This window comes from Takifugu flavidus, chromosome 8 (genome assembly GCF_003711565.1).
Source record: "Takifugu flavidus isolate HTHZ2018 chromosome 8, ASM371156v2, whole genome shotgun sequence".
In the NCBI taxonomy this organism is placed as follows: Eukaryota; Metazoa; Chordata; class Actinopteri; order Tetraodontiformes; family Tetraodontidae; genus Takifugu; species Takifugu flavidus.
In genome coordinates this window covers 1,888,573-1,960,074 of record NC_079527.1, presented here as the reverse complement: position 1 = coordinate 1,960,074, position 71,502 = coordinate 1,888,573, and the positions used below count along the sequence as shown (strand labels likewise).

The window sequence follows — 71,502 nt, the reverse complement described above, 5'->3', positions numbered from 1 at the left end:
ACCACATCATCCGCAAAAAGCAGAGACCCGATCCTGAGGTCACCAAACCGGATCCCCTCAACACCATGACTGCACCTAGAAATTTTGTCCAGAAAAATTATGAACAGAATCGGTGACAAAGGGCAGCCCTGGCGGAGACCAACCCTCACCGGAAACGAGTTCGACTTACTGCCAGCAATTCGGACCAAACTCTGGCACCGATTGTACAGGGAGCGGACGGCCCGTATCAGCGGGCCCGACACCCCATACTCTTGGAGAACCCCCCCAGGACCCCCCGAGGGACACGGTCGAATGCCTTCTCCAAGTCCACAAAAGACATGTGGACTGGTTGGGCAAACTCCGATGCACCCTCGAAGACCCTGCTGAGGGTGTAGAGCTGGTCCACTGTTCCAGGACGCCCAGGACGAAAACCACATTGCTCCTCCTGAATCCGAGGTTCGACTATCCGACGGACCCTCCTCTCCAGTACCTTGCCAAGTTACTAGAAATGAGAGAGGCACCATCCCGTGTGGGATGGACACCGTCTCTCCTAATCAGACCAACTTTTACCCAAAAACTGTTCCAATTGTTTACAAAGGACACCTGGTTTTCAGGGCACCCCCGTGACAGCCAGCGACGAAGCGACGACATGTGACTAAACAGATTGGGGAGGGGACCAGAGAATGCTACGGAGTCCGACATCGTTTTTGCATAATTGCACGACTCTGTTAATTTTGGTGACCTCGGACTGACGAAGCCGGGTGTTGTTTGCTCCGACGTGAATAATAACTTTACCGAATTTATGTTTTCTTCTAGCCAGAAGCTTTAGATTGGCTTCTATGTCGCCTGCTCTGGCCACAGGAATGCACTTAACTATGGTCACTAGAACCGCCTTCACATAGCGCAAAACAGAGTCGTCAATTACCAGAGTTGGATTCTCAGCAGGTGTCTTGCTGAGTGGGGAAAAATGGTTAACCACGGGAAGCAGTTGATGGTGCACTGTGGGCCTCTGGTTTGGGCTCTGCTTCCTGCGAACCGTCATCCAGCCGCCCTGGCTAGCCGGCTGCTGCTGGGATACAGCTAGCTGTAGTTACCCTAGGCAGCTACCTTCTCCTGGCTACCTGATGCAACTCCAGACAACTCCAAGCTGCGGAAAAATGTCTCAAGCTCGCTGTCTCACCTCCAGAGCCATTAATAAACTACACTTTCTGCACCTATTCCCTTTACTAAAGGAGGCAGAAGAGTAACTAAACATTTCACACACTGAACAGACACAGGGTGAAACAGATGGTGAGGCCATGCTAGTGCTAGTGATCGGTCAAATCGGCGGAGTCCTCTATTTATTTTAATATGAATTATTTATCCTTGTTGTTATCGAGTAACTAGAATTTCCAGAGTTTTAAATTTTATTTAATTAAATTTTAAATAAAGTGAATCTAACACACCCCTTGCACAGTGCACAAACAAACTCTGTTGAGAGGACAGGAAGTGATGCAATATGTTGCCCAACGGAAAAGCAAAGGACATTCCATTGATATGTACTCACTCACTCACTCACTTTCTACCGCTTGTTCCTCCACTGAGGGTCGCGGGGGGACTGGACCCTATCCCAGCACAATGGGCGGAGGCAGGGTACACCCTGGACTGGACGCCAGTCAATCGCAGGGCTAACACATATAGACAAACAACCATTCTCTCTCACACTCACACCTACGGGCAATTTAGAGTTTCCAATTAGCCTAATCCCCAATCATGCATATCTTTGGACTGTGGGAGGAAGCCGGAGAGAACCCACCCAGGCACAGGGAGAACATGCAAACTCCACACAGAAAGTCCCCAGCCTCAGTCCCAACCGGGGATCGAACCACCACACCACCGTGCCGCCCACCGATATGTAGATTTATCAAATCTCTGGGAAATACATCGGAACTCATATAGGTAGTCTAGTGATGGTGAATGTTACAAAAGTGTTTTTTTTTTAATGGAATCCTGGCTACTTAGTAAACCATGTTATAAAACTGACTCATTCTTCACACAGGTGGAACATTGTTGATGTCTATCCGGTTTCCTCTCCATGTCAGGTGGACGGACTCCTGATGTACTATATGTCTGCAAGAGCTGTTTCAAAACCAGGATGAAACATTGTCCTGTGCTTTACTTATCTTTATTTTTCCAAGACTGCTTTTTGGATTGCAATTTTGTTAATCTGGGGTGCCATTACCGTATTTTCACGACCATAAGGCGCACTGTATTAAAAGGCGCAGTCTCAGTTATGGGTGCTATTTCTGTATTTAAAACATACACAAGGCGTTTATTGCCACAAGGTTTATTGCCATGAACAATGGCAATAAACCGGATTCAATTCAATTCACCGTATTATTAGGCACATGCTGAAACATACAGTAAAAAATGACAACGGAAGTAAAACCGTGAGTTTCGACACATTTATTAAACAAAATATTCATTCTTCTGCCACAAAACCATCAAAGTTTTCATCCTCAGTATCTGAATTAAACAGCTGCACTATTTCAATTTCCAACATCCTGAATTCCTCTTCTTCATCATCTGAATCAGACTCACCGACCGGTTCCGGTTCACCGTTGATTTTGTGAAAGCTTTTACAATACACGAAGATGGTATCATAGCCCATACGTCTACAATCCACCCGCATATGGTGGCATAACTTGCCCGCTGCTGCCTCATAGTCTTTGTGAAGGAGTGTTCGCCTTCCGTCATCCAGCGCTCTGTCCGTTTCCGTGGCAGCTGAGAACCTCGGTGAACGACGACTTCTCGTGCCCCGTTGTGCGTATCGCCATCGTCCTGGTCCCTTTTTCTCCACTTTGTGGGTCAAAGGGATGTCAAAAGTCAGAGGGATCTCATCCATGTTGGTGATGTGGCTGGGCGCGGTTATCTTGTCGCGGCAGTAGGTGCGGAAGATGGCCACCCTCTCCTGGTAGTCCGCGGGCAGCCGCTGCGCAACAGTTGTCCTTGCGTGTATGGAGAGATGCTGCCTCCTCATAAAGCGAAAACACTAAGATTGTTCAATTGCCATTTTCAGCCGCATATTAGATGGCCTGCAGTTTAAAGTAAGCCTCATTCATACGCGTCTCGCTTGACCGGCGCCATTTTAGGGGATCCTTACGCGTAGGTGTGCCGCTAATCGATTTGGTGGAGCGTTTACCGTAGTGCACCCACCAAAGACGCACAGCAGATTTTGGAAGTCAGTCCACACACAAGGCGCTCCATATTATAAGGCGCACCATCGATTTTTGAGAAAATCTCAGTGTTTTAGGTGCGCCTTATAGTCATGAAAATACGATACTTTTTTTTTCTCTTGACCTTTTTTTTTTTTTAAATTCATGTTATGTTATCCAGAAGTTGTTATAAACTTTAAAACAAATAAATGCTATGTCCAAATTTCGTTCTTTGGAAAACACTTTCTTCACACTTTATTACACTTTGTAATAAAGTGTTTGTTTTACTGTTAATGTTTTACTGTTAATTTGCAGAACCATTGTTGCACTAACCAGCTCTTTTTTTAAACAAAAGAAATATAGTTATCAATTAACCAGATATCAATAAATAACCAGATGACAAAAAATAAAAGTATTGAATGTTTTTATATTAGTAAAAAAAGGCATCAAGTTGATCTACCCACAGGCGTCAGGGCTTTTATTTTTGCGGCCATCCAGATATTATATCAATAAATAAAAGTAATGAATATTTTTATATTATAAAGCTGAGGAAAAAGGCAATAAGTTGATCTACACACAGACGTTAGGGTTACCGGAAGAAAGGCTTTTATTTTTGCAGCCATCCCGGTTTGTGGTGCCAACTCAATTGAAATTTTCAGGGCAGATTTTAAAACCAGCCAAACCAGTCAAACTTTTCTGTCCTTTTAGGAAGGGCCAATGCATCTCCAACCGTCCTTAGGGTATTGACAAAGCAGGTATAATTCAAGGTGCTGTCCCCTGTCTGGAACCCATCATTCAGCTGGTCTTCTCCAGAGTTGTCTGGCTGGACCTCTGCAGGGTTCTCCTGAGAGACAACTGTCTCTGGTGGGACAAGTTCAGGTTTTTCCAGCTGGTCCACTGCATAGTTTGTCAGCTGAATGTTCTCCAGACATGGTTCCTTTGAAGTAGCTTCCTCTTTTACATTGAAGAACGGATGCTGTAGAGCCTCCACGGGCGTAATTCGCTGGTTGGGGTCGACCTGCAGCATGTTTTTGATGAGATCCATAAATAGATCCAGACCAGTTGCATGTTCTTGCTGAACTGATAGCATCCCCACAACATCATCAAAACAGTTGAAGTCTTCCTCTTTTTCACTGATCCCGTACTCTTCTGCTGTCTTAATTGTCCACCTTGAATGATCATTTGTTCTTCTATTGAAGAATTCTTCAGTTTGCTGGCCCTTGTCCAGTACATGGTCTGGTGGCTGTCCCAAAATTTTGACCACAGAATTTATTATACTGTAACGCCTACTGTATGGAAACAGATCAGTTCCGACAGCCAGTTTGAAAGCAGTAACCCCCAAAGACCACATGTCCAAAGCCTCATTCATTTCAGACTCCAGGAGTACCTCTGGAGAGCTGTACATCTTGGTGAACATTAAGGTCTCAAAGTCAATATTGCTGGACATCTGGGCCCCACCAAAGTCCACTAACTTTACTTGCAGTGGTTTTTCATGGCGGTCCACAATCATGACATTTTCTGGTTTAATGTCCATATGTATAAGCCCGATGGTTTTTAAATGGTGAAGAGCCGTAACGAGTTGTTCTGTAATGTGTCTGACCTCTGGTAGAGGGAGACCCGTTTTACATGGACTCATCTCAGAAATGTAGGTGTCTAGGTCCACGTCCAGGAACTCAAAGCTTAGACAGATGTCTTCCATGTTGAAGAAAAAGCTGTTAAATCTGACCACGTGACTGGTGTTGGGATCCAGGCGCCGCAGCTGCTTCAGGATTTGGATTTCATGCTTTGCAATTTCAATGACATCAGTGCATCTCTTCATTACCTTCACGGCCTCCATGGTTCCTGTTTCAAAGTTGCTACATTTTAAAACTTGACCAAAACTTCCTTCCCCTAGAAACTCGACCACACGGCGTTGCTTTCCTAGTAAATTACAGCCGTCTTTTCTGGACTGGTGGACATCAACTTTGTTTGTAAAAGCTCCCATATTTTTGCTGCTGTTTTGGATTTGCTTTTCCCTCTTTCTGCTGGATAGGTTTGAATACACAAACTTGAGTTTTGTTGGTAGCATTTGCAGACATGAAGGCTTTATCAGCCTTTGATCAGCAGTGTCTTTGATGTAGCATTTGTGGATGTAGCATTCGTGCACCGACATGATCAGCCTCTGAGTTGCATCATGCCTTTAAAGGAATAGCTGGCATGAATAACACCCAGATTGTGATGAGTGTGGAGAAGTCAGGAAGGAACGGCAGCAGAAAGAAAGATGAAGGAGAAAACCTGGGCGTGGGAGAACAGACGGCATTGAGCTGAAGCAGACCAGAGGCTAATCTGGAGATGCGGGGCTTGTAAAACATTGAGCTGTCTGAGCTCTCTGACCACATGGAGGAAAGAGAGCAACAGTGTGTTGACAAGCAGAGAGAGCTGGAGGAGATGCTCCAGGAGAAAGAACATTTCTGGAAGCAACAGGAGACCCAGGAACAGCAGGAGCTGCAATGTCTCAAGGAAGAGAACATCCAGCTAGGTTAGCTTCTTCTGCGGTGAAGAGTTCTTTCACATGATCAGATGTGATATCTAAACTCTTTTTGTTTCCACCATCATTGAGCAGCAGAACAAGAAGAATAAGAAGACATTTTGAAAGTGGAGGCTAAACTTCAACCCAGAGTAACTCCCTCCACGTCCCTCTAGACTTTTATTTCACATGTCATCATTTGTGTGTCTAATAAACTTACAAAATTGCACATTTTTCCATATTTAGTGTGTTTATTCTGAATCCATAAGTGTCAAGAACTACACTACAGACTGAAGTCTGCAAACTTCTGTGGCTGGAAATGACCCTCAGCAATGTGATGGAGACAGAAAAGGCCTCGGTGGACAGGAGAAGCCCTGGCTCAGATCCTGCAGCACATGGACTAACATGAAGAAGCTACTCTCAGATATCCTTGTGAAGATTTATAAAATGAATATTGAATAGTTTTGAAGTTGATCATGTAGTCCTTTCATTTCTAAAGCGGCTCCACAACCATATGCAGTTTTTTGATTACTGTATAGCGTAGATGAATCTCCAACATGATCCGGGAGAGTGACGATTGCTCCACCGTAGAGTCCCATCCCTCTGTGATTAACTGCATACTCACCTTTCTGTGACTGCCAGACTTTCCTCCTTTAGCTTTAGCTCTCCATTCGTACTGCTGCTACTGCAAAGGTACGTTGAACCAAGTGTGAGGACATGAAATCTTGCACAAGAACACTTGCCAAGGTCCTTCTGAAGCATTAAAAAACTCCATCCATCCATCCATCCATTCTCTACCGCTTATCCGGGGTCGGGTCGTGGGGGCAGCAGCCTAAGGAGAGAAGCCCAGACTTCCCTCACCCCAGCTATGTCCTCTAGCTCATCCGGAGGGATCCCCAGGCGTTCCCAGACCAGTCGAGAGACATAGTCTCTCCAACGTGTCCTGGGTCTTCCCGGGGGTCTCCTACCGGAGGGACATGCCCTGAACACCTCACCAGGGAGGCGTCCAGGGGGCATCCTAACTAGATGCCCAAGCCACCTCATCTGGCTCCTCTCAACGCGGAGGAGCAGCGGCTCTACTCCGAGCTCCTCCCGGATGGCAGAGCTTCTCACCCTATCTCTAAGGGAGAGCCCAGCCACCCTACGGAGAAAGCTCATTTCAGCCGCTTGTACCCGTGATCTTGTTCTTTCGGTCATTACCAAAAGCTCATGACCATAGGTGAGGGTAGGACCGAAGATCGACCGGTAAATCAAGAGCTTCACCTTTCGGCTCAGCTCTCTCTTCACCACTACGGACCCGTGCAGAGTCCGCATTACTACGGACGCCGCACTGATCCGCCTGTCGATCTCCCGCTCCATTCTTCCCTCACTCATGAACAAGACCCCGAGGTACTTGAACTCCTCCACTTGGGGCAGGATCTCCTCTTTGACCCGGAGAAGGCATTCCACCTTTTTCCGGTTGAGAACCATGGCCTCGGATTTGGAGGTGCTGATTTTCATCCCAGCTGCTTCACATGTGGCGGTGAACCGATCCAGTGTTAGTTGGAGGTCACGGGCTGATGACGCCAACAGGACCACATCATCCGCGAAAAGCAGAGACCCGGTCCTGAGGTCACCAAACCGGATCCCCTCAACACCATGACTGCACCTAGAAATTCTGTCCATAAAAATTCTGAACAGAATCGGTGACAAAGGGCAGCCCTGGCGGAGACCAACCCTCACCGGAAACGAGTTCGACTTACTGCCAGCAATTCGGAGCAAACTCTGGCACTGATCGTACAGGGAGCGGACGGCCCGTATCAGCGGGCCCGACACCCCATACTCTCGGAGAACCCCTGTGAGAAGAATTATTGTTGTTATTACTATTATCGTTTCAATGCTATAGTAAGTATAGTAAGTAGATTTAGAATGTTTAATTAAAAGGAATGTATGAGTGTTTGAACCAAGTATTGAAGCTGTTAGGTACCCTGCACTGAGAGGTACCATGTTCAAGGACACGAGGAAGTCGTAGAGATAGGAAGAGAAGGAATCATGAGGTCAGATTGACATAAATCTTGTGTGCACCAAATAAAAGAGGTGAGCGAGCAGCAGACAGACGGAGTTGAGAGAGGAAGCTTGAACTGCTGCTCAGCTCTCCCTTGCAAGGAACTCCTGTTGTTTGCGTGGTTGATCTGAGTCTGGTGAACGAACAGCGCGGGTGACCAAAACATCACCCTCACACCCCCCACAGGACCCCCCGAGGGACACAGTCGAATGCCTTCTCCAAGTCCACAAAACACATGTGGACTGGTTGGGCAAACTCCCATGCACCCTCGAAGACCCTGCTGAGGGTGTAGAGCTGGTCCACTGTTCCACACCCAGGACGAAAACCACATTGCTCCTCCTGAATCTGAGGTTTGACTATCCGGCGGATCCTCCTCTCCAGTACCCCTGAATAGACCTTACCAGGGAGGCTGAGGAGTGAGATCCCCCTATAGTTGGAACACACCCACCGGTCCCCCTTCTTAAAAAAGGGGACTACCACCCCGGTCTGCCAATCCAGCGGCACCGCCCCACATGTCCACGCGATGTTGCAGAGTCGTATCAACCATGACAGCCCTACAACATCCAGAGCCTTAAAGGCAATTTCAACCCCGGAGATACGAGAGCCTGTCCCCAGGTCCCCAGGCCCTGCTTCCTCACTGGAAGGCACGTTGGTGGGATTAAAGAGGTCGAAGTATTCCTTCCACCGATCCACAACATCCCGAGTTGAGGTCAGCAGCACACCATTGCCACTATACACAGTGTTGACATTGCACGACTTCCCCTTCCTCACATGCCGGATGGTAGTCCAGAGCCTTTTCGAAGCCGTCCGAAAGTCGTTCTCCATAGCTTTACCAAACTCTTCCCATGCCCGGGTCTTTGCCTCGGCAACTGCCGTAGCTGCACTCCGCTTGGCCTGCCGGCACCTATCTGCTGCCTCAGAAGTCCCACAGGCCAGTAAGGCCTGATACAACTCCTTCTTCAGCCTGACGGCATCCCTCACTGCTGGTGTCCACCAGCGGGTACAGGCATTGCCGCCACGACATGCACCAACCACCTTGTGGCCACAACACCCGTCAGCCGCCTCAACAATGGAGGCATGAAACATGGTCCACTCGGACTCAATGTCCCCCGCCTCCCCCGGGACATGGTCAAAACTCTCCCGGAGGTGTGAGTTTAAGCTCCTTCTGACAGGAGCACAGCTCTGCCCCTCTCTTCACCCGGGTGTCCAGAACATGCGGCCGCAAATCCGATGTCACGACCACAAAGTCGATTACCGATCTGCGGCCTAAGGCGTCCTGGTGCCAAGTGCACATGTGGACACGTTTATGCATGAACAAGGTGTTGTTATGGACAATCTGAGATGAGCACAGAAGTCCAACAACAGAACAAAACTCGGGCTCAGATCAGGGAGGACATTCTTCCCAATCACACCTCTCCAGGTCACACTGTCGCTGCCAACGTGAGCATTGAAGTCACCCAGGAGGACGAGGGAGCCCCCAGAAGGAGCACTCTCTAGCACTCCCTCTAAGGACTCCAAAAAGGGTGGTTACACTTAACTGCTGTTTGGGCCATAGGCACAAACAACAGTCAGGGTCCGTCCCCCCACCCAAAGGTGAAGGGAGGCTGCACCCTCATTCACTGGGGTAAACTCTTTAAACTGAGCCAGGGAGTAACAAGGATTGCCACCCCTACCCGTCGTCTCTCACCATTGGTAACTCCAGAGTGGTAGAGAGTCCAACCCCTCTCGAGAAGACTGGTTCCAGAGCCCTTGCTGTGCGTCGAGGTGAGACTGACTATATCTAGTCGGAACTTCTCAACCTCGCACACCAGCTCAGGCTCCTTTCCCATCAGAGTGGTGACATTCCATGTCCCTAGAGTCAGTTTCTGCAGCCGGGGATCAGACAGCCGAGGTCCCTGCCTGCCTTGGCCCCTCCTGCAGGTGGTGAACCCACGGGAGGGGGGCCCATGTTGCCTCTTCGGGCTGTGCCCGGCCAGACTCCATGGGCAGAGATCCGGCCACCAGGCGCTCGCCAACGTGCCCCGCCCCCAGGCCTGGCTCCGGGAGTGGGCCCCGTTGACCTGTGTCCGGGCAAGGGAAACTTGGAACCAATAATGTTGCTCATCATTAGGGGGTCCTGGGCTACGCTTTGTCTGATCCCTCACCTAGGACCTGTTTGCCATGGGTGGCCCTACCAGGAACATAAAGCCCCAGACAACGGAGCTCCTAGGATCATTGGGACACGCAAACCCCTCCACCACGATAAGGTGATAGCCCAGGATGGGGAAACAGAATGTCTTTATATATTCTGTAAGTAATGTATTCAACTTAAATATTTTCACATTACTCCTGATGTAAAACACTTTGTAAACAGGTTTTTCTGTAAAGCACTTTTTCCTTGCCAGGCTCAGCATGGGGGGCCAGGGGCACCGATCCAGAGCCAAGCCAATACAGATTCTCATAGAATCCCACCCTTAGCTCACCATCCAGGACCAAAGCTGACAGTATAAATGTGTTATAATTATTCAGTTACACAGGCATCAGCCCACTGAGCCAGCGAGTTCCATTTAAAATGTCAAAATACAGCAGTAGGGTCACGTGCGCTTTACAGGCCAATGTGGTCATAATGTGGGTCAGGGCAAGTCACTCCGGCACACGACATGCGAAATAAACATTGACCACTGCCAAGATGCAGTGTTTGTCTGTTTATCAAATGTTAAAGTCTGTGGATGTATTCTTGACAGAGGGCAGCTGAAGAATGTATGACGGGTCAAATCGACTTGCCAGTGTGACATCCGTGAGTTTGGGGCTACAGTAGAGGTGCTGCTCCATCTTCATACGCAGCATTACCATTCCCAACAGTGGCATGTTTAATATCCTCTTTGATTTCTGAATGTAACCAGTTAAAATTAAGTGACTTGTGTAAAGACACGTGTCACAGCAGACAAAGGAATGCAAATCCACAATGGCAAATATTTGTCGGCCGAAACTGGCCCAGAGGAAGCAGAGGAATACAACAGGAAGAGCCAAGGTCACTTCCTGTTTTTGTGACTTTTCCAGTTCTTCATTACTATAAAATGCAAACCGCATAATTCCCAGTTTCCTCTGTTATTAATACCTGATTACAAAAGCCAACAGGAAACTCCGAGTCTTAAAGTTAGTGTAGCTCAGCAACGTACTGACACTGACTCAGCACTCGTGGAGAGTCTGGTTCAAGCCTTGGATGCAAACTCTGTCAGCGGAGGAAAACCTACCAGTCGAGCACATTTCTGAGTTTAGATCGCATCCAAAAAAGGGTCACAAGACGGGAGAGTCTACATTTGGTGCAGCGTATGGATGCAGGCTTGTGGGCCACGCATGAAGTGTGAAGTTTTTTTTGCATTTTTCTGTGCAAAAGTTATCTAGTTTCCTCAAAAACACTTACAATCTGCCAAGTGCACCAGTAAATGCATGAAATGTGCTACAATTCAGCCATGGAAAAGTGTTGCCGGTGATTTTTACTGCGCTCAAAGTCCAGCAAACTAACTTTCAATTTGTTGTTGAGCAAGCACTTTTCACGGAGGGCTCATCTGCACCGGAGTCAACGCTCCTCACACTCATTACATTTTCATCAGTAAGTGGTTTTAACTTCAGGCTCTTCCTGTCATTGTGTAAGAACCAGAATTTTCTGTGCCAGCAGGCGGACTAAAGTTCTGCTTATGCTCTGTTTTGTCCGACGAGGCAGCCACAGATGTGCACGTTACCAGCGCTCCACTGTTACCGACACTTCTGAGGCTACTGTAGCATAATTTAATAAAACACGAACAGATTTCAAATTTAAATAGACCACGTGAAAGAATTTGAATATGTTCAGCTTTGTTGTACTTTTCCAGGGGACATTAGGGGAATGGTGTATTCTCAGGGGTCACTGAGGTTATTTCCCACTGTCATCAGAAGCATTCCATCAGAACATGCTGTATTTTTTTTTATTTCATTTTTTCAAGTTCTGGTGTCAATATCTGAATCAATAAACTGTGTTTGACCCAAACCTGTAAGAACCATCAGGATTTTTTTTCAATACCTGTCAGATGTGATCACATCATCAGCTACATAGTTGCTGCGCCACAGTTATGAAAGGGTTCAAATAAGCACAACTGAGAACCGAGTCATTTCCTGCCAGCGTTCGCAAGCAGAAACATCAAACTTTAGTGCTCTTTGTTTTTTTTTCAAGAATGAGGAAACATGTAAAGCTTTACGGGAAAGCAGCTAGAAGAAGGAGGGGCTAATCGGAATGTGTGTGGGTGTCGTGGTTATGACAAATATTTGCTAACACCAACAGGAAGAGCGACATAAGTAGAAAGGCAAAGTGCAAAGGTAGAAACGAGCCTGGTGGGTCGGTAAGTTGAAACCCATCCAGGCAGTCTTGGATCACCAGTTGTTGAGTAAAAATGGTCATGGCTGAGCTGCATTTGGTCAATTTTAAGGGGGAGTAAATGCAGCTTGGGGCAATGATACTCTCTGTTCTTTCACTGTGTTCTGGTTCATAAAAAGGTGCACATGTACCTCAGAGTGCTGGGATCCTTTCACCCCCCCCCACCCCCCACTCCCCCCACAACGACACCTTATTTTTGGGCCCATATGTGGAGTTGCATATACTTTCTCAAGGAGGAAAAAAAGGGAAAGTTGACCTTTTCCCTTTAAGGATGTGGTGGCAGTCGGAACAATGTGTAATCCAATGAGTCAGCCAGCAGGAATGCGGCGCTCCTCCGGCATCTTGTGGAAAATGCAGGTTTCCACAGACACAGACAGTTTGGATGTAGAGTTCTGTGGAAGGAGGAGGGAGGTTACACCCAAACAGCTGCTGCACACATCATTTGCTAACACACACACACACACACACAGTGCTACTATTACTTCTTGCTCTTTGTTGCTCAAATTATAATGAGTTAAACAGTATGAGGGGTTTGTGGAGCCTCCTGCTTCCCTTACGTACTTTTAATAACTTTAAAAGTAATTAAACTGCTAAGGTTGGTTTAGGTGGGGTTCTCTGAGATGTTTTTGTCAGTTTGGACTCGTTATAAACACAATGTTGATTGTTGGCTGACCGCGGGGCTTTTTATCGGTTTCCAAAAAAAACATTCTGCAGTGCTGCTGCGACATAAGGCTTCAGTGTGAAGCCAGTGTGAAACTGTCTCATCAGCTGGTCTGGAGACGGGTCAGAGATAGAGCCTGGGTTATCCCTGAGTCAGACAGTTCCCCCTCCTACTGCAGAGACCCAAAAGGCATCCAGCAGACAAGCACAGAGCCACTGGATACAGTGAGAGAAAGAAACTCAGTCTAAATATTCCCCGTTGTTCCCCTTTCAGGCAAAAAGTAAAAGTGTTCCATTTCTGTTTATTTGCTTTCTATTTCCTTTCATAAAAGACGATTGCAGAAATGCTTCTTAGAAGGTCGAACCAGGCTGTTTCCCAGGCTGCTTCCCTGCTCTCATATTAAGGCTTGCTGAGATATAACTCCAGAACTTCAATGACTCCAGCGGCTCCCTGGGATGCCCCAGCCAGGCGGTGCAGCTCCTCTCCTTAGAGTCTGAGTCATTCGTAAAAATGTCAAACTTGCACCGCCTTAATGTGACTCATGTTGGGAAAGACAATAACTACCAACTGTCTTCTCATGATGCAGAACAGAGAAGAAAAACACTCCCACAGCTAAATGTTTCTACCTTCATGAATGTCCACAACATTAGAAGCCAAAAGGACTCAGATAGACACCATCAACACATTCACTAATCTGCCACTGGAGCACTCGTGGGCATCAGTGTGACTGGACCACTGCTTCCCACCCCCCCGAAGAAGATTCCTGTAGGTCCCTGTCCAGAACCTGTGGGCTCTTAACTCAGAACTCAACCTCTGACCTCTGGTTATGGAGCTAGCATGCATGCTAATGTTTCTAACATTTCTGTCTAAAGTACTTAGTATTGTTTTCTGGTACCGCCAGGTGCAGAGCCCAACTCTATTCTCCTCCGATAAGGGTTTCTCAGGGACCAGCTCTAGAATATCAGCTTGGACAGGACGGAATGGTTCTGACTGCAGCTCTTCTTGACCAACAATCAACGTTGACTGATATGTGACAAATGCTGGTTTGAAAGCAGGATACTATCACACATCAATGTACATCCAGGCTGGTGACCAACATCAGGCATTAGGTCTATTCTCTTCCCTGTCTGTCCATCCGTCCCCCTTGTCCTCCCTCTCTACCCAGCCAGCCACCACAAGGAGGTTCCACCTACATGAGCCTGGTCCTGCTCAAGATTTCTCCCTGTTAAAGGGGAGTTTTTCCTTACCACTGTTGCTTGTTGGGTGTCAGGCCTGGGATTCTGTATCACCTAGAGACAATTTTGATTGTAAAAGACGCTATATAAATCAAGAATGATGAAATTGAACAAAACACTAATGTCCTACCTGTTGTCCTACACTTATCATTGTTAGAGTTAAGGTTACACAAGCATGTGTGTACGTAAGTGTTTGATAATGATTAATAATTCTCATCTCTTACAGCGCTTTGCAGAAACAACAGGCTACCATTTGATTGAATACATGAAAAAAGGAAAAACTCAAAATGGATCAGGTGGTTGTGGTTTCCTTATCAGGATCATCAGCCCTTTAGCACTTCGAGACTTTTTCCCCCCCGTATCAGATGGAAACTGACTTCTGTGGAAAGTTTGGGGCTTTTTCAGTCAGGTAACAGGAAAAAATATAACTGAAGCTAAATTTCATAACAAAAAAATAAAAAAAAATAGCAACAGCATCACCCAAACTCTGCACTGGTGCTCCTTAAATCCCCTAAAATCAGGCTGCTCTTTCATGTGCGGATTGAAAAAGAACTAAGAAAAATAATTACTTGCGCCCTGTAGATATAATCTCTACAGGTTTTCTGCCAATTTTTTCACCATAGTAAAATTCCAGTTTGCAAATTTTAAGCCCAGTTAGAGATAACCTTCTGCTAAACCCACACAGAGGAGGGAACATTCAAACTCCACACAGAACCCCTTCCCACACCCCCAGGGCATCTGAAAATGGAAAATTGCTGCTGTGAGGAGAAACAAATGTTACTGGAAAATGAGGATGAAAATGAGGTATTACAACAGAGAGGACACACAAGAAAACTGTGTGTGTTGGTTGTTCAGTTCAGTTCCACTCTCCTCCCTTGTGACTCAGCGTTGATCAGAAACCATCACGTGTGTCTATGCAAATATCCGAGTTTGTAAATACTCCATTAATCCATCCACCAGTTGTGTGAAACCACAGTAGTAGAAACAGAAAACATCACCTAAAACTTTTTCCGGCCACAGAGGGTGCAGCTCTGAGGTGAATAGAACCCTCCCTTTTTTATACCATCAAAAGAATTCAGATGTAAATAAACAGAACATGACCTTTAGGGGAAAAATTCTAATCTTCCCTACAACCATACGCTCTTTCAAAAAAAGCAGAAGTGCTTCTTCTGCGTTTGAGGAAGCGTGTTGACAGGAGCTGACATGTTTCTGAGAATGAAAAGGATGTAAATAGCAACGGAGTCATTCGTGGAAACTACCTGTGGTCTCTGAAACAGTTGTCTCTTCTGAGAAACCGTCTATTGGCACCTGCAGGGAAAAAAAGCAAGCAGCAGCTACATGGACACTCTGAAGGCTGCCAGCTCAGATCAAACATCACCTTCTGGCCTGCTTTTGTAAGGACATCATCCAAATACATGTATGAGACGCACAGACGTAGCACGCCTGCACAGACGACCTTCATGTTTCCCCTCAGAGGTGCTGTCTGTGCCGTACTTATGAATCTTTGGATGTTGATACTTTAACGAACGTTAAGGCCGTGCCAAAGCTAATGGGAGCCCGCTGCCTCTCAAACTTTTTCTGGTGCCTTTGGTTCCTTGAGGATCTTGTCGGGATGAAGGTTCGAACCGGTTGATCTGATGAACTTGACTACTGAAGTTTGCATTTATCAAAAATAACCGCCAGGAATCTATGAGCCCACACTGAGGCATAAATGGAGGTTTAAATAGATGCAACGCAACAGTCAGAATTTACAAAAATGATATTTATTAAATCGTATAAAAATAGTTCCTGACAGAATTCTATGTGCTTAGTTGAATGGAAAAATCCAAACGATACAAGCAGAAACATTGACATTTTCTAATTTTCTCTCTCTCTCTCTCACTCACACTCGCACACTTCATGGTTCACTTGCTCCACAGCAGGCAACAGCGGGACAACATTACCATCAGTAGACATTAGTTGGGATGGAAGTGCTTTTTGGACATATTTACAACATTATTTATAGTACAAACAATTCCAAAAACCGGCTCTTTAAAGAAAATTCAAGCCATAAATATGGATAAAAAACAAAACTAAAAAAAATCTGCTTTTGCCATTTAAATATGTCGTGGGCCCTTCCGTTGGAATGAAATTCACACACAGCTGTAACTCTCATAAATAAAAATAAATTAATTCTGCGCTCATTGAGTGTAAAAACAAAGAGCAATACAGCCACAATAAATATTATCTCCAGTGTGTCAATTTTAAGACCTGTGTGAGGCACTGTTGACGAGCGGGCTTGCACGTGCGCTCGGGTGGGCATGGACGTGTGGCGGCAGATGAAACCAAGAGGAAGGTGTGTAGAGGCAGGTGCTGGAGGAAATTTCGCAAGTCCATGTCTGAGGACCTGTTTGACCAGGATGCTGTCAAATCTGAGGTTTTCTGGTTGCAAGGGAGACTGGAGAGATAGTGACAGTGGTTGTACCTGACAGCATTGGGGCCTTGGAAGGGGATGGGGTGTTGAGGGTGGTAGATAGAGCCTTATATAGTGACAAGCAACAACTGAAGATTTCGGCTGCTACAGCTTCAAGTACGGTCAGACTCTTCACACATTTGCAGAAGGCACTCTGTTACAGTCACAACCTGAGCTTTTCCCATTCTGCCGACAATAGAGCAAAGAGAGAAAGCACAGAACTGATGCGCATGTGTGAGAGCACCAGGCAGCTGGAGTGCTGAGGTGTCCAGGGGTGGGGTGTCCTGCCAGGAGGAACCCACACAGTTGTGGTTTTATGCTAGGGACCACTTGCCGTGTGGCCTTCATTCCCTGACCATCCCTTCTGTATGGACTGTGTTACAGTAGTGCACTTCCATTTGGTGCAATGTGGACCTTCATCATTGAGATACAGCTACTGGGGGGCGACATAAAGGCTGGGGGTTCGCGGCTGATGCTCTGTAGCCTAATGTCCAAGGTGGTCTTCTCTGTGGGCTGAACAGACGAAGATGCCTTCTGCAGCCACGGATGGTTGCCGATGTCCTCGAGGGAGGGCCGGTCAGCCGGCCGCAGAGACAGGCACCACTTGATAAGGTGCTGGCACTCTGGAAGAGCAGAGGAGCACCCAGTGAGCACAGACCCTCGAACTGGGTGTATCATTTCATTTATGACAAAAAACTTCCAAAGTTACCTGTGGAGATTCTCCTTCGGAAAAGGACCTGACCTCTTGTGATCTCCTCGTCGTGTTCAAAGGGAATGTCCCCACATACCATGTCATACAACAAAATGCCCAGGGACCACACCGTGGCAGAGCGCCCGTGGTACCTATGGTGTTTGATCCACTCTGGGGGGCTGTATACTCGTGTCCCTGTCGGGGGAAAACAACAGATTCCGTTAAAAAAACAAAACAAAACAAAAAAAACTTCACACAGAAATACAACACACATGACAAAATGAAAGCATTTCAGGGGAATCAGAGAAGCAGTCATGTGACTTTGTTTACAAACTTCACACATTCCCCGAAAGGTGGCGCCAAAATCGAAAAACGCCCATGCTGCTATGCGAGTATTTTTAGGTTGCTAACTGAGGGCATACGCAGATGCTTTCATTGTTGGTTGTTAGTTTAAGACTTCATTTTTTAGAGATGCCTCACCGTCAAAGTCTGTGTATATGGTGTCCTTGAGTAAGGCTCCCGACCCAAAGTCGATGAGCTTCATCTCCCCGGTGCAGAGGTCGAGGAGGATGTTTTCATCCTTGATGTCTCGGTGTACCACCCCGCAGCTGTGGCAGTGGCGCACCGCCTCCAACACCTGCAGGAAGAAGCTCTGCGCCAGTTCTTCCGGCAAGGCGCCGTTCTCCGTGATGAAGTCAAACAGGTCCTTGACGTTCTCGGGCCTTTCCATCACGATAATGAAGCTGTCCGCTCGCTCGAACCAGTCGAGAATTTTGATGACGCCGCGGAAGCCGTTGCCGACCTTCTTCATCAACACGATCTCCATGGGGACCCTGGAGCCGTTCGGCTGCGAATAAATAAAAGGATTAAGCGTTTTCATACGACGCTGAGGCATTAGAACGCACAAAAATAGTCATTATCAGAGGTCTCACCAGCTCTCCCCACTCGGAAACTCGATCTTTGGCCACGTGTTTGACAGCAACCTGGTAAAAAGAAAAACATTTAAAAACGCGTCACATATTGCGTACAAAGAATCGGTTTATTTAAAGAGCTGGAACCGAATTAACGTCTGGTGATCAAAGTGTACTAACCGGTGCGCCGTCAGCTGTTCTGGTGCCGGCGTAGACCGTGCCAAAGCCACCGCTCCCGAGCACCGACCCGACCTGATAAAGCTTCTCAAAAGGCTCCTTCTCCTTCACTGCAACGCACAATAAGACCACCGGTGAGCACACTGGTGCCTTCCAGAAAGACCAACGCAGAGCCCGTTTAAATGCATTTTAAATAATGCAAATCGCGTAATGCTGCAAATCAAACAATTGTGGATTCGAACCAACATCCTAAACATTTCACAATACCATTCAGGCGCAGATAAAGCAGTAGAAGAAGACAGACTGCCGACAATTAGGCAGCTCCGTCCTCCATGATAAGAGTGCAAGGAGGGCGTCTAACCTTGATGAACTTGGAGCTGGATTTTCGCTGGCATATCGGAGGAGATATGGGCCAGAGAATTGAGCTTAGAAATCAGCATTCCTTAAGTCGAATCCACCACAGTCCTTGTGCGCGGGGATATTCTTTGTTATCCGTTTATACAGAAACGATATTATTAAAGGGTCTCGTCTGTTGATAAAGGTTTAAGTCCACGTTGCCGTAAAAGCGTGATACGAATCCTGGGTAAAGAGATTGAATTCCTGGGGGGAAGTAAACTCCACAATTTCGCCCCGTGTCCTCGATGAAGATTGTACGAAGTCGCCGGTGTGTTTGTGGACAGCGGAGTAAGTCTCAACATAAACAGAATCGACAATATTCGGACAGCTGCACGTCAGACACCGGCGCTGGGAAACGACCGCAGAGGGGGGAGGGACGCTTATAAAACAGCCACCATCGGGGTGTTACCGCTTGTGAACGTCTCCCTGCTCCCACCCACTTTGGCCGTCTGCACCAATGAGATTCCACCTCGACACATCACTCACCAAATGAAAATAAAGCCAACCCAGTCACCGGCTGCGGCTGACGTCCATATGGCGGGAATAAAAATGCGCGGGGAAGCGAAAGCACAAATACGAATTTAAGGGAGTTGGAGGGAGTTGCTGTTTCAAAGCCAACACCTTTCCCCGTCTTCTCTATTTACAAGAAACCGAAACTCGTAGAGAAACAAAGTTTTTTTATACGCAGGTCTTGGGACGAGTTCGCGGAATCAACAGTTAAGAGTAACGTTAAAGTTGGATTTTGTGCAGTGAGGAAATGAAACATGTGGCATTAACAAAGAGAGAAAACCAAACTTTCAAGTTCCTAAACGTGATTACAGTCATTCTTTCTAGTGTCATTTAGCTAATTATTTTCACACTATACGCTAAAGTTCGTGGGCTGTAGATAAATCCATGATGTGGACTTTTGTAGGTATTTGATTTGCCTGACAATGCTTCTCCGTTGGCTGCCCCATCAAAGAGCAACTGGGAGAATGGGCGCATTCCAGGCATTCTTTCAAATTGGGTGGCCGTCTTTGCAGCTCACAGGATGTGGGAAACTCGAGATAAAAAGACATCCATTTACCCACAACTCCCCCTCTCCCTCTGCTCCTCCCTGTACGCCCTCATTTTTCCCGCGCAAGCATTTGTGTGCATGGCGTGCTTTGGTAGTTCCCTCTCAGCAAGCCCACATTTGGCTTCATTCCAGATTTCATGCTCTAAATTGTAATCAATCAAACCAGACTAATATATTAAATTTCACATTGTAGAAAAATCTACAATAATCTGTCAAACTGCAGGAAACATCATTAAAATGGGATAGCACATTAAATAAACTTTTACTTCTATGGGCTTTAATGACACTTGGTTTTATCAATATATAAAAGTGTATACACAGAAAGTTATATGCACACACGTATATGTCAGTGGTGTTCATGTTAAAAAGAGTAGTGAATAAAGTGGTAGAAAACCACAGAAAGGATTCTGCTTGCATAATTCCTTAATGAATTGGTTCCTCTTTCTAGATAAACAGAACTTCTGCCCACAGATAAGTTTCATAACACTAAATTATCCACCATAAACATAAAGCCTTTAACTTGCAAGGAGAAGCAAAATCCTTCAAAAAGTCAAAGATATTTTTGGTATATTTTTTTAAATACATATTTCCAAATAAAGGCAACTTTTATAACAGTGAAAACTACCATGTGGGGTGTTTAATAAATTAGGGCAAGTCCTTCTCTTTTTACAATGTGTCCCATCTGGTCTGGAAACTGGTCAATCGTTTCCTTTTTATGCAACATAGTACTTTAGAAAATGTTGTAAAGGAGGTTTCCCATAAACTCTGCTTTCTGCCTGAACTTTCGTCACTCCCCCGGTCTGACACCGCCTGCACCCTTCATCGGTTATGACACTTCCTGTGTTACATATTAACTGAGCAGGGAGAAGATTCACATTTCACTTGCCAAGGATTTGATTTTATTTCTTGTCTCCCTATATTCTATATGGCAAAATGTTCCACCAGCTGTTGACACTTGGCTTTTTTTTTTTTACCTGACTTTATAGTGATTGCACCTGTTACATTTAACTTGTTGCCTGATCTAACTAACTTTATTTACTTTAATATTTCTGTTTTGTGCGTGAATATTGCTGGTTTATATTATTGTTGTGTGAGTCCTAGAGAAAAATTAAACAACTATGATGCAAATGCAAATTAATTGCTCCTGTTTTATATATTTGAATAGCACATGAATAGCGTTACACCCAATATAACAACTGTTTAAGCAAATATCAGCATGGCTGTGTGCACAATCTATGACGAGCATTTTGCTGTTATAAAGTCATCCATCATTTTTAGTGACGATGTAGAAATTAGGCTATGTGCTGTTAGAATTTGTTTTTATATTGTTGAAATAGCAATTACACCCAGGCAGGCAATTCATAAATAAGACCCTTAAGCCATATAAAAATAAAGATATGAAAGGGCACATATCAGCAACTGTTGTATCATGTGCTGATTTTCTCAGCCTAATGGCAACCACAAGAACAAAGCAAAGGAACTCTAATAAAGTTGTTACAAAAGTCACTTTCATTCACACCTCGCTGTGCAGATTTGCCTGTACAAACATGTAAGTCATAGCTGGCAGCTGCTAGCTCTAAGAATGTGAGAACCTCCAACATAGCAATGACCAGAAACACTGAAACATTATTTTGTCCAAATTATTGAAACATCGTTGGGTCCAAATTAGCTGCAATGGTTGTTTCAGTCTTTTCAAATTTGTATGTGTTCCGAATGCCTGGGCTTGACATGGTTAGGACAGTGAATTCTTTTAGAAAATGTCTTAAGAAACAACACTCTAATGCGGCCTGACCACTCCCCCGGTATTACCTTCGGGTTGACTCAGTGGTCTTCACTGGTCAGGCCCTAGAAAAACAAGCTGGAGGAGACATCAAAGGAAATTCTTCTCGGAAACAACCACAGACATCCCACAAGGTCATCATGGGTCAACTTCCATGTCAACTTCCATGTGTGATTCAGGGTGAGGGGGATACGGGGATCCCTATCTTGTGCCGATCAGATTGTGCTTCCAGAAAGTCATCTCCAATTAAGAGTTAAGCCACTCAATGGGGTGGATAAAAATGCTGGATTCTTTTCAAATGACCAGTTACTATGTCAATAGTAATGCGTAACAACTGATTCCCATTGAGAGAAATGATTAAACCAATTTGTCCATTTTTGTTTAACCACCATTTTTTCATGGTATCTTATCATGGGGGTTCTGGAATGCATCATACCAGCCCATTACAGGTATCACATAGTTCAATTACATGTTAAATTAGGTTTATTTAGCCAACACAGAGCCAGAAACCCAAAAGCACTAGGTGACAGTGGTGAGGAAAAACATGGATGAGCAACCCATCTGCTCTGGTGAGGACAGGGACAGAAGGAGGAGAAAGGGAGACAGATCGATACAATGTCAACCACAAATGAAATTATTGATAAATTACTTAAGGAGCAGAAGGAGCAATTAACGCAGTTACCTTATCCTTAGATGATTGCTATGTCTGGAGTATGCATATGTAGGATTTCTTTCTCCACATACACATTAGGATGTTTGGGGACCAAAATAGCCCCTTTGGTATGAATGTGTAAGTCAATAGTTTGTGTGCCCAGTGATGGATTAGCCATCTGTCTGGGATCTATTCCTGTTTCATACTGGTGACTCCTGGGATGAGATCTTGCACACTCATATCATGATTATAGTGATGGGCAGAAAATAGATCGACGAAAGGATGACATTAAAACAATTAAAATCTTGCTTGTGGACAGAAGGCAAAAGTTGGATCAAGACCCTCTCTCAGAAATACTTGCATTGTGTACACAAAGATATGATATTTATTTGTTCATTGTATTATCAGTTCACAGGTTTTTGTGACATACTGACATTTTAATCATAACTGACTTCTGCATCGCTAACAGTGAGTGGGGGGAGGTTGGAGGGGGTGTGAAGTGGGTGTGACATTTTTTGCATCATGGATTTGAGATGGAAAAAATGTGCTGAACCTAGAAAGAGGGTGTTGCTTCCTTCTTCCCACGGATGTTATGGGTAAGTGGGAGTGGGGCTGAGGTTCAGTTCTGGGTTGTTGTTCAGTGCGGAAACCAGCAGAACTGACACCATAAACTGTTGTCACACAAACAGCACAGTGACACGATTTCCACCCGCTGGTGTAAAATGAGGTGGGAGAATGTTAAAATTCTCAGAGGCATACATTAGTCCACCTTAGGGTTTGTATTCACATTTGATAATCAGGTGTTATGTTTTCTGTTTCACTGGGGTGGAATCAGTTTGAATGATTAGAAATATTCATGTGGAAAAGACAGAAACAGTAAGAAACCGTAAGAAACAGTCATATAAATATTTTTTTGCCATTACAGCCAAAAGGGTTTTTCAAAAAGTTTCCATTGTCATAAAAACTATTTTTATTCGATTTGTAGTTCCTTATCTGCTCTATTTTTGTTTCTGCCTTGCCAGTACCAGTCCCTCCAACTCTCTTCCCCCTTGACTGTTTACAGCTGATTAGCATTGTGGGCCAGGCAGTGGAATAGACTGTTATTGTTGTTGTGGCTGCAGCGCAGGGCTTTTCCCACAAGCTCTTCCTTCTGTTCCAGCTAAATCAAAACACGTCTGTGTTACTGCTGCTGATGTCATGGCCCAGAAACCACTCAAAGCTGCTTCCCTGGGAAACCCCGAAGCAGGTCCAAACAGCTTTCCTTTTGTTGTTCTTCCTCATGTTAAAGCTTAAAAACAACCCTGACATTTCTGATCCAGTTCCCATACTCTGCCTATAGAGGTGGCTAGTGTAAACCTACTCAAAAAGAATTCAGTTGGCCTGATTTTTGTCTGAAATTAGGAAATGATTGTCAATTTGTGCATTAATTTGTATTCATGATGTTTGAGTGTAACCATTGGGGTGTGTGTTCTTGTAGCTGAGTACCAAAATCCACATTCTACTAGCAGGGTGAGGACACTTTTGGAAAGTGAGGACATTTTGGCTGGTCCTCACGACTTCAACGGACTGTTTAATGGTTAAGACATGGTTTTAAGGTGAGATTTGGATAGATAGGAGGTTTAGGGTCAGGGTTATGCCTATTAAAGACCTCACTATGATAGTCTAGGATGTGTGTGAGTGTGTTTGTGATTTTGTGTATGCACATGTGTGTGGAAAAAGAATTATGAGAAGTCATCTTTCTGTAAAGTCCCTGAGGTAAGTGTGGAATGAAAAAAGAATCTCTTCTCTTCTCTTTGGCCAGAGCTCGGTTAGGAGTCGTAAGCGGAAGAGAAACGGGGCGAGTGCGTGAGTGAGACTGAGGTGAGTGGAGGGAGGGAGTGAGAATGTAGAGATGGTGGTGGAAATGAATGGCGAGAATGATGAAGCAGGGGGGAAGGTGGATTTAACTGGGGTGGCGTGTGATTTGAGTGTTGTGATGATTGATGTGGTGTGTGATTCGAATGAACTGGGGGAAAAATGGTGAGGTAATGGGCGAAACAGTTGAACTGGGTGAGGCAGGAGAGACTGGGGACATGATCCAAACAGGTGAGCTGGGCAGAGTGAGTCAGGTGATAGGTGAACTTGGGGTGCCAGGGATAACGTCTGGTGAGCTGGGTGAGGGAAGAGTGAGCATAGGGGAGCGAGGTGAGGGGGCAGTGAGCACAGGGGAGTGAGGTGAGGGGGCAGTGGGAACAGGTGGGGAAGCAGTGGGCGCAGGTGAAGGCACTAGTGGTGCGTCTGAGTGGTGGCTTGTTCCCGCAAAGTGGCGGAACAAGCGGAAAAGCACTATGAAGGACAAGGGGGGTAAAACCGGAAGGCTGGAGGATGCAGCCACAGGCACAGACACCAGCGACTGCGAGTCTATGTCGGCGCTGCTGCTATGCAGCGAACTGTCTGGCACAATGCCAGACAGGCAGGATTTTGAATTGTACCCTCCAAGCCTGTTTAAAAAGTTCCTTACGCAGACTAAGGGCATGAAAGGCCTTGATCTGGGAACATATTTCCCTGACAGGCTCCGTTTGATCTGGTCAGCGAGCTTTTTAATTAGGACTAAGGCAACGTCGGATCTCACCAACCCATAAATTTTTAGAGTGTGGAAGCACATGGGCAAAGCAAAAAAACAGCTCAATTGAAAAAGACGTTTATGATGTTTCCTTGCATTAATTTTTACTGTCTTTGATTTTTTTTCCCCTCGCCATGAATACATTCAAAATTGGAACGTTGAATGTCAACGAAGCCAGGGATGCAAAAAAACGGGCACAAGAAGAAAATGAGTTGATGTCATGTTCCTCCAAGAGACCCATAGCGAGGCATCGAAGCGGACTGGGAGAAGGAGTGGGAAGGGCAGGCGCTGCTGAGCCACAACACCACCCTCAGTGGTGGAGTGGGCCTCCTTTTTTCGAGAGGCTTCACTCCATCATTCCTGGAGGTGGAGCATGTGGTGAGGGTGTTTGCTGGTGAAGACGCGCCTCAAGAACCACTCCTTGGTTTTTATTCATATTTATGCACCCACCAATGGTACAGAGAGGAAGAGCTTTTTAGAAAAAAAGTCAGCACTGCTTTAAATGGTTGTAGACATGAAGAGTTTTTATTCCTGGGTGGGGATTTTAACTGCACAGTCTTTTTTAGACCACAACCATGCAGAGCCTCATCCAGCCTCGCAACATTGTCTGAGACAGCTGGCCTATTCTCATGGCCTGGTGGATGTGTGGAGGAGGATGCACGCAGAAAGCAGGCAATACACTTGGTCCCGCCTAAGTGACGGTAGGCTCTCCTCAGCCAGACTTGACAGTTTTTATTGTTTTAGGCATCACTTCAGTGTTTTTAGGCAGTGTAACGTCATGCCAGTTGGTTTTACCAATCACTCGTTGGTTTTAGGTGAAGTCACTATAAAGAACATTATGCCCAGGAGTGCATACTGGCATTTAGTGCATACTAGCCCAGGACAATAGAGAGGTTTTATGTCATTTCTGGTCAGAGTTTTGAAAGAAAAAATCCGATTTTAAATGCTTAGGACAGTGGTGGGACCGCGGTAAATTAGAGATACAGCTCCTGTGCCAGCAGTATACTCTCAATGCCATGCAGGTTGATAAAAGACCTAGAGACGGAGATAGTGGAGCAAGAGGCGATTGACAGCTCCACCGGAGATCGAGGGGGTATCGAAATCCTCCAATCCAAAAAAATGGCCTTGGCCAGCCTGCTGGACAATCAGGTACAGGGCGCACTAGTCAGGTCCCTGATTCACGACATCACTGAGATGAATGCTCCCTCTAGCTTCTTTTCTGGGCTGGAGAAGAAGCGCGGACAGAACCTATTAATCCATTCACTGTTTTCAAGCGCAGGGCAAGAACTTGTGGAGCCGGGCCAGATAAGGCAGCGGGCAGTGGAGTTCTTTTCCTCCCTATATGAGAGCGAGTACTGCAGGGATGACGGCCTGTTCAACGAGTTCTGCGGGGACCTTCCTCGGGTCTCTGAGGAGACAAACTCGCGGCTGGACAGGCCATTGCAACTCGACGAGCTCCACGCCGCCCTCCTCAGCATGAAAGGAAGGAAAGCTCTAGGTGTCCATGGGCTCACGGTGGAGTTCTTTAAAGCCTTCTGGGATATTGTGGCCCACGACATGCTGGAGGTATTCAACGAAAGCTTGGCTTTGGGTTCCCCTGCCGTTGTCCTGTAGGAGAGCGGTGGTCACCCTGCCAAAAAAGGGCAACCTGCAGGAGATTAAGAACTGGCGTCCTGTGTCTCTACTGTGTATGGATTATAGGATTCTGTCCAAGACCTTGGCCTCCAGGCTCAGAGAAGCTATGGAGCAGGTCATCCACCGGGACCAGACTTACTGTGTGCCCGGCAGGTCCATAGTAGATAACGTCCACCTAATTTGGGATATTTTGGAAGTCTCAAGGTCATTAGACGTTGATACTGGTCTCATTTTGTTAGACCAGGCAAAGGCTTTTGACCGGGTTGAACACGAGTTCCTCTGGAAAGTGATGGAGAGGTTTGGGTTCAGCCCTGGCTTCATAGCGATGATCCGCGTCCTGTACTGTGACATTGCGAGTATGATGAAGTTCAATGGCAGTCTGTGTGTCCCCTTCAGGGTGCGTAGAGGCGTCCGGCAGGGCTGCGCCCTCTCTGAAATGCTCTATGCTCTCTCCCTCAAACCCCTCCTCTCTAGGAACTGTACCAACATGGATGGCCTGGTTTTGCCATCCTTTTACAAAAAAAATAGTTTTATTGCCTACGCAGACGATATAATAATAGTGGTGCGTAGGCAGAGTGGCGTGGACACCCTATTTAATTTATTGGTTTTATTCAACTGCCTGTCCGTGGCCAGGGTCAACTGGCACAAGAGTGAAGCCCTGGCCGCTGGCAGGGGGACAAATGGTCTGCTGGTCCTTCCCCAGGATCTTGCCTGGCGGAGGGACGGCATAAAATACCTAGGTGTTTTATTGGAGACAAATAAACTGAAAAAAGAAATTGGGTAGACACATTGGAAAAGGTAGAAGAAAAAAATAAAAAATGGAAATGGCTCCTCCCCCGTATGTCGTACAGAGGCCGAACCCTTGTCCTCAATAACCTGGTGGCCTCTGTGCTCTGGCACCGGCTCAGTTGCATGGAGCCACTCTCAGGGTTACTAGCACAACTTCAGACAAGGGTTCTGGCTTTCTTCTGGGACGGCATGCATTGGTCCAGCAGGGGGTCTTGTACTTGCCTAGAGAGGAGGGAGGACAGGGCCTCATCCACCTGGCCAGCAGGACCGCCACTTTTAGAATACAGTTTGTACAGAGGTTTTTAACAGGGCCGGCAAACCTAATGTGGAGAGATGTGGCCAGATGTGTCTTCAGACGGGTGAGTAACTTGGGGCTGGATGATGCTCTGTTTTTGACTGACTTTTAATTTGCAAAATTTAATGGGCTACCTCCATTTTATCAAAGTGTTGTTAAGGCATGGGCCCTTTTTAAAGTTGAAAAAAGAACCAGCTCTGACTGTCTGCATTGGCTGCTAAGGGAACCCACGGTGCACGGTGCCAGGCTGGACGTCTTGGCCAAAGACACGCCGAGACCGACGGCTGCACTGTGGCGGACCCGGACCTTTTTCTTCCAGCACGTGGTGGCCGTGCCAGGGCCAGACCTAACGGGCGCAGAGGCAGTGGCCGCCCATCTCGGGAATCTAGACGGTACTCTCCTTAGACCAGCAAAGACCTTCTCCCGAGTCACGGTCGATAAGAAGACCTTATACAACAACTGCGTAAGGGTACTAAACAGGGGAGGACTGTCGAACAGGAGCACCAGCGTGTGGGCTGATCGACTGGGAGGGGATGGAGCCCGCCCCTGCTGGAGGGTCACCTCCAGTGGAGTATCCTACATGGGGCCGTTGCCCTGAACGCTCTCCTCTCCAGAATGAACACTGCTGTGTCGGACCAGTGCCCGTTTTGTTCCGGGCAAGAGACTGTGTTCCACGCGTACAGTAAGTGTGAGAGGCTCACTGTCCTTTTTAATGCCATAAAAGGTGTTTTTAATGGTTTTAATGAAACCTTTTCTATTAGAACTTTTATTTTTGGTGCAGGGTACAACAAAGCTGCTTGCAACAAGTGGCAGCTCCTGAATTTTATCTGTGGTGAGGCAAAAATGGCAATTTACATCTCAAGGAAAAACAAAATTTCAAAAACTGGAGATAGTGATCTGTGTGGCGCTGCAATGTCCGGTGTAGGCTGAGGTTGGAGTTTGGTTTTTATAAAATGATAAACGACCTCGGCCAATTCCGCGATATATGGTGTCGCAGAAATGTTTTATGCACTGTTACAGAGGATCATTTGCACTTTGCACCCCCCCGGTGGGATAAATTGTATTGTATTTGTTGTTTTCTTAATATTTATTTATTTATTGTTGAGGTTATTATTATTATGTTGTTATTATAACTATTATTATTATTGTTGTTCTGTGGTTTTTCTAAACAGGGCGTTTTGTGGCCCTGTGTAAATTTGTGATTAAAGTATTTTTGTAAAAATCAAAAAATCTCTTCTCTCAGTTGGTTATAGTCTAATATTGAATACTACTATTGAATTTTCTTAGCAGTATTCTACTTATCTGTCACTCTCATGATCCTCTGCAACTATAGTATATACATTTGAAATGAAAGCAGCTGTTTACTTTGCCTCGAGTGTTTCAGGGCAGATAACAGCTCAAACTGGCAGACACTGTGGCCTGGCTCGCTAACGTCTGGAACAGACTTTCCTGTAGTCCTCACATGCCGCAGAACCAAGTGTAGAAGGAATGTGAATCTAATAGTGAAGGCTACCTGGGAGAGACATGGCCTCTTCTGTTGACATTCTGCAGCCCTGACGTCAGCGTGGATCCCAGAGGCTCAGTGGATAAACATTCAGCATACAGAAGAATCCTGTTTACTTATCTGTGGGAAGAACTTTATGACACTAGTATATCATACACAAACAGGACAGGCACATTTGGTAAAACACCAGCAAAAAAGCTCTTGTGATAACAGGCCAAGAAGTTTCAATTTTGGAGACATCTTGGGTTCTGGAGGTACTTTGCCTTCCAAAGATCAAAGCCTACTATATTACCTAACCGTGTGTTACTACTGCCCATATACAGTATATGCTATACTAAAATCAATTAATCTTAATTTATAAAGCATCTATTGCAATCAAAATTGTGTCTAGGCCCAACAAGCAACAATGGCAAGAAAACTCCCCTTTAACAGGAAAAAAACCATGAGCAGGACCTGGCTCCCTCCTGCTAATGGCTGGCTGGGTAGAGAGGGAGGAGAATGGGGAGGAGAATGGGGAGGAGAGGAGAGGAGAGGAGAGGAGAGGAGAGGAGAGAGAGGAGAGGAGAGGAGAGGAGAGGGGTGGAGAGGAGAGGAGAGGAGAGGAGAGGAGAGGAGAGGAGAGGAGAGGAGAGGAGAGGAGAGGAGGGAGAGAGAGGAGAGGGGAGGGGAGGGGAGGAGAGGAGAGGAGGAGAGGAGGATTCCTGTTTGGCCAGATTGATCCATAAAGTTTAAATCAGTCATAAATCGATTTATCTGTTATCTATTAAAATAAACCACATTGTCTCGCAGAAAAGGGTTAAAAACGAGATTATTTTATTCCAACTTCATGCACAACAGTGTAGTGTTAACACTCAGTATAGTAAAGAAATAGTTTTTTATGTGATCCAAAAGATCCCTCCCTGAGAGAAGCAGCACCTCTTCCCACCACAAGGGCCTCATCTGCAGAACATATGCACGTGCATGCTCAGAAACTCAGCAGTGAGCCATGGAAGAATGCACGCTCTGTCGTCAGTGGCAACACCCACATTCACCACCTGTCACTGAGCAATAACCCAGGTAAATTCCATACATTTTACTGAGGGTTTGGAGGCTGAACCTCGTTGGCGGTAACGGCTGCATAATCTCCTTCAGTCTATGACGAAGGTTGATGATAAAGGTTTAATCTCATTAAAAAGGCATCACATTACAACAGCATCTCACATGCTGCCTTTCCACGGACATCTTTGTATATATCATGCAAAGGTTTTTTTTTATATAAATCTTTCTAGCTTCATTAGGGGGTGGTTGGTCGATGGAGGCCAAAAGAATAGAGCATCAAAATGAAAAATAACAGCATGGGGCAATTATCAGGATCAATTCACTCTGACAATTCAAGTGCAGAGTTGGGCCACACACAGACAACTGACCCAAGTGAAGCACACAGAACATTTCTGCTTCTGCTCAAATGTGATATGCACATATACGTGCACCCAGCGTTTCTGCCTGTGGGGACAGAGTAACTGTCTGTGGTTAGAAGTCCAGCAGGGCTGGAATGTGACCTATTGTTATGGAAGACATTTGGTAACAATGAAGGGTCACAGACAGTTAGAAACACAATGATTGCATGCTGATCCCTCAAGCGCGGCTGATGCCGTGTCCTACAGCCCTTACAAGGTCAGAGCAAACTTAAATTTAGATTTTGATATAATTGTATTTTGTTTTAACTTCATAGAGGACACATAGTAGTAAGAAAGAGTTTTTAATAAATGCATAAAAGGGTCAACATTTTTACAGCTATCAGGGGTTCTGATATATGCAGTATAAAAAAACAGACCAAACTTGATGGACAAATAAAGATTTTTTTACTTCAGTGGAGACTTTTAATGCTTTTACATTTTTAATTGCACATAATCTCACGGAAGCACCTGCGTACACATAGTATGATTGTTTATACAAGACTTGGATTTTCAGTTAGTATGTTGTTGGATATGGTAACACACACACACACACACACACACACAAAACACACACACGCACATTGCACAGAGAGAGAAAAACAGAGAGAGAGCGTTAGCTTTCTATTTATGAGTCATAAGGCTCAGAGTTGAAGTAAACCGCTAATCATAATAGATTGACCACAATGTGTGAAACGGAAGAAGAAAAAGTGTGTGCGTGTGTGTGTGTGTGTAGGGGGGGATTTGTATGGGGTGCTGAATGTAAAATGTCACAACTAATTTTCCCCACTTTTTGCTCAATTTAACAGCCTAAAAAAGAGTGAAATGTAAATATAAATGTTACATGTAAATCCATCCATCCATCCATCCATCCATCCATCCATCCATCCATCCATCCATCCATCCATCCATCCATCCATCCATCCATCCATCCATCCATCCATCCATCCATCCATCCATCCATCCATCCATCCATCCATTAAACCCAGTGTGGTCCTAAAATAGACCACATGTCAGTCAACATGATCATATCGCTCCAGGATACGTAACATTTTTAAAGAGCAATACATGAGTCAAATAAGTATTTATACCCTTTTCAATGGCCATCCTTAGAAATTCAGCAGCTCATGACCTCACTGACCTCAACTGCCTATGTTATTTTCTTTTTTGGGAACATCTTAAAAACACAAATTGTAAATGTTTTAAATGGAGGCAAGTTATTTTTGTGAAATATACTCAAGACATTCTTGGTAAATTGAAAAATAAGCAGCTTATTGAACATTCATGTCAATTCATAAAGACAAATTATTTAATGACAAATGTGTTTAATTAATTTTGGCAGTTTTGGAAAAAACTAGTTGTAAGTAATATTTTCAGATTTGACATCATTTACATATTAAAGTTTTGAAGTTACACTCGAGAAAAAGGTTCATTGGCTTCTATTTGGCAAATTCACAAAAACAGGTTTTAACTATATATTTAGGATGATGAAAGAAAGACAAAATGCACTAAATTTTTTTCCAAAAGCTGGGTTTATTTGTAGACAACAGATTTTTACATCGCTTAGAAAGTATCAAAACAAATCTGTAAAGCTCAATCAGATTTTTAGTGAGAGATGGGGAGCGGACGGCCCGCTGATACGTAAACATACGTACGTAAACACCTCTTTCAAAACTCATCTTCATTTGTTTTGACGGCACTCTGTGCTGGATGAGGTCATATCTGTCAAATAGCAAACAAACCATGCAGACTGGAAACTCACCTTACTGCAGCTGCTCAGCTGGGGTACCCCAAAGGTCACTTCTTAGACACTTTCTATTTAGTCTATCTGTAAAGGACCTCTCTAATTTTTTGTCCAAATTTTATTTTAGAATCACATGGTGATACAGTACGATACATCCATGCAAAAACAAAAGAAGCTGCCACAGTATTATCATTATCTTAGAGTGATTTTGGGCACAAACATATTTAAAGTACATGTAAAAAAATATATCAAATTCAACTTGTCAAATTTCTTTCATATATGACCATTTTTTACCTCCAAGACAGCTAAAGTTTATACCTGTGCCATGATATTTTTGCACACAAAAGAATCTACATTCAAGTTCATAACAAGTTTCTCTTTAGGAAGACAGTTACAAACTAACTAGAAGAAATTGTAATTTACCTAGGTGTGGGTCTAACTTCTCACGTAGGACTAAAAGGTAATATCTGTAAGAGCAATGCATCACCACCACAAATTAGTAACTGTGACAATTACTTACATTAAAATATCTTAAATATTGGTTCAAAATAAATGAGACATGAACTAATTTAAATACTGCTCTTAATACGATGCCTGCTTTCGAGGATCATGGACCTTTAGTCATATAATTTTTAATTATCGATCATAATGTTTTCTTGTAATATTGTTTGTTTTGGTGTTGTCTGTCTTTAATTGTAAGGTTTTAAAGTCTTCAGTGTCTGTGTTGTGTACCTACATAAAACTACAGCTGAAATTTAGCCCATGTGCCATGTCCAGCACATTTACAATGATTACTAATGCACCATTGTTGATTATTGTGCATTGTTCCCATTCAATATATTAAGAGAATAAAAGTTCTGAATATGCCAGACATGGTGAGGATGTAATCTAATTCATGCTGATCATCAAGAATGAAACAAAAATATTAGCCATCTTGTAGATGTCAAAGAATTTATCAAATGCAGCACAGGGTTGAGTTATTATTTCTTACCCTTTCAGAAGCTTGTCAAAGCTTTTGTGCGAGCCCAAGAATCTGAGAGAAAGTGAAACTACTTCACACCACAAGCAACAATGTAAAGAAGAACCAAGTGTGAGTTTTGGGGCCAACATATTCTGAACCCAGGATGGAAATATGATCAGTTATGCACTAAGACAGGGAGTCACGAGGCCTCCTCCTCCTTGTTCTGTGGAAGTCCCAGCCCAGTCTTATCTCACCCTTCCACAGAAACCAACATAAAAACCAAGAAACCCAGATCCCCAACAGGGATGCATGCATGCGCGTTCCTGTGTCTGCATGTGTACTTGCTCCATTGCGTTCATGCTGTATGTGTGTCTATGCTGATAATTGTACGCTTATCTGCTTATATCGAGAATAGCTGTGTTAGCTTTAGTGGCATACAGTTTACTCTTCTTGGAAGTCTGTGGTGAGGGAGGCACATTTTCTTGTCTCTGTATTGATTAGATTAATGAGCATGCTGCATATTAGCCCTTAGTGATGTTTATATTAATTAAAAAGAGGTATATTTTAATGCCTAAACAAAGAAAAATTATTTAACTCATGCTTTTAATCCTTCAATAATTTATTCTATCACACTGTCATGCAAAATGTCACATCTTGACCTGTTTCTAGTGAATAACAAGTGAATATGAAAGCCCAAAGTATTGTATTAGGCTTTTTTTTAAATTGTCCATTATTTTGATGGTCAAGAACAGACAGAAAAGTTCTTTATTAAAGTAACATGATGCATTTACATGAGCAGATCTATGCTTTGTTTTCAGATTAATGTAGTGAGGCTGGAGGCCTGTAAACTAAATTTTTGTTTGAACAAGCAAATCTAAACATCTGCTAATGAAAATTGAACAAACCAAATGAAAATGAAAAACAAACTATTTTCTGAAATCGGTCTCCACTCAATCTTTCTACCTTAATAAATCTTTTCTTCTGTTCCTTATGAAAAATGTCATAATAAATTGTAAAGGGTGTGTGATGGCCAGTGTTTATATGTCTTACTTTAAGCAAAATAACTTGAAAATTATGAGCAAATTCTTGTGATAATGTTCTCTATTCCAGAGATATTTTGACCCTGAATCTTGCAAGATCAAGGCGAAAGAGCTTTGGTGGTACACGATGGAGGAAAACTGGTTGCTTTTTGGAAGTGGCTTGTTAGCAGCTCAGTGCCAGCTAGCTGGGTGGCTCCTGATGCTGTGAAGATTAACCTTGTCTTTGGTGGCTGATGGAACTTGTCTTGCAGTATCTTGGTAATTCCTCCGCAGGCTCTTGCGCCGCTATAGAGAAGGAGGACAGTGCAGCTGCTTCTGTTAGCAGGCTGCCTGAGACAATCAGCTGCAGCTCCACAGCTCCAGGTCCTTAGTAATGATGGTGATAAAAGTGCAGGAGGGAAGAGCTGAGAGATAAGAGGGAACAAAAGCTAAGCAGAGCCTTTACATGACCTTATGACCTTAGAGTCGCATGCCACAGTCAACCAGTGGTGACTGCCAGATCGAATATCACACCTGAAGGATTGGGGGACATATAGGGTTGGGGTTCTGGTGCTCTCCGTGGATAAAGAAATCAATGTGCCATTCCTTCCATTCATTATAATTAATTACATTTATATAGTTATGTATATGCTATAAACCAGTATACCCTGCCTTTGCCCATTTGGAGTTGGGAAAACAGTGACTCAAATGATATAAAAGAAAAACACAAACCATTCACTAGTCAAAAAGAAACAGCTATCAAAACCAGATAAAAGGTAAATGAATTAAATGGAACAACTGAATAACTCTAACCATGTTATGAAAGAAAACCAACCAAATGTCTGAAGTGTAACCACACAGTCCATTCAACGCCAGCGTAAACTCTGTTATCAAGAGTTAAATCAGCTGCTGTTCAGGGCCTGAACGTGCAGCGAAACAGTGGTCAAATGAAGTGTCAACCAGCCAGCCAGGCCTAGCAGAACAGACTCAGCCAAAAAAAACCAAACAATTACTGGCAGGACCAGATAAGCTGTGTGGTTTCTGAGTGCCACCGACCCTAATAAAGTTAATATAATAAACCCTGCTGGGGAAGGCCAACCAAACAGGCTGCCATGAGGTGCACATACTGTTTGGCACAGTTACAAGAGTGCTTTTATGAACCAAAGCACACACCTAAAAGCTACTGCTAACGAACATGTGGACATGTGGACAATATAGTGTGAGGTGAAGTGGGCATGAGAAGTGGAATGAGGTGCACCACCCCAAACAATAACGTGGCCTAATTAAGATCAGACTGAATAAACAGATGGCCAAAAGAATCTTGCTGCAGGGACTGCAGGATAGTTCATTGCATTTCTTATGTGTTTATTATGGCATGGTTTTATCCTAAATATTGATATCTCCAATAAAAATCTGCCTAAATCTAAATAATTAGGTTTCTGAAAAAATTACAGTTACAGTTCAAAGTTACAGTTCTTTAAAGAAGAAGATTAAGAACATTAACACACCATTCTTATCTAATATTTGCATGCAAGCAAAATTCCACTGTTATACCATGAGTGATCAAACAGGGGATTCCTTGCGTGTAGAATATCCTTATTATTCCAAATAAAGATGAGGACTGAAGTTGAGCTAAGAGAGCAGTGAAAATTTGAGAGTTTGTAAAAATTAGCTAAACAAACAGTTGAAACATCATCTCACAACATCTAACACACATTAAAGAAACTACAGTAAATGGGAAGCATAAGTTTATAGCTGAGAAAGGGACTGAAAGATGTGGTGATGTGTCCCACTTCCTTTCTGCAAAATGGCTGAAATGCAGTCCCTCCCTTGGGTATGTCAGCTATATGTGACTTGATGAGTGAGTTTTTGATTAAAAAAAAAAAAGTTGTTTGGAGATAAAATAGAGCATTAACCATGTCTACTGATGGTGAGTGGTATAGGGTGAACACTCCGCTCACTGACCTGTCACGTAGTGGGAACGCACAATCAACTACAAGACTCCTGACCTGAGTAATGTAGTCATGTAACGTGAAGCCACAGTATACGGTCAGTATGAAGGTGGCGATACCTGTAGATGACTACAGGTATTGGGGGGGGCAGAACAACTACACAAGAAATAACATCACTGGTCTACTTGGTGAGGAGGAGAGGAGAGGAGAGGGAGGAGAGGAGAGGAGAGGAGAGGAGAGGAGAGGAGAGGAGAGGAGAGGAGAGGAGAGGAGACCATGACCCAGTGGGGAAACAGAGGCCTGTAAAGTGATCATGTTTCTGGACTCCGGCAGCCTCGGCCTATAGCAGCATAACTAAGATGTTAACCTAAGAATTAGACGACCCCCTAAGTATGATAATTTGTCTGTCTATGATAGTAACTGGAACTACAGAATTAGTAACAATAAGCTTTTTCAAAGAGGTAGGTTTTAAGTCTGATCTTAAAAGTAGAGATGGAGTCAGCCTCCTGTACCTGGACAGGGAGCTGGTTCCATAGCAGGGGGGCCTGGTGGCTAAATGCTCGCCCCCCATTCTACTCCTAGAGACTCTGGGAACCACAAGTAAACCAGCATTCTGAGAGCGGCGCGGTTATGTTATTGTTGGTGGATGAGGATTCTATGGAAACAGCAGAGAGGTGTGTAAGACTACAACTCTGCATCCTGGATTGTCAGGTCACTTTGAGCCTAATAAAATTGGCCAAGTTACTAGAAATGAGAGAGGCACCATCCCGTGTGGGATGGGCACCATCTCTCCTAATCAGACCAGATTTTCCCCAAAAACTGCTCCAATTGTCTACAAAAGACACCTGGTTTTCTGGGCACCACCGTGACAGCCAGCGACGAAGCGATGACATGCGGCTAAACATTTCATCGCTGGCCAGATTGGGGAGGGGACCAGAGAATGCTACGGAGTCTAAATTCATTTTTGTGTGATGCACACCGACTATGTTAATTTTGGTGACCTTTGAAGCTGATGTCGTTTGCTCTGACGTGAATAATAACTTTATTGAATTTACATTTACTTTTCGCCAGCAGCTTTAGATTGGCTTCTATGTCGCCCGCTCTGGCCCCCGGAATGCACTTAACTATGGTCACTGGAGTCGGCTTCATGTAGCGCAAAACAGAGTCGTCAATTACCAGAGTCGGTTTCTCAGCGGGTGTGTCGCCGAGTGGGGAAAAATGGTTAGCCACGGGAAGTGGGTGGTGGTGGTTAGCTAATGGCAGGAATGGGTCTAAGAGGCTCCAGCTGGCTCCAGCTTCTGATTCGGTTTACCAGTCCGTTAGCATGTATTATATGACCTAATATAATCTGAAATGTCTTTTTTCAAACGTGGCCAGAAAAAATGCCTCAGAACACAATCATAGGTCTTCCTCACTCCCAGGTGTCGGACCTGTCGTGAGCAATTTGCAAAACAGTCTTGCGAAATTTTTGTGGAACTACCACCTGATTAATGAGATCACCCAAACAACATTCTCCTTGGTGCACCCGTTTCCTTAACAACACCTCTTTTTGCAGAAAGTAACAGTGGAAAAGACTGCAAACCTCATCAGAGTCACAAACCATGTTCAGCAGGCCCTTGTCAGAAGGGTCCAGTTGTTGCTCTTTCACCAGATCTCCACTGCAAATTGACCATGGGAGGTCACTCATTGACCAATCCCAAGGCAGTGTCTCCTCACATTTTTCATCCATCTGCACAGGTCCTAGCCCGAGTCACCACACATGCCCGAAATACATCTGGAAATGCTATCTTGCTCTCATCAGGCTTGGTGCTGACCTGAGGAACATGATTGACTCTGGTCAGTGGAGGAATATAAGCCCACACTTTACTACCTGCCAGGGAATTACCCAGGATCATTACTACCCCATCCACAGCCAGGGCTGGACAGACACCAACTATGACTTCCCCCTGGAAAAGACCACAATTTAATATTATTTTGTGTAGGGGAACATTCACCACCTTTAATCCCATGCCAACCACTGGTCTAACCAAACCAGTTAATGTATTGCTTGAAAATGGTATGATTGACGACAGGATAAAAGAACCAAAAGTGCCTGTATCATGCAATATCCTGATGCACACTTGATCATCCTGCCCAACCAATGACACAACACCTTCCATAGTGAATGGTAGATAAGATTTTAAATCCGACTGCGCCACCCTAGGTTCAACTGTGCTGTCAGCCAGACTGTCGTGGACTGGTACTGAACACATCACTGACTTCAAATTTCCTGTGCCATTCTGCTTGGTCTTAGCCTTTAATGTATAACAGTCATTTTTCACATGACCGCGTTTATGGCAATAATGACAGATTTTCCCTGAATCACGGATTCTCCGCTCCACAAAGGTAGGCTTCACAGAACCCTCAGCGAAATGTAACACTCCTACTCCAGACTGCAGCCAACTGCCTGTTGTCCCCTCCATGGCTCAAAGCATAATCATCAGCCAATGCAGCCGCCTCTCCAGCAGTTTTAACTTTCTGTTCACTAATGTAATCTGAAATCAGATCTGGCACAGAACTGCTCTAAAATGATCAAATTGCGCAGGCTCTCATAGGAATCCACTTCAGCCACTGTGCACCAATGATCAAACTGACTAGATAAATCACAGGCAAACTTAAGGTGTGACTTGTCTCCCTGCCTCCATCTTTGAAAGCGTTGCCTGTAAGCCTCAGGAACTAACTCATATGCCTTCAGGACAGCAGACTTCACCATAGAATACTTTAAACAATCCGTAGTACTCAAAGACAAATAGACATCTTGCGCTTTACCAGTTAGGATGCACTGTAGCATCAAACAGCGAGTGGGCTCAAGCCACCCTCTAGCAGCAGCCAAACGTTCAAACAAAGAGAAAAAACTCTTGATCTTTTTCATTAAATTTGGGAACTAGCTTTAAATCACCTAAATCACTCTGTGCTCCTGAAACTCCACCATGAAGTTGACCATCTTTCATTAAATCCAACTTCTGTCTCTCCAACTCCAACTCTTGGCCTGTTCCAACTCATACTGCATTTTTTCAATAGCCAGAACCTTCTCTAGTTCAAGACCTTGAAGCAACTTTTCTACTGCCAGCTCCTTTTCTTCCACCAGCTTCATACGCAACATCAATAGCTCCCTCTGCTGCTCAAAAGTGAGTACTGCTGAACCCCCAAAGGCAGCAGAGGAGGATCTCCTGTGCCCTCGACCATTGAGGCCAGTTTCTCAACTTCCAGTACACTCATTTTAAAAACAGCAGTTTTAACATTAGCTTTTAATGAATATACATTGCAAATCTAAGTGCTAAATTGAAATATTACAGCTAACATGAAGTGCTGAATATAAATATTGAACCTAAATCTCAAACTTTAAATCAAACTCAAACGCTAAATATAAAGAATCTAAATCTCAAATGCAAGCGCTAACTATAAATGTTATATCTAAGAACTAAATCTCAAATCTAAATAATAAGTCTAAATGCTAAACCTAAATCTCAAATATACATTTTAAAGGTAGCTCTAAATAATTATTCTAATTGTTTAATGTAAATCTCAAATCTAGATGCTCAATCTAAATGTTAAATTTAAACAGTGAATCTCACATCTAAATAAGTCTAAATGTTAAATCTTAATTCCAAATGTAGATGCTGAATTTAAATATTAAATCTGAATGGTGAGTCTAAATAATTAGTGTAACTATAAATGCTAAAACTCAAGTGTAAATGTTTAATCTGAATCTCAAATTGAGATACTAAATATAAATCTTAAATCTAAACACTAAATATCAATTCTAAATGATGAGTTGAAATGTTTAGCCTAACTATAAATGCTAAATCTCAAATGTACATTTTAAAGCTATCTCTAAATGCTAAGTTTTATATCTAAATCCTGAAGCTAAAAGCTTAATGTAAATGATAATGCTCAATCTAAAGGTCAAATCTAAATGTTAAGCCTCATCTAAGTTTGAAATGTCAATTTAAAATCTGAATCTAAAAAACAAACAAAAAGAAAAACAAATACAAAATTAAACGGAATGTATTGGAGGCAATGGAAATGTGTACATTTACCATCATAATAACATCTAGAATACCAAAAAATTAACCAAAGATGAGAGACAGCAGTAAAGCAGCATGGATGCTGATGACAGATGTTCACAGAATTGCCATCCCAGTCTGAAAATATGGAATCATCACTAAAATATGTATTCATGTTGAAAATATGAAAATCTATGTTGGGCAATTTACTATAATGAAACAGAGCAGTCGTCCTTGCCATTGCTCTACCCATATTGGATATTCGTCAAGGTGGACAGAATTCTAAAAGGTTCCAATAATATAATGAGTCAATATTTGTAAATGAAGAGGGCAAAGTCACATTGATGGTAACATGAGGCAGGCTGAAGCCAGAAACAGGACTGAAAATGCAGACATGCACAAACTTTTCAAAGGTTTTGTTTTCAAACAAGGTTACAAAAAAGTGAAGCCGCTGATGACAGGCAAATGCATGGGAGATTCAGGCTGATCCTAATGGCAGTAATATGGAAACTGCAAAAAAGAAAAAGGTGAGGCAGGTCAACACGTACAAAAACAACCAGGTCAAAGTTCAATATTCAAGAGCTTTCTGGAAAGGAGAGCCAAGCATTACCACAGAGGAAGGAACAAAAATCTGTCATTCAGAGAAGTAATGAGCCTCTCTTTTAAAGCTGCAGATCTAATTAGTCCAAATTAGTAGCAGGCCGTTAAGGTGGGACCTCAGCAGAAAGTAAGTCAGCTCTGCCCACCTGAGAACAGGGAAATAACAGAAAAAATAGGCAGGAAAAACATACAAAATAAGCAGAATCAAAAAATGATGACATAGCTTCCTTTACCGTCAACTTTTTACAATACAAAAGTTTGGCATTTCAACATGTGAGTGTTCCGCTTCCTCAGGATCCTAAAGAAACCTTAAGTAGTACTTGGCTCATATGGGGGACCCTATGTAGACCAGAGGTCCCATTTCAGAGTGCCAGTTTAGTGAAAATTAGTTAACTCTTAAATCAGAATTTTCTATTTCAGAAAGCCATTTCAGCATAACTCTTCGTCAATTACTCAGGCCAGATACAGCATGAAGTCGACCTGCTTACTGGCAGGTTTGCTCCACCTTTGCTGAGTTTACCCTGCTCTACAGCTGAAGGCAGTCAGATGCCAGCTGACAGTGAAGTTCAAATACTCCACTGGAAGAGGAATATTAGACCCCAATTGGTTATTCTATTATTCCCTGATAAGTACCTAAGGTTAGCAAAATTCTGAAATTAGAATAAGGAACAGGAGTAAATGATTATAAAAGTATAATTAGTATTTTATTATAGCTCTTAATAAAACTGTTAAGGCTTTGATCTTGTTTTATTTACTACACTGCTGGTATTGTAAACCTTGAATAAAATGAGCTTTAACTTTTGTAGTAGGCTACAGACAATCCCAGTTTATGAGTGGATAGCATTGAACTACATTAGATTAAACATTACAATACTTCCAGATGACATTCCCTGTCACGGCTAGCCTATTTTTCCAACCAGATTTGTATTAAATTAAGTCAATATGATTAGTAATAAATGTTATATCAGCTTCTGGAGTTACCTGGTGGACAACAAATGGTGACAGGCTTCCCAATTTCCTGAATCCTCTCATTCCTCTGTGGTTGTCTCCTGATACAGGCTATTTAACTTCAATGATTCCTCCTAACTAATGGAGACATTTCATTGGCAGGTGTGCCATTGGTTATTTTCCCATTGTTTTCTACATTTCTGTGATTGCTTTTTGGTTTTTGCAACCGCACATGGATAGCACATGTATCTTAGCAACACTAACAGCACTTTCTCTTAGTTGAGAGATCTGTATTCTATTCGCAACAATGACAATATCATGGTGTCTCATTGGTCAATGAGAAGCTCATTGTAATAAAAATCACCCACTTTTTCAAAACTGCATCCCGTATTCTTTGATTCAGACTTTATTGAACTGACTGTTCAATCTCAAACTCCACTTTTCATTTTCAGAACTCAGTTTGTTAAACCTATTTTCTGTAACAGTTCCCAGGAGGAACGGGAGGGTTGATAGTAGCCAAAAGGTCACCAAGTGTACCATTCATACATTTCTCTTTCAGTTAAATAAGGTTGAGCAGGTGTGATTGTTCTGTGGTATATTCAGACCATTGCAACCTTATGAACCCTGGATTCAAGTCAGTGCTTTTTGTTATACTTTTCACATGCATTTAGGAATCAGCAGTTGATCAGGGGATCATTTTAAACACGAAAGTTAACCAGCAAACTCAAACTCAAGATAAAAAGATACAACTTTTTCTATGTCCTGTGCATCTGCCTGCTTTATTCTGAATTGCTGAAAACAACACAATTCAAATGCAGCATGTCTCTGCATAACTGATAATGTCCACGGAAGAATCAGTGTTATAAATGTTCTCTATAATAATGCAGTATTCGGACGGTACAATGACTGCGTTTCATGTGAAAAATTTCTAGTTCACATCCTTGGCTATGGAGGGAGGCTTGCTGGTGTGTGTTTTCTTCCCATTAATTTGTCAGACTCTGGGCCACACCCACTTCTGTTGTCACACATTAGTGCCCTTGAACATCCGTCACATCCCATTAATAATGAAGCTGGGCCCCTTAAGAGAACTGGAAGGGCATGGAGAAACTGAGGTCAAAATGATTTTGAGGGCACTCCATGAAGTTCAATAGGCCATGGCATATTGTGTAGAGCAAGGAGCTTCTGTGGCACCTCTGTGAGGAGATGAAAAAAACAAGACTTCAAACGTTCTTTCCGACTTTAAATCTTTTCTGTGATGTCAGTCCACCCATTGACAAGGGAAGCTACAAAAGCATGCTACTAACTAGTTTCATTGAACTTTTATCAAACCCAAGCCTGCAAATAATGAATGAATGAATGAATGAATGAATGAATGAATGAATGAATGATAATTTCCACATACTTCTTGATTTTAAGCTGGAAAAATGTTGGATAACTACTGCTTCTTAATCTTTGTTCTTGCCTGATAACTCAGGAAATTGAGTATACTGGATAAATGTGACAATGTGAACATCTACAGGTTTGTTGAGTGGTGTTCATTCAAATCATTTAAATTTTAAAATGAAGTAGAAAAAAAATTGGTAATTGATAGAACAATTATTAAGATTAATTAAATCAATCAATCAAGCATAAATTTATTAAGGTTTAATTCCTAATTTTGGACCATGTTGGGAGCAGGGGTCAATGACAAAACTACCGTTTGGACAAACTACCATGAGTCTATCATCAGTATATCAAAAACATTCACATTCATAACAACATTCACAAGATATATGTGTGGATATGGACCAATGTATGTGTTTTCATCTAGTTCGTAAAGGAGAAAAGAGAGAGAACGAGAGTTCCAGGGGGCATCCTAACTAGATGCCCAAGCCACCTCATCTAGCTCCTCTAAACGCGGAGGAGCAGCGGCTCTACTCTGAGCTCCTCCCGGATGGCAGAGCTTCCCACCCTATCTCTAAGGGAGAGCCCAGCCACCCTACGGAGGAAGCTCATTTCGGCCACTCGTACCCGTGATCTTGTTCTTTCGGTCATTACCCAAAGCTCATGACCATAGGTGAGGGTAGGAACGAAGATCGACTGGTAAATCGAGAGCTTTGCCTTTTGGCTCAGGTCTCTCTGTTGGGATTTCTGGTTTGTGTCTGTCTTTGGCCTGCAGGGTGTGGTGTTGAGCACAATTGGGTGCAGCCGGCACTGCAGGCGGGCGCACCTGTAGGCAATTTACATCTTGCTGCCTATTTAAGCAGGTTGTGCCTGCCTGTCAGTGCCGGGGTGTCTGTTCATTTAGGGAGTATGTTTGTTGGTCTTGTGTGGGAGCTTGTTTGGGTTCCTTGGTGTTGGCTCCTGTTCCTGTGTTCCTGTTGCCCTGGAGGGCCGCTCCTATTCCCGTGCTCCCGGTTTTCCTGGAGGGCCGTTCCTGTTCCGTGTCTCCTGGAGGACCGCTCCTAGGAGGACTGCCTCTGCCCTCAGTGTCTCGGGGCACGTTCGTGAGGCGAGCGTGTTGCGCCAGACTCCCGAGTCCTCGCCGGTCCAGGAGGACTGCAGCGTGTTGAGGACTCACCGGTGTTCCGAGTTCCCGGCAGTCCAGGGGGACTGCGTCTGGTTTGGGGACTCGCCGATGGACCTTGAAGGGGCAGACGCTGCCTCCTAATCGCCGGCAGTCCAGGAGGACTGCTTTGTCGCCAGTGTCTCGGGCACGTTTGTGAGGCGAGCGTGTTGCGCCGGACTCCCGAGTCCTCGCCGGTCCAGGAGGACTGCAGCGTGTTGAGGACTCACCGGTGTTCCGAGTTCCCGGCAGTCCAGGGGGACTGCGTCTGGTTTGGGGACTCGCAGGTGGACCTGGGACGGGTGGACGCTGCCTCCCGATCCCCCTGCGGTCCAGGAGGACTGTTTCTGTTAATGTGTGCTCCCCTTCCCTGTAAATAAAGCCTTTGCCCTCCCCACCACTGTGTCCTGGCCTGCGTTCGGGTCCGCTACCACCATGTATCGTAACACTCTCTTCACCAAAACGGACCGGTGCAAAGTCTGCATGACTGCGGACGCCGCACCGATCCACCTGTTGATCTCCTGCTCCAATCTTCCCTCACTCGTGAACAAAACCCCAAGGTATTTGAACTCCTCCACTTGGGGCAGGATCTCCTCCTTGACCCGGAGAAGGCATGCCACCTTTTTCCGGTTGAGAACCATGGCCTCGGATTTGGAGGTTTTGATTTTCATCCCAGCCGCTTCACACGCGGTAGCGAACCGATCCAGTGATAGTTGGAGGTCACAGGCCAACAGGGCCAAATCATCTGCAAAAAGCAGAGACCCGATCCTGAGGTCACCAAACCGGACCCCCTCAACACCATGACTGCACCTAGAAATTCTGTCCATAAAAATTATGAACAGAATCGGTGACAAAGGGCAGCCCTGGCAGAGACCAACCCTCTCCGGAAACGAGTTTGACTTACTGCCAGCAATGTGGACTAAACTCTGGCACCGATTGTACAGGGAGCGGACGGCCCGTATCAGCGGGCCCGACACCCCGTACTCTCGGAGGACCCCCCCCAAGGGACACAGTCGAATACCTACAAAACACATGTGGACTGGTTGGGCAAACTCCCATGCACCCTCGAAGACCCTGCTGAGGGTGTAGAGCTGGTCCACTGTTCCATTGCTCCTCCTGAATCTGAAGTTCGACTATGCGGCGGACCCTCCTCTCCAGTACCCCTGAATAGACCTTACCAGGGAGGCTGAGGAGTGTGAACCCCTATAGTTGGAAAACACCCTTTGGTCCCCCTTCTTAAAAAGAGGGACTACCACCCCGGTCTGCCAATCCAGCGGCACCGCCCCCGATGTCCACGCGATATTGTAGAGTCGAGTCAACCACGACAGCCCTACAACATCCAGAGCCTTAAGGAACTCTGGGCGGATCTCATCCACCCCTGGGGCCTTGCCACCAAGGAGTTTTTTGACTACCTCGGCAACTACAGCCCTGGAGATATGAGAGCCTATCCCCAGGTCCCCAGGCCCTACTTCCTCACTGGAAGGCGTGTTGGTGGGATTGAGGAGGTCCTCGAAGTATTCCTTCCACTGATCCACAACATCCCGAGTTGAGGTCAGCAGCACACCATCACCACTATACACAGCGTTGACAGTGCAATAATAATAATAATAATAATAATAATAATAATAATGTTTACTGTAGCGCAAATTTGTTACATGCCAGTTATTTTTACATGGTCCAACTAACTAGGACCAGCGCCTTATCCGCTCAAATTGCTCTCTTAAGTGCAAGAGTATACTGTACAAGTTCAGGGTCACATACATTTTACTATGGAGGGTCATCACCTCAGCAATCTGAAATAGCTCATTAAATCCATTATTCATTTTAGTTTAGTCATTTTAGTGGCTAGATGGGCATTTTTAATTATAATAGTCAGAAGTTATATTAGTTATGCTTCCATAGGCTGAGGCTGCCTGTCCAGAAACATGATCACCTGACAGGCCTCTGTCACCCCACTCTGTCATGGTAAGTAGATCAGTCATGTTATTTCTTGTGTAGTTTTTCTGCTCCCTCCGTATTCATCTACAGGTATCGCCACCTTAATAGTTGTATGCTGACCTACTGACCCGACCCCTCTGACCCACTCAACTCTACCATCAGTTTATTATAATTAATGTACTTCAATGATCTCTGCCTATTCTCTTTTGTACCTGTCCTCCCCCCTCTCCTCTCTCTCTACCCAGCTAGGAATCAGCAGGAGGGTCCCCCTACATGAGCCTGGTCCTGCTCAAGGTTTCTTCCTGTTACAGGGGAGTTTTTCCTTGCCACTGTTGCTTGTTGGGGGCCCTGGGATTCTGTAAAGCGCCTTGAAACAATTTTGATTGTAACAGACGCTTTATAAATAAAGATTGATTGATTGAATGAAGGAAACCTGTATGTGCATTTATGAAGCACAGTCTTTTTATCCTAAAGTCTCCAGTTAGTAATGTGGTTAGCAGAGGAGGAACTTCAGGGCCATGTAAACCTTCAGAGAAGGCCTCAAAATTCTGGATTAACAAAAAAAGAGTATTAAAATATTTTTTTTAATGTATATATATTTTAAATATATATCTCATTTAATTTAATACTATAAATGTTCTGTCATCAATGTTCTAAAGGTAAGTTTACTGGGATGTTCACATCGGCAATGAAAGGGTTACTGTCCTGGAAAACATGTTACCAATTCAGAATCATCATCTCCATCACGGCCTGTTAGCTGGTTCATTATTTTTTTAAGACTTGATTCCCAAGGCAAAGCTGTGTGTAGTGGTTTGGAGAGTGACTGTTGTGGTTCGGTTTCTGGTCACAACTCGGATTTCTCACCTCCTCCTCCACCTGCAGGAACGGCAGCCAGGGGTGGGCCGATCTCTGAAGAATGCTGAGCCTCTGGCGCACCTGCAGCTCGTTACCTTAACTCGGCGTCTACTTAAGCTCTCCTCTCTTTGCCTCCGGGGCCGGATTGTTGTTCTTGCTGCAGCACCTAGCTCCAACCCTCAGAGATCTCCAGTTTTTCGCCTCGCGCTATCCCGTGCCTACTTCCAGTGTTGTGAGTTTTTCCAGTGCCTTGTCACTGTTTTTCGTTTGAACTTTTTCCCGATGTTTTTTTCCCATTTTTTGGTGATTATTAGTTTGTTGTTTTTGTTGCTACTTTTCTAGAGTTTTTGTTGCTACTTCGATTGATCCTTCGTTACGTGAACTGCTTCCCCTTGCATTGTTGTTATCTATAAAGAACCTTTTACTTTTTACTCTGGGGTGTGTGGGGTGTACAGGGAGGGGTAGTACCTCTGGCCTGGGGGAATGTCGTGCCCTTCTAGGGCAGCTCGCCAGCCTTTGGTCCCCACCTGTCACTCAGCTCTCACTTGTGGCTCCCCGTAGCTGTTAACATGCAACAGCGGCCACACCCCGGGCAACGACTTCGACAGGTCGGCTAAACCAAGTGAGGGTAACCGGCGGGTCATAGACCTTCGGTGAATAGGGTTCTGCTCACCCAGCATGTGAAGACTGCTTCGATGGACCAGGCGGAAGAAACCAATAGTAAGGATCAACGGCTGAGAAAGCGTAGCAGCAAGGCACTGTGGAATGCATAGGGCACACCGGAGCACGGAAGAAGGTCTGGCCATCCACTGCAGCCAAGGGGGTACCCAGTCGTAACGCCTCGTCGTGCCACTGGACTCTGACTTCTGCGGCCGAGAGGGTGGGGTTGTCCCAGCGCAATGACTTCCCCACCAAAATCTCTTTCTCAGCGCAGGTTTTTGTGTAGTCTTCTCGCACCTGCCAGGGGTGTGTCCTTGCCCCTGTCCTCTTCAACCTCTTCTTCACCTGTGTCCTCAACCATGCCCTCCGAGACCTCGACCGTGGCATCTACCTGCGCTACCGGCTGGATGGCTCCCTCTTTGACCTCCGAAGACTGAATGCCAGAACAAAGACAATAGAGCGGCTAGTCCACGATGCGCTCTTTGCCGACGATTGTGCTCTCATGGCACACACAGAGCCTGACCTCCAAATTATCGTCGACAGATTTGCAGAAGCAGCTCGATTGTTTGGCCTGATGATCAGCCTCAGTAAGACGGAGGTCATGCACCAACCAGCACCAGGCACCAGCGCACCGCCCCCCAATGTATCCATCGAGGGAACTGAGCTGAAGGTGGTTGAGCAATTCAAGTACCTCGGAAGCACCATTTCCTGTGATGGCTCTCTAGACAAGGAGATAGCTCAGCGTATCAGCAAAGCCAGCCAGTCCCTTGGTCGACTCAGAGCCCGTGTGATAAATAACAAAAACATCAAACTGGAGACTAAAATTAAAGTCTACAAAGCTGTTGTGCTCACCAGCCTTCTTTACGGCTGTGAGACCTGGACAACATACAGGAAGTACATAAAACAGTTGGAACGATTCCACATGAGGTCCCTGCGGTCAATAATGCACATCAAATGGCAGGATAGAGTGACCAACCTGGCGGTCTTGGACAGAGCTGGCCTTGTAAGTATCGAGACCATGATTATGAAAGCCCAACTCCGCTGGTCAGGCCACCTGATCAGAATGGACAGCACGCGCCTTCCCCGTCAGGTCTTCTACGGCGTCCTCTCCCAGGGGCAGAGAAACACTGGGCGCCCCAAGAAGCGGTACAAAGACTGCATCAAGGACAGCCTAAAGTACTGTGGCATCCCTCCAGCACAGCTAGAAGCCCAGGCCCAAAACAGAGTCGGATGGCGCGCCGCAGTCAAGAAGGGCTGCAAATCCTTCGAGGACCACAGAAGAGGCAAAGTCGCAGCAGCCAGGCAAAGAAGGAAGGAAGCAGCAACAGCTTCACCCACGGCGTCTTTCCCATGTCCCAACTGTCCCAGAGTGTGTGGCTCCAGAATTGGGCTAATCAGCCACCTTCGAAGTCACCAGAGATGACTGCACTGACATCATCGGATCGATGGTCAACCCAAGAAGAAGACTTTTTACTCTGCATCAGAGTCCTGGCCTCCTTGACTGTTCCGTAACAGTTTAAAGTGGGCGGATCAAAAAATAAAAGTTCAAAGACCTTCATGAAGTCCTAACAACAGGGACCCAGTAACATACCTCCATTGCTCCCTCGCACCCTGCAGCTGTCGCGTTTGGTGTCTGGTGTACTCGGTGCGTGAGCCGCGAACATTCGACGGAAGTCACAGACACAACAGGAGAATCCGGTCAATTCTCATAAAAAGAACAATTTTCAAAATGTAACACCGTGCTTGACAAATGAGATGGGGTGTGTGTGTGTCCGCACGCGCGCGTGTGTGTGTGTGTGTGGGGGGTATTGGTGTAGCTTTGTGGCTCGACAGAGGTGGCAAATTAATCCGAAACGACATGTTGGCTGTGTGTCTTTACATGCTTCACATATCAATCAGCACTTGCTCTCTTGTAAACCTCATAACTTCAACCCACTTAGAGCCCTTCTATATTAAGATCCAGTGACCCTCCAGTGACCCTTTCCATAAATGCGCCATACATATACATTTCATTGAAAGGTATTCTATCTTACATTAGAATAGAATAGATACTTAGATATGTTTCCTACAGCTATGTAATTGCTGTTCCTTGTGACTAATTTGGGACTAAAATAGAAATAAAGACTTTTGAGTAATTTTCTATATTTGAAAAATAACATCTATTGCCATAAATGCTTATTTTTTCATATGATACATGTATAAAAACTTAAACTTACACACACACATAAACTTCAAAAGCAAATGAGGAGCTGATTAATTCACACATTTCTACAAATAGTAGCAAAGGTGTTTGCCTGCCTTGTGTCCAGGTTAGTCTGTCATCGGGACCTGAATGCCAATGATGCATCGTCCTTTGCCCTGGAACTTAATACCCGCAATCATTTAGGTCATTAAAAACTACTTATAATGTGTCTATATATGAATATGCAGCAGCGTGATACCCATCACTCTTGCTGAATTCATGTAATCATACTTTACACACATACCAAACCAGTTGTCCGTGAGCCTGCCACACGATCCGACACACTGGGATTGCTGTTGCGGACTGGGATTTGGCATGTTTCATTTTCAGAACAGCTGTTTAGCACAAGACACCTTTGGAAATGTGACATGTTTAAATATTTTAATAGGTGTTTTACTAGATGTCATTTAGAAAAGCTGTGTAAAAGAGACCTTTATTGTACCTAAACACCTCAAATAACTCTGTCAGTTGCCAGAGAATATAATAGTTTCTGCATCTTCCTCACATAAACTACTATACAATCTCCTACGTACATGTGCAGGCAGTATAATAATCAGTGTGTGTGAGACTATAGTGCTGAATATGCAAGATTATGATGTTGTGTTTAAGACAAATTACAAATTATGTCCTAGATTGAGTAATTTGTGCCGCTAACTTCTATAACTTAATCAGAAATGCTCATGCTCCTACTCTATGGTTTTGAACTGGCCTTGGAAAAACTGGTTCAGCAACAACAGTGGAATCATATTTCATCAAACTGGCACACCTCTGTTAGAGAGCTTCATATTCAACTATTCAGTTGCAAGAAGTCACTGGTCCCCACGTGAAAGAGCTAGACATAAACTTAGGATGAACTTTATAAACTTTATTGATCCTACATCGGGGAAATTCACGTTAGAGATGACAATATATGTAGGCAGTGTAATAAGGAAGTCGGTACAATGTTGCATATGTTATGACTGTTACATGTTGAAAGACGTATGGGAAAAAGTGGTATTTTTCATAGATGATTTCATGTTTCTCTGACCAAGATTTGTGCTATGTTTACTGGCTATTGTCCCTTAGGAATGTTAGATGTGTGTTTAAAAAAAAACTGGTTCAGAATGGCAATGTTAAAAGAATCTAGAATAACTGTAAGGCAACAGAAATCAGTCACCCCATCAAATTTCTGGATGGAGCTAATGGATAAAGCTAATGTCCAATACAGCATCATACGACCAGAATATTTTCAAGGTGTTGAAATATGGGGAGCACATTTATGTAAAATGATTGACTACACATTGTATCTGACTAAATGCTATTCAATGTACAACGCTGTTGTATTAAAAATTATATTATATAGAGTATATATGCTATGAGCTTTATTGCTGCTGGTATTTTAGCGATTATTACTTATTTGTATGATTACTTATCTCTATCTATTGGCCTATGGCTGATGGGTGGGAGATATTGGGGAGACATCAGTATAAAAAATGGAACACATCACAACCTGCATTGTAACAATTGTATTGTGCTGACTGAAACAAACAAAGAAATAAAAGCTAAGACATGACACATTTCCATTTATTTTCAAGCAAACATCATGGGAGATTTTCATATGAAATGTACTACACAAAAAATATTTGCCCATGTGTTTAATTTGGTTTAGTTTACCAATGTAAAATATTACTTAAACTACAGTTTTAGAACATATTAAATTGTTGGATTTTTTAAAAGTGCTACTTTTATTGTTTTGTATCAAGACTTTCAGAAGAAAATTAACATTTAGTTAGAATCGGTCTTCACAAACATAGAAGGGCAATGATGTATGTTTGTGTGTGTGTATGTGTGTGAGTGTGTGCGTGTGTGCGAGCGTGCGTGCATGTATGTGTGTGAGCCTGTATGCATGTGTGTGTGTGATCAGCTGTCAGAGTGGGTTCAGTCCCTATTGCAGCGATTGCCAGCCACTCAGGTCCACTCGGCATGTAAAGGTAGTGAAGCAGAACCAGAAAGCACAGGCCTGAAGGTTATTATTAGGTTACTATTGCTATTTTAGTAGAGCATAATCACATTACTGTTTCGCAGTTAGATTTTTGTCTGTTTGGATTGATGCTTTTAGGTTCCCCTCAGTATTGGAAACTGAGGTGAAAGGTAGGTAGTTCAGCTTTCTTTTGACTTTGACTTTCAAGTGAATGAAAATCCTAGAATTGTTTTAAGTTAATGGCTTGGCTGTACTCTGGAGGGTGGCCTCAACAATGGAAATGTTTATTTTTCAATAGTGTTTACATTACATGGAAGAATTAACTTTTAAGAATGTGCCCTGTGCAAATGTGCGAGTGTGTGATAAGGTTTTAGGAATGTTGTGTCCCTGTGTTTCTGCAGATGATTGAGTTGGGTCTTACTGATGGCAGCTTCATTGATGAGCTAATAGAGATAACAGCTCAGAGTCTTGCTCAATTAGAGATCCAGGAACATTTTAATATCGTCAAGGAGCTCGGACGTGGAAAGTATGGTAAAGTGCTGCTGGTTACGCATTGCTTCAAAGGTAATTACATACTTAAATTCTTGTACAAAATAATGTTGTTTACAATATTTAAAGCCAGAATTAGCAGAAAAAAAACACAGAAAAGCATCACTACTAAATAAATGTTTTACCTTAACTTAGCATTACACTTTATTTCTGATTATCCTGAATGAAGTATCACTATTCAATAGGGACCCCCATGGCCTTGAAAGTGCTACCTAAAGCCTCAACACAGTTGCGGGGCTTTCTGCGAGAGTACTGCATCTCCTTATATCTGTCCTCTCATCCTTGCATTGTGGGCCTCTTCGGCATTGCCTTTCATTCTAAAGATCACTATTGCTTTGCCCAGGAGCTTGTGTCTGGGAAAGACCTGTTCGCTGTCATTAAGCCAAGGGTGAGTTTAACATGGTTCAGACCCTTCTGAAGAATGAAGAAAATACATTAATGTCAGCATATTTTTGGAGTCAGTCTCTGTAGCAAAAGATGAGCAAAACTTTAGGAATCTTATGGTTCTCTGCATTGATTTGTCATAAAGTGTGATCTGATACTCAAGTCAAGTCCAGTAAAGGTGTCCACAATGGCTAACTGTTCCCTTTCACTCTTGGCTTGTAGCAAACATTCAGTGGCATCATAAATTATGCCGTCTCCACCCTAAAGTAGCTCCAGAGATTGGTTTCCACCCTGACCAAAGATGAACCGATTCTCCAGACATGATATTTCCAAAACATCTTTCTGTAATCCAATTTGACAAACTCAAAGACCAAACTTAGAATAGTCCCAAAGTTATATTTTATGCAAGCTGAATGATGATGTTTGAAGAGACTTGAAATCGTCACAAAAAATGACATCGCAAATCTGTCACTTTTTTGTAGGTGGGCATTCCAGAACCTTCAGTCAAACGTTGTGTACTTCAAATTGCCAGTGCTTTGGAGTTTATCCACAGTCACGGTCTGGTTCACCGTGATGTTAAACCTGAAAACATTCTGCTGCTGGACAAAAACTGCTGTCATGTGAAACTGGCAGACTTTGGCCTCGCCCAGAAGAGGGGCACTATGATTCACTATATCAGAGGTACTTTGCCCTATATGGCCCCAGAACTTTGTACACTGGTGCTGCTTGAAGGTCAGGAGGAAGCTACTGCACCACCTCTTCATGTGGAGCCAAGCCTCGACACCTGGGCTTTTGGGGTTCTTATGTTCTGCATCCTTACAGGCTACTTTCCCTGGGAATGTTGCACAGCTTCAGATGATTTTTACCAAGAGTTTGTAGAATGGTGCGTACTGGAGGAAAAAGCTACTAATGAGAAGGATGCTCCTTCATTATGGAAAAGATTCACTCCAGAAGCCATGGAGATGTTTAGTAGGATCCTGGCTTTGGATGCAGAGAGGAGGTGTACAGTGGGGGAAGTAAGGTTGTATGTGGAGAAAGACTGGCTGAAGGAGGAAACGGGCCGAGAACAACAAGACCTTTCCTCTCAAATTTCTTAGAAGTATGCCAAAGTTGTGACTTATAATTGTTATATACTTCTCATATACTTTTACTATACTTATATAAGAATACTGTACATATATTCTGTATGACCTGTATCCGCATTAATCTCATTAACACTAAAACATAGATATCTTTTATGAAACATAACAAGTTGTATGTGGACTAAGAGATAGATAGATAGATAGATAGATAGATAGATAGAGATAGATAGATAGATAGATAGATAGATAGATAGATAGATAGATAGATAGATAGATAGATAGATAGATAGATAGATAGATAGATAGATAGATAGATAGATGCACACCTAGTTCTGGCACACACTGGCAGGCAAGTATCTATTATGGATCGGCAATTTATACTTACTCCAGTGTGCAATACACGCAAATATCCTAACATTTAGCATTTCCAATTTAGAAAAACTGGTGACAGGTTTTACATGGATCTGCATTTAATGAGGGCATACTTCTTTTTACATTTTACCAGGAATAACCGATACCCACCACAGGGATGGCAGAGCTGACTGCAATGGCAGGATATCAAAGGGCGGCTGCATGCATATGAGTCCCTTTGGATTTAAGTTCTGATTCTGACCTCTATGGCCACCTGACTGAACTTGCAAAGCTTAAGCTTATCTGTCAGTAACTTAAAAACAGCATCAGTATAATTGTAGGAGTATCAGTCACTTAAGGTTATCCTTACACACTTTTTAACAGCTGTTCTAATTCACTTGGCTGGTGATGGAAGGAGTGTTAACGGCAAATTCTTAATTACGTCACTATGAATGTGTATTTGAAATGTTTGGAGAGGAGCTGGAACATTTAGAACTGTCTTGATATGCATCTCAATGCTATGTGACAACCATCAGAAAACCAGAATGAAAACATCCCTTCATTTAAAATCTACACATTCAATACACAAACCCCAAAACACTTGAAAACATATGATAAATGACATTCATAAAGATCATTTTAACACTGAGGGGTTAATATTAGGCTTCTAAAAATGGTGTCTTGTGAATAAAATGGCTTGATGTGCTGTGTATCAAACTATATAACCTATATTACATACAGTTTGATACTCAACATCTAAGCCATTCTTCCAAGTCTCGGGCTTCAAATATATAAGTAACGTAAAAAGAAGCACACATTTGACAGAAATATTTACTTTACAGTTTCCTCAACGAAGCAATTATCTTTGTTGGTCAAATGCTGCAAGTCGTCTGATACAGCTCCGCTATCTATGCTAAGCTAAGATCTGCCCAAAAGCTGCCAAAATCAACTTAAGTTTTCATTAAATGGTTAATTTGGTAGCTTTACTGCATTTTACCATTCTTTATGGTGCTCCTGCTGTATGCTGTGATAATGTACATGAACGGTCTGACCATTATTTATGTGGCAACTGTCTGTTAATTTCTGAGCACTTTTGTTTGATTCCGTGACATAAGAAATTCAAAGACAGTAATTTTGGAGTTATTGTGACTAACCCAAAGAGAGAATCATGAGTTTTCACTGCAGCTTAAGTAATTAAAATATTTTAGTTTTATCCCAACTGAAAAGTCACAAATTTGCCTTGATATCATTTAATGTTTAATTTTTGAAACACACACACGTTTACATGCAGGCCAGGTACACACACACTACTAACATAAGACTGATATCTACTAAGGAGCGGCTTAATAAGGACCTGCGATGACATTTTCAAAATAACAGTTATCCAGTTATTGTATGTACAGTGACAGTTGCCAAGCTTTTAAGTGTCACTAGCCTATCTGCATGTGTGTGAAACATCCAAAATTTGTAAAAAAAGAAAAAGAAAAGGTCATGTTAATATAATGCAGAACTATAATAAAACACTAGCACAACCCTTCACGATTCTACATTCTATTAAAAACAAAGCATATACAATTTATGTTTTTATGACTTACAATATTATTTAGATTTTTTAAAAACCCGTGTAAACAAACAGCGTAATTGAAGCTACAATACTGGTTTAGGAAAATGTCTGAAGAAGGTTTCAGCTTAGGAAAAACAAGGCCTATTGGTAGGGAGGAGTTTGAGTAATCACACACTGGATTTTACTTCAATACATAAAATCCAATTTTGTCTCACCCATCTATTCCTGGCACCAGGTAGTCTTCATCCTGACCAGGGTATCGAGTGAAAATTTCAGATGTGTGTTCATGGCTGTCATGGACTTCAACTTTAGTTATTTCACTGCATGCTTCTATGTCATCATAATTCTCCCTGGGATCATCCACCTCATAGCTCTCACCATCTGTAAGTCACAAAACAAGGATATTAAATTCAGGTGTTCAGAGGTAATATGATAAAACTGGGGTAACAATTTTTGTTGAGTTAGGTCTGACAGCTGTGCTAGAAAAAAACTCGCTGCAATTTTGGAATCAGCATATCGTTTTAGTTTAATCAGCATAACCCAAAGGTTCCCCTGTATAATATAAGTATTGGTGTTGTGAAGTGTATATAAAGAAGATGTAAACATTCCTGTGTAATGATCAGAGGAACTGTTCTGTAGGTGATTTTGTCCTGGGACACCAACAGTAGTGGTCTCAGAGGTCAGGTGCTGTGTCTCCACCAGTTCAATGTCATCATTACTCAAAAAGGACTTTCTTTGGATAGTTCCCGCCATGTTGACTTTACTCTCTAATCTAAAATCTGCAAGAATCACGGTAGCAAAGTTAAAGTACGTGTATATATACACAGAAACACACACACACACATCAGGAGAAAAAAAAAAAGTAAACAATAAAGGCAAAACTCAAATGAATGCTCACCATGACGACTGAAGTCCATTTCATCTGTTTTGCTTTTTATGTCCTCGCTGTTATGATTTTTAAACTCAGTTTCTTTTTTTGACCAAATTCTTGCTGCATAAAGAGAACATGAGAGGAGAGGAGAGGAGAGGAGAGGAGCAATTTGGTTTAATTTTTGCCTTTTCATCAGCTTGTCTCATGCTTTATGTTATACTTGCATACGTTGCTTCAGGATAAAATCCAATACTAACTCAAAACTTTTTTCCGGTGCTTCTTGCCAATGCAGACAGCAGCAAATATCAGCAGGAGCAGAAAGATTCCTCCCAGAATGATGGGCAGCACTGAGGAAATCCACCTGGGAGCATTGTTTGTTGTCTCCAACACATAACCTGAACTCAAACAGGCATATTTACTCACTTACAGGAAACACGTGTTTCAATATTTCAGATTTTTATGCAAAAACAAACATAAAATCTGGATCTGTATTTCGCACCTTTGCAGTAGATTTCTGCTGGTTGGACTGTCCCACATGGTTTCTGAACAACACAATACCTAATGTCGTTGTGCTCCGAAGTGCAGTCCAGGGCTGTTTCCATTCTCACCTTGGTCTTGGAAAGTAAATGAGAATTGAAGGCAATTTGTTCCCGATTAGATACAACAAAGATCTGGTTTCTGATAAAACACCCAGTGGTAATTATTAGGAATTACCGTGCTTTTCTTTATAGGTTTTTCGATGCTAGAGTTGTAGCCTTGACAACCAAGCTCTTGACACAACTTGTCCTTAAGTTTAGAAGGAAGTCCCAGCAGGCAAACATTTTCCCACTGGTTTCGATAATTGACTTTGATCTGTCCACCACATCTTCCTGTGGTTTTGAACCTGACACCTCCTGTAAAATAATATAATTCAGTTTCAGACAAATATTGGTCCATTCAAACAAACTACTTGAGTAAGTATCTACAGTTGAATCCAAATGGGTGTATCCACGTACCGATGCAGTAAACAGACACTGGTCCCCCAGGACACAGGCCTTCAAAACTGTGGCACTGACCCAATTTGTCATGATAGCTCTCACAGGCTACATGTTGTAAATGTCTCTTTGTATTGGTCGCTGTACTGTCGCTGAACACAGCATCTCTACAGTCCTGTTGCTCCTGGCAAGCCAAATGGGAATAGTCAAAATTCCAGTTATGGCTGCACACACTTCTGTTGTTGATCTTTACTTCACCACGACATTTTCCCGAAAGGGTGACAACTGGTTCATCTGGGAAAGAAAGTTGGGAAACTCAAATAAAGATACAGCAAATCGTTCAAAATAATCAATTAGGATAAACACTGCTGCCTCTACAATGCGTTGTTAGGAGAGTTTGCTTTCAAAAAGGTAACATTATAAATGAATAAATAAATAAAGCAAAAAGCAATGTTTACCTTGACATTCAATAAAGAGTTGTTTTTGGCGGCCCCGTGAGGGCACCCGTGGCATTTCACAGTCCCAGATGCTTTCTGGATCCTTCACACCTTTGCAACTGAAGCTTGCGTTCCAGAACGATTCGACTGAGTCGATTTCTTCCTTTGACTTAAAGTTGCCACATTTGAGGTCCTGACAAAGTCTCCTGCCCTCAGTTTCTGTCCAGTTTTGTGCAGACACAGCGCTTCGTTTCCCCTTTGAGTACACAAACACGGCTCCACTACACGTTTGGTTGAATTTCAACTCCATCTGTCTCCAGTCTAGGGTAAGTAGCATGGAGAGAGTATGCGAGGTTAGTTATTCAGTGAGTGAGTGAGTGAGTGAGTGAGTGAGTGAGTGAGTGAGTGGGTGAGTGAGTGAGTGAGTGAGTGGGTCAGTCAGTCGGTCGGTTGGTCGTTTGGTTGGTTGGTTGGTTGGTTGGTCGTTTGGTTGGTCATTTGGTTGGTCGTTTGGTTGGTTGGTTGGTTGGTCGTTTGGTTGGTCGTTTGTTTGGTTGGTCGTTTGGTTGGTCGTTTGGTTGGTTGGTTGTTTGGTTGGTCGTTTGGTTGGTTGGTCGTTGGTTGGTCGTTTGGTCGTTTGGTGGTTGGTTGGTTGGTTGGTGGTTGGTCGTTTGGTTGGTGGTTGGTCGTTTGGTTGTCGTTTGGTTGGTTGGTTGGTGGTTGGTTGGTTGTTGGTTGGTTGGTTGTTGGTCGTTTGGTTGGTTGGTGTTTGGTTGGTCGTTGGTTGGTCGGTTGGTGGTTGGTTGGTTGTTGGTCGTTTGGTTGGTCGTTTGGTTGGTTGGTCGTTTGGTTGGTCGGTTGGTTGGTCGTTTGGTTGGTTGGTTGGTTGGTTGGTTGGTCGTTTGGTTGGTCGTTTGGTTGGTCGGTTGGTTGGTTGGTCGTTTGGTTGGTCGTTTGGTTGGTTGGTTGTTTGGTCGGTCGGTTGGTTGGTCGGTGGTTGGTTGGTCGTTTGGTCGTTTGGTTGGTTGGTCAGTTGGTTGGTCGGTTGGTTGGTTGGTCGTTTGGTTGGTCGTTTGGTTGGTCGTTTGGTTGGTGGTCGTTTGGTTGGTCGGTTGGTTGGTCGGTTGGTTGGTTGGTCGTTTGGTTGGTCGTTTGGTGGTCGGTTGGTTGGTTGGTCGTTTGGTTGGTCGTTTGGTTGGTCGGTTGGTTGGTTGGTTGTAGAGATGCAGAGAGCCGTAGAACGTACCTGAACATTGGAGGCCACCGTGAGTGCAGAGGCCATTTACAAAGCTTAGATCAATATTACAGTCCTTCACTGTGTCGCTGTCATTGTGTGGACACTGTATGCTGGAGATGACAGAATCTGCTGTTGGCCCAAAGTAGTCAATCATTTTGAAGGCCTGACCACATTTCAACTCCCTGCAGATGGTGTTTTGGGTTACAGTACTTTTAAGGGAATCCTTGCATACTGGAACCCACTGACCTTCACGGAAAATTTCCACATTTCCAGAACATTTGTACCTGGAAGGCTTAATATTGGTCTTGATGCTACCTGCAGCAAAATCAAAATTTGTCTATCACTTGTGATTCTACTCTTTAAGGTCCCAATAATCAGCCTTTTTTGATTAAATGAAAGCACATTTTAACCACATAAACATTGTATTTTAAGAGTAGATGGCAAATAATTAAACAAAGGTCCTCAAAGCCTGAACCGTTCACTATAATTATCATTAAATGGCTGCATCAATGGAATTGTTAAGTTGTTTTACGTTACCTGAGCAAACAACATAGGCCGGGTTTTTGATCTGAGCGCTGTCATTTTTCATGACTATGACACTCTGGCTTACATTCCTCGTATGCGCTGTGGGGTATAAGCTGGCAATGATCACCTCCTGGAAATATTCTTGGTTCCTGGTTGGCTGAACTGGTTTCCCGCAGCCCAGATTGTCACACAGCATGACAGACATATTTTGTGTCCAGGAAACCTTAGATACACCACCACATTTAGTTCCCACGCAAATGTTGACATGGCCCCAGCACTCGCTGGTCAGATTTGCTGTGATGCGCTCTGTCGCAGTAACCACAAAACAAAGGATGGAACTTCATTTCATCCACCAAAAATCAAAACATCCGTGATAAATTAATCTGCCGGGGTTCAAGGTGTTGCGTCAGCTTACCTGAGCACGTTACTGTGGCAACAGTCCTTGTGTCGTTAGATGGCAGAGTTGTATTCTTACATTTAAGCAGAGATGTGCTGTTCAAGCAGTTATATGATACAATGGAAACATCATTGTTCACACTATCTATAGGTGAGGAGCTGAAGTTTATGGCTCTTCCACAGTTCACCCGCTGACACACATCATTTGCAGCCTCTTTGTTCCACGTGTTACGAGAGCCAGAAAGCCTGTGTATTTTAGTGCCATGATTTATCATCACAGTACCAGTGCATGAATCATTTCCACTCAGAAAGACATCGTAATGATCTAAAGGAAATGGAAATAGTATTATAAATAATATTAGGATCAATGACATAATGAGTAAAGATTGACAGTATTGAAAATAGATCACCTCTCATTGCTTTTTATCTGTGGTGGGTAATGACTGAAGTCCTAAAATATTTAACTATTGACTATTAACTTTGTCATTCTTATTGCAATGGTTTATAGAAATTGTACTGAAGTGCATTTTTAATTTAGAGAACATCTGGATTTGGAATTTCTTCTTTCCCGTGAACAAGACAAATATAATGACAGCATCAACGTTGCCTTTTAAGTTAAGGGAAAATGTCTTTTCATTCAAACGTGACCTGAAGTGACGCCATGAACATTACAAGTAACACTGAATGCAACATTTTTGATTTTGGTCAATACCAAACGTGGTTACCGGATCTGATAGGTATCGGATTTTTTCAATGTGGCCACGGTCTGAACAGCCAAGCTGAATTTAAATGTGATAATAATGTCTAACTAGAGCAACATTTAACATAATTCTCGCCGCTGGCTCAAGGGTGAACTCGCCTTCAGCCATAGACGTCCAAGCTGCTGACCCGCCACCCTGAACAACGACCAATCAATTTCCGAGCTACAGCTCAAACAATCATTCAAAATACAAGCCTGCTCAGTTAGCTAAAGATTGGACATCATTGGTATATGGTGAATATTACATCTTATTTGATTAAAACTAATGCAAACAAGCTGGATTTTACAACATAGCTAACCAAGACTAAACACTGTTCTATAATATAACCTCGAGCACAACTCCTCATTTACTCCTTAGAAAAAATAAAATTTATATACGCTTTAGTTAAGCTGTCTAAAAACAACTGCATGGCACTGCTAGCTTTAGCCTAGCTAGACTGTTGATACAGAAAGGCACCGGCCTTCAAGGTTGATTGTGGAGACTAGTGCCTTGCAGCCTAGTTATAAGGCTAAGAATGATTTCATATTGTGTATGTATTTTCATTTTCAAAATCAAGTTCTGTTTTGCATTAGTTGAAGTAATCAAACAGCTGAAATATTCATAACATAGCAAGAAGTCATTTGATTGTTGTTGAGGGTGGCCCCTGGACAGCATCCCAGGCTGAGCAGCCTGGAGGTCGACGGCTGCTTAGCCTGGGAACGTACGGTGCACGCGTTGTGCGAACATGGAAGGGAGGGATAAAGGAGTAACCCAGCGGAGAGATAACCAAGTCTCAGATTTAATTAGTGTTTGGGGTGACACTTTGGTGCAATCCAAACTTCAAAGGTCTTCTAGTAATCTCTCATAATCCTTTCAACAAAAACCACACACACTTTTTAAACTGGACTGGCTTTAATGGCTGCCGCTATGTTCACTTCGCCATGTTCACACACTGCGGGTCACGTCAGGAGCATGAGCTACATCTCAGTCCACAGACAGGCCACATTTAAACATCTTTTGAATAGCCAAACAAAAAAATTGGATTTGAGCAATATATCTGAACTAAGCATTAAGGCCTGCAGTGTGAACGTAGCCTTAGCCAACAGACTGAAGATCGACAGGCTGAAGATCAAGAGTGCAAAATGAGAGAACTTTAAAGGGTTAAATGGATACATTTAGAATACACTCACCTTCACAGATTAGCATTACGGTTTGTTCTCCCACAGGTGAAAGGTCACTTATTTTGCAGTCAGATATGTGTACAGCGTTTGGCGGACAGGTTACCATTCTCCACCGCTGAGTAATAAATGGGCTCGGGCCAAATGATCTCCCTTTCCCACACTTCAGATCACTGCAGACAATGTTTGAGTTGGTGTCGGTCCAGCCTCCTTCAAGCGCCCTTTCCCATATGCCCTCATATTTGATCTCCACTGTTCCGACACATCTTCCTCTGCCATCCCGCAGTCTTACATCAACACTGTCTGGATCGTGAAAGGAAGGTCATTGTCAAAATACAACATCACAGATGAAGCTTACTTCAAAAACAACGAACAGTGCCTAAAAAATAGAACGTATGAGGTATGCATTCAGAATGACAAAATGAGATTTTAATATAATATATTCATATATTTTGAATATATTCATATTCATCCCCAAATTACAGCAATCCTTATTTGATTTATAGCACACAGCATACAGTCCTTGGTTTACTAGTAAGAGGCGTTTACCTGCACAGACTACAGAGGCAACACCAGAACATGGGGTGGATTTGTTTTGCTCCCTGTGTTTTGCTGGACAATGCCACAGTGATGACTCGTTTCCTGAGCATTTCACGTAGTCCATTATTCCATCCTGGTCGCTTTGACCCCCTCTAAGTGTGTCAGTCACCTAGAAGACAGCCTTTACTATCAATATCATTATCATCATATCAGGAGCAGTAGTAGCAGAAGTAGTAGCGGTAGCAGTAGTAGTAGTAGTAGCAGTAGTAGTAGCGGTAGCAGTAGTAGTAGTACCAGTAGTAGTAGCGGTAGCAGTAGCAGTAGTAGTAGTGGTAGTAGCAATAGTAGTAGTAGCAGTAGCAGTAGTAGTAGTAGTAGTAGCAGTAGTAGTAGTGGTAGCAGTAGCAGTAGTAGTAGCGGTAGCAGTGGTAGCAGTAGTAGCAGCAGCAGTAATAGTTGTAGTAGTAGTAGTAGCAGCGGTAGCAGTAGTAGTAGAAGTAGTAGCAGTAGTAGTATCAATAGTAGTAGTAGCAGTAGTAGTAGTACCATTAGTAGCACTAGCAGTAGCAGAAATAGTAGTAATAGCAGCAGTAGTAAGAGTAGTAGAATCAGCAGTAGTCGCAGTAGTAGTAGCAGTAGTAGCAGCAGCAGTAGTAACAGTAGCAGCAATAATAATAGTAGCAGCGGTAGCAGTAGTAGTAGAAGTAGTAGCAGTAGTAGTATCAATAGTAGTAGTAGCAGTAGCAGTAGCAGTAGTACCATTAGTAGCACTAGCAGTAGCAGAAATAGTAGTAATAGCAGCAGTAGTAAGAGTAGTAGAATCAGCAGTAGTCGCAGTAGTAGTAGCAGTAGTAGCAGCAGCAGTAGTAGTATTTGTATTAGTAGCAGTAGTAGCAGTAGTCGCAGTAGCTGTAGCAGTAGTAGCAGTAGTAGCAGTAGCCGTAGCGGTAGTAGTAGCAGTAGTAGTAGCGGTAGCAGTAGCAGTAGTAGTAGTGGTAGTAGCAGTAGCAGTAGTAGTAGTAGTAGCAGTAGTAGCAGTAGTAGTAGTAGCGGTAGTAGTAGCAGTAGTAGTAGTGGTAGCAGTAGCAGTAGTAGTAGTGGTAGTAGCAGTAGCAGTAGTAGTAGTAGTAGCAGTAGTAGTAGTATCAATAGTAGTAGTAGCAGTAGCAGTAGTAGTATCAATAGTAGTAGTAGCAGTAGCAGTAGTAGTAGTAGCATTAGTAGCACTAGCAGTAATATTAGTAGTAGTAGTAGTAGTAACAGTAGTAGTAGAAGAAGTAGTAGCAGCAGAAGTAGTAGCAGCAGTAGCAGTAGTAGTAGTACGGTAGTAGCAGCAGTAGTAGCAGTAGTAGCAGTAGTAGCATCAGCAGTAGTCGCAGTAGTAGTAGCAGCAGTAGTAACAATAGCAGCAATAGTAATAGTAGCAGCAGCAGTAGTCGCAGTAGTAGTATTTGTATTAGTATCAGTAGTCGCAGTAGCTGTAGCAGTAGTAGCAGTAGTAGCAGTAATACTAGTACTAGTAGTAGTAGTAGTAGCAGCAGTAGTAGTAGTAGTAGTAGTAGTAACAGTAGTAGTAGAAGTAGTAGCAGTAGCAGCAGTAGTAGTAGTAGCAGCAGTCGCAGTAGTAATATTAGCAGCAGCAGTAGTAGTAGTAATAGTAGTAGTAGCAGTAGTAGTAGTAGTAGCAGCAGCAGCAGTAGTAGCAGTAGTCGCAGAAGCAATAGCAATAGTAGCAGCAGTAGTAGCAGCAGTAGTAGCAGTAGTAGTAGCAGTAGTAGTAGCAGTAGTAGTAGTAGTAGTAGCAGCAGTAGTAGTAGTAGCAGCAGTAGTAGTGGTAGCAGCAATAGTAGCAGTAGTCGCAGTAGCCATAGTAGTAGTCGCAGTAGTTGTCGTAGTGGTATAAAGTGAATGAAACCCTACCCCCCCACAGCCTAGCTCCCTGCAGACCACTTCAGCTTCGACTGAGGTCCAGGTGGAAGCACACACAGGATGGACTGTGTCGTTGACTTTAATGTGAACTTTACCGTAACAGTCAGTTTCCTTGCCGTCTTTGTCTGTTAGGACAACTGAAACTTTGTCTGTGGAAAAAGAAAACAGGAGCCGGTTTTTTTTTTCAAGATTTTTTGGGAAGGTTTTATTCTCCACATTATTAGCTTGTATTACCTGTACAATTTAGCTTCATGCCTGCATCATCAGTTGTCTGGCTTGCGTTGGTACCACAGAACATCTGGCTGCAAGACAGCTCAGGGCTGACTCTGTTGGCATTTGTTACAGGAATCCAGCTTTCACTTTGATCTTCTATTTCCAGCAGGCCCTGACAGACATTCTCAGAGTTTCCCCTGAGGCGCACTCTCTTGTGATCTGTTAATGTTAATGCTTTTTTTAATTCTTAAAAATACTGCAACACTAAGTCAAAACTAATGGAATAGTTTCCTACCTGTGCATATTACACTTGCAGGATGTGAACATATTGGGATTTCTGCCGTCGTTGCACACTGCCACAGATTTTCTACATTTTTGATGTCGGAACATTTGATTATTGTTTTTTCGGAACTCTCAAATGCTTTTGTCTTCATTAATTCTGGCAATGGAATCTCCTTCCTGGTCCCACATCCAAGAGTTTGACACAACATGTTGGCTTCATCGTCTCCTTTATGAGAGAGGACACACACACACACACACACACACACACAAACACACACACACATGCACACACATACACTCGCACAGAGCAGTTGTAATAATTATGGTCATGAAACTTGATTTTTTTCCTTTTTTATGTTAAAAGAAAAAAAATCTCAAGTAAATAATCCAATCTATTTATTTGAAGTATTTATTTTGTTTGAATAGAGGAGTAAATATATAAGCCAGCCTCCATCTTCAGTCCTGCTTCACTGTGTTACTCTGTTCTAATACAGTTATCTACAATTATGTATATATAATTACTGGTATGTAGTGCATTCACTAAAAATAGAAAAGCCACCGCAATAACAATAATAATAACTACATTATTATTATTATCATTATTCATAATAATGACAACAACTATAATAATACTACTAATAATAAATCGCAGCTTTTCTCAGAATTAGGAGAAAAAAATGTAGCATTTTGAATGAATTCTTACCCCAGTTGTCAGCACAAATGTAACCTGAATAGTTTTCCCCGTCAGTGGAGTATTGAACAGCTCCGGCACATTTAAATCCATCCAGTCTGATTTTGATATTATCTAAAAAAAAAGGGGGGGGGAGTAAATATGTTAATATTTAATCATATTTAAAGTCGTTCTCATGCTCATCATGTCATTTTGTGCTTGGAGGATTTTCGTGACCTTACAAGGACACCTTTAGTTATTTCATTTAGTTATTCTCATAAACTGAACGTCAAGACTTACTTGAACATTGAACCTTTCTCGCCGTATCCTTCTGAAAGTTGCTTGTGCCCCAACCTGGATTTTCACAGTCCCAGAGGTGACTTTCATTTCCTTTGCAATTTAAGTCATTGAGCCACACTTTGCTGTCACTGGGTCGAAAGCTTTCCTTTGATGAGACAGGTGTTCCACAGTTAGTGCTCCTGCAGACCACCTCTTCAGTGCTCCTCTTCCAGTTTTTATCTCCAACATATCTCCATTCGCCTTTGTGGTAGACTTGAAGGTGACCTTCACATGGGCTCTTTCCATCCCTTAGAATCAGCTTGTTTATATCACCTAGTAACATGTGTGATATTAATCAGGGTCATCACGGCCAGCACAGAGCACACCGAATTCACTGACAACCTCAGAGCAGAACATGGAAGTGATCAAAGTGATTTCTATCTTTCAGAGTCAAACTTTACATATGTCGCAATATGTCGTATTTGTTTATTTTTAATCCCGTCAAGGTCTTTTTTATTTCTTTAATCATCTGTTAAATGTATCAATTTCGCCAGTGTTTAACCAGAGGATGACAATATATGCATTTGAAACAGATTTTTTTATGCATAGACAAGAATGAATGTAAAATGAATGTAGGCTATTTTGGTTACACTTGGAGATAATATTCAACGGCTCAAATTAATGCAACGTCATCTAAAGCACAATTTAAACTAGAAATGAAGAGCACAGATTTCTGCCTAGGAGCTCATTCCCCCACAGGTTGTGACTCACACCCATAGTATAGTACAGTTAAATACATTATATAGACAGGAATATTACAAGTAATATTACAAGGTTACGTATCATATATTGCATTGTGTTCACAGCAGCCATTTATCTCTAAAAAATCAAAGTCAGTCCCTCCTGGATCTGAGTTCCTTTACACATTAATCATTTCCTGAAAATTTGAACAGAATCTGTTTTTGAGCTACTTTCTTTGCAGCCAGACCCCTGCGGTCACAGCACCTCCTTTGAGAAGGTAAAAACAAAAGCAAACAAAAAAAGCACTTGGTGGGCATAGACCTCTGGCAAGCAAATGTCGGAACTCCTGGCTGGGGGTTCGAACCAAAGTCTGAGCAGATCAATATGGATTGGATTAACAAAGTGGCGCTCCAATCAATGCCAGCAGCGCTTGAGGGAGAAGGAATTCAAGGCTGAGAATTCCAGAGGAGTCGCATTCATAATTGAAAAATTGCCATTTGAACAATATCCGGTCATTACAATACTAAAATTATATATATATACCTAAGAAATATACCTTAAGAAATTTTCCATTGAAAGACAGGAGATACACCAATGTGTGCTGATCGTCAAAATCAAATGATATGGATACCATATTTTATAGGAAAGCCCGCTAGCCGCTATCCATCATTGCTAAATGCAGTAAAAAATAAAGTAGTAAAATATAGATTAATAAAAATAAACCACTTTAACTTGCCTTGTGCAAACAGCAGTTGAGGAAGAGCTGTGCAGAGAAGGATGAACCACATTTTCACCACAGCACATGGCAGTGAGACAAAAAGATACTGAACTCCGCTTTATATCACTGCTGTGGATGTCTCAGCCCGCCCTGTCTGCTGTAAAATTTTCCGTTCACCTTCCAGTCACATCTTCTGAGCATCCAGTTGAACAGGTGGTCCCGCCTCTTCATCAACTCCAAACTATGGTCAAATATAATTTCCCCTCTATGGGATTAATGGAATATTCTTCTTTTATAAACTCGTACTAGTAGTAGTAGCATAAATTCTTGCCAATTTGGGATCAATGTCAGACCTTCTGAATTCGACAACTGGTTCCACAACTCTGATCCCGTACAACTAACCAAAAACAGCTACTGTTGCTTAGCAAAATAAGCTAGTGAGGTCCTGGTGAGCCAAAGTCTCTTGCAACGTCTCCTGGGTTAAAGGCTTGGTCTCAGAGTGCTGAGACCAAGCCTTTAACCCAGCCACTCCTCCCAGGTGGCCCTCACACACTTGGTCAACATTTGTATGCTTGATAAGGGGCCTACGGGACAATTGGGGCTTGGATGGGTTCCCGTGCCACTGATTTCCACTTAAGCATTTTAACCTGGGTACCATCGTACACCAGATATCAAGATACATTTGAAGCTGTCTGGCAACTTTCATTATTAATAATACAATTCCATCCTCTGAACTCACCAGATTTATCACTCATCCTAGGTTATCCTTAGCCCCGCCAACATAACCTGCACAAGTGGTGTACTGGAACTATCCTAGATCTGACTGAAGAAAGCTTGCCTATCACCCCAATCTCCCAACTTAAGTCCCTTCACCAGGTCTTCCTCAGCACTAAGACTTGACCATTGAGCGCCTGCCTGGAATTTCCCACCATAAAATTTGCCAATACTTCCTGTCAATGGAACGCTCTCACCTGCTGCCATCACATCATGAGAGGGTCTCAATTCTTGGTTGATTGGAAAGATTGAAGGGGAGGAAAGAATTGTCCCCTAGCACTGAGCGGAGGCCCCTGACTGGCCCCCTAGCAACTCCGTTACTTCTGAGAATCTCGGCCTGGGTACGTGTGTCTGTGTGTGACAACTAATCTATCAAGTCAATATATCAGCAGGCTGGATTTACTCCTATGTTGCTAGATTGTCTTGGTATGAATGCCAGACTTTCCCCACATGTTTTGTTGATTGATTTATTGGTTTTGCCTGCTTTTTCTGTACTGAACAAACTGACTTCAAACTGGTCTGAAGTTAACTGCTCAAAGTCCCAGAGATGAAGACCATTATTAAGATGATTAAGAAGATCCTTATTAACCTCTCTGATGATTCTCTCCTGCATTTGGGTCCAATCCTAACCTTTTATAGTGCCCGCTATTAATCGCAATCAGTCTTTCTTAGTAAGAATAAAATTTGTTTAATATAAAAATAAGATAGAAACATTTAAAAAATAATAATTATAGCACACACACACACCTCTACCCTACACATACATATGCATGTAAACATGTTGTGTGTGTCCATTCAAATATGTATTTAGAATTTAGATCGAATTTTAATCCTCTCCGGGACTTCAAACCCAAAAAGATCAAAAGGAAATTTCATGGAATCATTCATGAAATGTTAAAGAGCAAAATCATAATTATGAAAATTATTACAATCGCTTTTGGCAGTGGAGCCAGATTCCAATTTTTGAGTCACAAACCTGCGGATTTTGTTGTAAAAATACATTTATTATCTAAACAGGAAATCCTGGGCTCATATTTCTGCTTCAAATGCATTCTAAGAAAAAGAAGAAAGAGGATATTGCATTTTGTAAATGCATTTTTCTATTATTTTTAGAAATATAGCTATACAAACATGTACATGCATGCTTGTATAAGTTTATATTGTATTTTATAAATGTTTAAAACAAAATAGTCATTATTCTTCCTCTTTAGTAAGATAATTGTAACTGATGATGACAAAGACTTTAATGATCAAAGGAAAAATCATTAGTAATTTCAACACAATTAACTGTAAGTCAAATGTTGCTACTGGAAATCATACAACAATAACAAAAATAATAATAATAATAATCAATACAGTAACAATATCACATTATAATAACAACAAAATCCGTAATACTAATAACGTATATAAAATTTAAAAAAGACGTAACTAAAAATGCCAACGCATAAACCTTATGTTTAGAGCTTTAGGCAGTTTTTAATATTGTTAAATCTGTATAGACAAATTTCTACCTTGTGACATTAACCTACCTTACCCCAAGCCCTATCAGCAAGATTTACTTGATCAAAATTTGCTAATACATATATTGCTTGATCTAAAAGCAATAAAAACATCGATTCTAGAATAAAGTCAATATTTATAGTAACATATAACAGGGCTGCTGCCCCTGCGACCCGACCCCAGATAAGCGGTAGAGAATGGATGGATGGATGGATGGATGAATTTCAACACATGTGTTTTAGGCACACGTTGATGCATATGGGGTGTTGAGAGCGATTATCGGTATATTCTATTTCGATTGCTTTCTCTTTAATGTAAAGTAGCTTTAATTTTAGGATTAAAACCATTATAAGTATACTCATGCTTGATTTGAATTCATGCAAACAGAAGCTTTTTTCTTTTACACACAGGTAAAAAAAAAAATTATTATGTTTTTGATAGAAGATATTATACATGTATTTTTTATTTTTATTTTTTTTACTGTTGCATTGCTGTACAGTAGTAGTATTAGAGATGTAGCATATCTGTTGGGACAACAGTAAAAATGTAATTTCCCTGGGGATCATCCTGCTCTGTGTTCTATATAATGTTCTATATATTCAACATTTGGGAAATGATATAAATGTTTCAGCAAATCAAGAACAACCTCTACTACAATTCCCACAGTGCATTAATTTGTTTATACATCAATCACTTTAGTTAAAAAAGTACAATCCCCAAAGAACTCCAACCATTCTGATTTGAAACAGCATGAAACTGAATAAGCACTTTACCGTAAATCTATATTTGCATGTACATATTTGCAACTGTCATTTAAGGTATAACTTAAAAATCATTGGTGACACCATCTGTTAAATATGATATCGAGCACATACTGAGTGTCAATGGTACTGGCAAAACATTTTTATATATTTAAAAACATATTTAACAAATATTTACCTAGAAATGAAATAAATTGTTTAATATATTAGACAAACTACCACTCAAACACACAGTTTGTCTAGCAGCTAATGCACTTGTTACCACATGGTTTCACAACGTGCACTGTGGGTTAAGTGTTTTAATCACGTGTTTTATATTTATCAGCAACATTTATCATAGAATGTTTTGGAAGCGACAGCAATTGGTTTGTGAGGGGGGGGTAGATTATGAGAAATAAAGCCACAACCCTATAGGTTGTGTTTGTGAAATCATACTTTCAATCTAAGCAGGAAATCCTGATGTGACACAAATGAATTCTGAGAAACCTTTAGAATGTGAGCTGCCATGTTTTTGTGTGTTAGTTTGTTGGTTTGTTTTAATTTAAGATGCCCTATCAAAACAGAATATCACAATGAGTTACTAAATTACTAAATGCATTTGTCTAATTGTGTGCTAATGCGTGTGCAGAATTGTTTCTTTCACAAAAATTTGGTCATATTATTATCTAAAATCTAACTTACACACTCGATCACAAGCACCCACATGTTCACACATACACACATGTGTTGCAATCATAACTTTTGACTATTTTAACACATCTTAGTCTTGTAAAATGCAGGTTTTTGAGAATAGTACCACTTCTATAAACTTAAAAAAATAACAATAAAAAAGCTATAACAGTGCATTTTTTACACTAATTTTTTCAATCTTGGGAGCAGGAAGGAGTAATGTTTCACTGTTACTGTGGGGTTTATCAGACTAGGCTGCTAAATTTGGCTGCTGCCAAAAGG

At 42.9% G+C, this 71,502-nt stretch overlaps 3 protein-coding genes and 1 long non-coding RNA gene across 4 annotated transcripts; 2 read left to right on the top strand and 2 right to left on the bottom strand.

The window, feature by feature from the left end:
• The first annotated feature begins 5,250 nt into the window (after positions 1 to 5,250).
• On the top strand, positions 5,251 to 5,908 carry LOC130530526 (uncharacterized). Its single transcript, XR_008951861.1, has 2 exons — positions 5,251 to 5,691; positions 5,776 to 5,908. It is a non-coding gene; the product is annotated as an uncharacterized LOC130530526 (long non-coding RNA).
• Positions 5,909 to 15,756: 9,848 nt separating this feature from the next.
• Positions 15,757 to 19,004, bottom strand: pim1 (Pim-1 proto-oncogene, serine/threonine kinase). Its single transcript, XM_057041120.1, has 6 exons — positions 18,602 to 19,004; positions 18,244 to 18,350; positions 18,085 to 18,135; positions 17,633 to 17,999; positions 17,171 to 17,347; positions 15,757 to 17,084 (listed from the first exon to the last, which is right to left on the bottom strand). Exons 1-6 carry the CDS (start codon positions 18,678 to 18,680, stop codon positions 16,840 to 16,842), a joined length of 1,026 nt encoding a protein of 341 aa, XP_056897100.1. The 5' UTR covers positions 18,681 to 19,004; the 3' UTR covers positions 15,757 to 16,839.
• Positions 19,005 to 52,254: 33,250 nt separating this feature from the next.
• Positions 52,255 to 53,883, top strand: si:dkey-8e10.3 (serine/threonine-protein kinase SBK1). Its single transcript, XM_057040092.1, has 3 exons — positions 52,255 to 52,417; positions 52,588 to 52,790; positions 53,269 to 53,883. The coding sequence occupies exons 1-3, from the start codon at positions 52,255 to 52,257 to the stop codon at positions 53,881 to 53,883; spliced, it is 981 nt and encodes a 326-aa protein (XP_056896072.1).
• A 1,570-nt stretch (positions 53,884 to 55,453) lies between these two features.
• LOC130530282 (scavenger receptor cysteine-rich type 1 protein M160) lies at positions 55,454 to 67,990 on the bottom strand. The gene is made up of 19 exons (XM_057041313.1): positions 67,532 to 67,990; positions 66,076 to 66,387; positions 65,809 to 65,910; positions 65,119 to 65,331; positions 64,845 to 65,042; positions 64,602 to 64,759; positions 62,691 to 62,850; positions 62,154 to 62,444; positions 60,243 to 60,548; positions 59,840 to 60,133; positions 59,312 to 59,617; positions 58,087 to 58,386; positions 57,650 to 57,922; positions 57,369 to 57,547; positions 57,154 to 57,268; positions 56,912 to 57,049; positions 56,682 to 56,774; positions 56,396 to 56,562; positions 55,454 to 56,168 (listed from the first exon to the last, which is right to left on the bottom strand). The coding sequence occupies exons 1-19, from the start codon at positions 67,581 to 67,583 to the stop codon at positions 55,995 to 55,997; spliced, it is 3,831 nt and encodes a 1,276-aa protein (XP_056897293.1). The 5' UTR covers positions 67,584 to 67,990; the 3' UTR covers positions 55,454 to 55,994.
• Positions 67,991 to 71,502: the final 3,512 nt, after the last annotated feature.

Bases quoted from the DNA above. Each gene is read 5' to 3' on its own strand.
- pim1 (XM_057041120.1), bottom strand. From the start codon at position 18,680: ATGCTGATTTCTAAGCTCAATTCTCTGGCCCATATCTCCTCCGATATG. The intron at 18,351-18,601 runs GTTAGACGCCCT...TGTGCGTTGCAG, and splicing joins CCAGCTCCAAGTTCATCAAG to TGAAGGAGAAGGAGCCTTTT. The intron at 17,348-17,632 runs GTGAGGCATCTC...TTCCCCCGACAG, and splicing joins CATATACACAGACTTTGACG to GGACACGAGTATACAGCCCC.
- si:dkey-8e10.3 (XM_057040092.1), top strand. From the start codon at position 52,255: ATGATTGAGTTGGGTCTTACTGATGGCAGCTTCATTGATGAGCTAATA. The intron at 52,418-52,587 runs GTAATTACATAC...ACTATTCAATAG, and splicing joins GGTTACGCATTGCTTCAAAG to GGACCCCCATGGCCTTGAAA. The intron at 52,791-53,268 runs GTGAGTTTAACA...ACTTTTTTGTAG, and splicing joins TCGCTGTCATTAAGCCAAGG to GTGGGCATTCCAGAACCTTC.
- LOC130530282 (XM_057041313.1), bottom strand. From the start codon at position 67,583: ATGTGGTTCATCCTTCTCTGCACAGCTCTTCCTCAACTGCTGTTTGCA. The intron at 60,134-60,242 runs GTAAGCTGACGC...TTACTGCGACAG, and splicing joins TGCCACAGTAACGTGCTCAG to AGCGCATCACAGCAAATCTG. The intron at 56,169-56,395 runs ACAGGAATGTTT...GTTTTGTGACTT, and splicing joins ACAGTTCCTCTGATCATTAC to ACAGATGGTGAGAGCTATGA.